Below are 72089 nucleotides of genomic sequence, written 5' to 3' on the forward strand. Positions count from 1 at the left end.
GTGGTTGCAAACTTGAACATAGGAAGATGCTTCTATACATGAGGAGGAACTTTACTTTGAGGGTGGAAGATCAGTGGAGCAGGTTGCCTAGAGAGGTGGTGGAGTCTCCATCCGTGGAGTCATTTAAGATCCACCTGGACACCATCCTGTGCAACCTGCTCTAGGTTAACCTGTACTGACAGGAAAGTTGGATCTCCAGATTCTCTTCCAACCCCTATCATTCTGTGATTCTATGATTCTGTAACTGTGGCTGTAGTTTTGATTGAAGTAGGTGGGAAAAAAAAATTAGTTGAAGTTCAGCAGAGATTAAAATGTTACTTCTAGTGAAAGCCAGGAAGGTGGCTAGAGCAATCACACTCTCAAGATTCCCTAAGAAATAAACTAAAAGAAAACAAATTTGCTGGACTTATTAACAAATATTTTGCAGAATGAAGGTATTTACCAAAACAAGTATCATAGAAACCTAGATAGTAAATGAAACATCATGACAATACAGCGGTACCAGATGGATGTGTTATACATTATGGAAAGTTAGCATACAGCTTTAGGAATAATAATTTTATTAGCTTGCACTGTTTATAAATAAAATGTGCACATCTCTAGTAAATCAACAAGCTAGAAGAATGAAGCAGTATCTTTATGCTTGCATTGGCTGTTCATGTCTTGAATGGGTGGAGTCTTTGCTGGGTAAAAACTGTCCGGGCCTAAAGAGTGGTGGTGAATGGAGTTAAATCCAATTGGTAGGTGTTCCCCTGGGCTCAGTTTTGGGGCCAGTTTTTAATGTCTTTATCAATGATCTGGACAAGGGGATTGAGTATACCCTCACTAAGTTTGGAGAGGATGTTAAGCTGGGAGGCAGTGTTGGTCTGCTTGAGGGTAGGAAGGCTTTGCAAAGGGATCTGGACAAATATGGCACTAAAAGGCTATAGACCCATTGTTTTGTGGAAGATGGCAATGATCCATCAAATCTGTCGTCTATTGGGATATATGAAATCAGTCAAAATATTGAGGTCAGGTTGCCAAGATAAATTATAAATGTTTAATTCTCTTTAAGACTTTTCTTTCTTGATATTCTTTTTCATGAAGTTCCTTATGAAGCTAAATATGTAGTTTTTTCATATTCATGGACTTAAACTGTACTAGATTGCTGAAAGCTCATAAAGGTAAATGCTATGATGTAAAAAATTAGACTAGTATGCAAGATTAAGATAGCTGATGTGAGTGTTGTAAATGCTATGGCAGGTGACTAGAAGGTTCTAGTGACAAGACAGCATTTTGTCATGTTTTCATTTTCTGTGTCTTCTTCAGACAAGCCAAAAGATGCAGGTAAGATTTCACTGTCCCAAAGCTGTGCTGAGAGTCTACTCAGTATTGAATTTATGTATTTAAGAAAATCCTGAAATACAGTTACTTTTTTATTCCTTAAGGAATATTATTTAGCTACAAATATATATTTAGCAGAGGTTTTTATAGATTGCCCTCCATGGCACTAGATTGGCCAGTAATACAGATGGGTATTGCACCTGTGGCAACAAAGTGAATATTATAACCTCACATGTTATTGAAAAAAATTTACTGAATCTCATAGTCACTTACTGGCTTTCATTTCCTATGTGTATCACATGGCAACATATTGTATCAAAAGGTTAAACCAAGGGAAACATTTGGGTTTTGGTGATCTGTTTTGGAATCTTATTAATGTAGGTTTTTGGGGAAGTAGAAAAAAAACCCACCACATTGTTTTGAGGTTGGAGGCAAACTCGTAGTTTATCTGTCAGAGATGGTAAATTATTATTATCAATTGGATGATACAGTTCTGCTCTGTTATCTGTTTTTTTTTGAGCTACTGTGAATCTGTAGAGCTACTGGTCACCCGGGAATACCGAGGGCCTTGAGATTAACAGAAAGGGATAAGGTTTTGATGTCATTGTTGCTGGTCAGTAGTATGGAACAATGCTCATTTGTAAGCACTGGGCTCCATGGATCGTTCCTGATACAAGGAGAATCCTTGAATAGGAAGCCAAGCCATCCTCAGAATTGCCTGTAAAGTCAAAATAGTTCAAGACACTTAAATGCAAGGCTTATAGTTTATGTTTTGTTACCTAAGCTGTAAATTGCTGGTGTTACAGTGTTAGTGATGGCCATGTATGGATTGGTCAGTGTCTTAAATGGGATCAACTAGTTGACCCAATAAAGAATGCAAATCACATTTCTACTTTATCTTGTAGCATATTGAAAATAGGTGGTTACTCTGATCAACATTCCCTCTATCTGTCAGTTTCAGGCTATTAATTCTATTCAATTTAATTGTGAAAGGAAAGACAAATTATCCCATTACTAAACACATACTTCCAGGCAGCACACAGGAACATGCTAATTAATCTAACTCTGTAAGGAGAAATACTTGTTTTTTTAACTTGGAGAGATCCGTTGCAACAGGCATCATGGACATAAGCATAGAAGTGAGCTAAATGAATGGGAATGTTTAACTTGAGTACTTATTGAGTGGATAAGATGGGTATTTCACTAGAAGAAGTTCTAAATCTACCAAATAAAATTCCTAAACTTTTTTACTTTAAATGTACTTCTCTGTGGTCATATTTCTTCTGTTCATTAATTCCCTGCTCAAATCCTTTTGGCCAAGGCCTTGTTTATCAGTATTCCTTTGATCAATACTCCTCAGTAAGACCACAAATTCAGACACTTGTGTAATTAAAGGTTTGAAAGATTTTTCTTTTTTGTGAGTTTTCAGAAAGATGATTGAACCCCAGTCTAAGCCACAGTTTTCTTAAGCTAGCAATAAAACAATCATGAAAAGAAAGTTACTATACACTCCACTAGCTATCATACATTCACTTTTAGTGTAGTATTGTGGTGCGTTGAAGTTTCCCCCTAGCATTAACTTTGCCAGTCCAACTGACTTAGAAGCAAATGGAAGCTGTATTTACAAGCACAAACTACACTCTACAATGGAATGCAATGAATATGTACAAAATATACAGTGTATTTACAATTTATACAGACATTTACAATTAGCAAACAACATGAAAACTCCCCTGGTCAGAGACCAGCACTGCCCTCCCCTCCCGCCCTGTCCCAAGAGAGAAGAGGAGCAGAGAGAAAGGAATGGGTTAGACTTAACTGAACAACGCAACCAAGGTCATCAAAAAAGCAGGTTCATCTCTCCCAAGCAAAGCAAGCAGAAAGATCAGAAAAGAGAGAGAACTGTTTTGGTACAACCAACCTTACAGCTGATATTCCTCCGATGAATTTGTTTGGAAAAATCTTTAGCTTTCCTTTTTACATCCAGTAGCGAGTTATTTATAGTTTTCTACTTTTCTGCTCAAAATCTGTAATTGATTTTAAAGGCATAGCCTAAAACCACCACAAGTATATGTATATATAAAAACCCTCTTTTAAAAAGCAATTTTTAAAACAACTTTCTTATTTTTTTGAAATGATTGTTATGAGTGTATACAGAAGATTGATACACAGAAGGAAAGGAATTATGTTGTGCAAAAATATATTGGTATCTGTCAGTAGAAGCAAACTTTGTAGCTTCAGGACCACACTCTATTGGTTTCAAAAGTTCACATTGACTGTGAAAGGTACCCAGTGAGTAGTAAAAGACAAATGTTATGCCCATCTTCATGAAGGGCAGGAAGAAGTATTGGAGAGCTCAGGCTGGCCAGCCTGACATTGGTTCCTAAGATGATAATGAAGGGCTCCCAAGATGATTGCAAATTCTCTTGGATGACATTTCCAGATATGTCAAAGACAAGAAGTTGGCTGGAAAAAAACCAACAAAGAGTTCAACAATAGCAAAGTGGCACAGTGAATGATGAGGGAGGAATGGATGACATCTGTCTTGACCTAATGGGATGTTTGACGTGGTGTGTGTAGTGTGCAACTAGGAAAGAAAGGGTGTGGTTGGGTAAAATACAGAAGGTGTTAGCACAAGGCATGTGGCATAGGCTACTTTCTAGTGGCATTGTTCAGAGCTCTCTACTGCAGTGTTATTTAACATACTCATCTACAACCAGGAAGATGGGATGGACTGAAACCAGAACAACTTTGAGAGATGATATCAAAAAGCAGGGGGAGGGGGGGGGAAGGGAGGGGGGGAAGGGGGAGGTGCTGTGCAAAGCAATCTCGCTGGATAAATAAGTTGCTAGAAACATTGCCAAGTCTGGTAGGGATAACTGGGTAATGATGAGTTACAGGGAATTAAATAACTTTCTGCAATGGCACAGGCTGGAGTTGGACTCTGCAGAAAGAGATTTTAATATCTTGATGGACAAAGAGTTGTGAGTCAGCAGAGCACCTTTATGGTTATCTGCATACTTGTCTTCTTTGGTGTAGCCAACGCCTCAAGGGAAGTGATTTTTCTCCTTTATTTTGCACTCATGAGGCTGCATCTGGATAAGTGTGCCCAGGTTTGGACTACCAAATGCCGAAAGGTGAGTCCTAATGCACTCAACAGCAACCAGTGGGAGATAATGACATTCCAAATAGACTGTATTGATAATTGAAGCTTATAGTGTTAAAATGTAACAGATTAGCATAATATTGACATAATACATGAAATAGAACACTTACATCTTTGGTACTTTTTTGATGTATCTGTGACTTAGATTTGAAGTGCAGGAAGTTACGCCCAGCTTTTTTAAACAGTTACATGATTTTTGTCTGAGTCTTGTGATAATGTTCTTTTAGAAAAAGTAACATAATTAAATAGACTCAATTAAGTACACTCAATTATATAGAAATACGTAATTTCTTAACTGAAAACATTAATAGGTCAGTTTGGAATTGTTCTGGCTTTGGATTTAATAGGTTTTAATTTTCTCACAAGAACCTGGGAGAGATTGCATACAGGATAGCCAGCCGAAGCAGCCAGTGGGGTATTTGATACCATACTAAGGTCATGCCCGCTGTATAAGGGGAGGGCTGCCCTGGGCAGGAGCAGTGGCTTTTTGATGTGTGCAGCATCAGGTGAGATCATTGCATTTTATATCACTCACTCAATATATAACTTCCTTACTAGTAGTGTTATTTCTGTTGCTTCTTCATTCCTTATACTGCTGTATTAAACTCTCCTTATCTCCACCTATGGAGTTTTGCATTTTGCTCCCCATTTTCCTTCCCATCCCACAAGGGGGAAGGGGTGGGCAGGCATCTGTGTGAGGGTTGAGATAACAAAACATATAATGAAAGCCTGTTTAAACAATTGTGCTGTAAGCATGTCTTACATTAGTTAAGTAGTGCATGTTCACAATGTTGGTCTATCTATTTGCATGGTTGTGTTATGTAAATCCTTATGTACTCTGTGTATTCCCTGTGGTGATGTTTATCATCTCAGGGAAATGGATCATGAATAGTTCCCAAGGTACTGAATATTGTTGACTTGCGATTATGGCACGTGCCACGGGGTTAAGTTGCTATTTGTATGTGGCATGATCATTTATTAGTAATCTTGTCCATTTTGTGGATGAGACAGAGGACTAGACATTTTCACCTGTTGAGAACGCTGTCAACAAGCCAGCATCCTCTTGTTGCTGTGTCTCCTGAATGCATCTCTGGTCTTGTTTAAGGTTAGGCAAAATTTCTTTTCCAGTTTTTTCCATAATTGTTTTTGTGTGACTAGCACTGGAAAGCAATTAGGCTTTTTCAGGGGTGGTGCATCATGGACTGCAATGGACTCTGTCATTATTAGGTAGCCTCAGCTCAAGAAATGGAGAGGAATGCCACAGGCAAGCAGAGGATATGGTCAGGAAACATGATGGGCTAGTCCTCCTGAACTCAGCCCAGAGGTCCAAAGCTGTACAGAACCCAAAAATTCAGGCACAAAATGTAGCTGTGTCTACTAATAAAGAAGCTTACATTGTCTGAAACTCAGTTACATTTAACCATGTAATCTACCCCTCAGGTAGTTGCAGACAGCAATATGGTCTCCCCTGAGCCTCCTTTTCTCCAGGCTAAGCAACCCCAGCTCTCTCAGCCTCTCCTCATAGGGCTTGCGCTCCAAATCCCTCATCAGCTTTGTTGCCCTTGAGTTTAACAAGAGTAAGTGTAGAGGCTGGCATCAGTACAGGTTAGGGGTTGAAATGCTGAAAAGATGTTCTGTGGAGAAGGACCATGGAGTCCTGGTGGCCAAGTTCACCATAAGCCAGCAGTGTGTTCTTGTGGCCAAGAAGGCCAGTGATATTCAGGAGTCCATTAAGAAGGGTGTGGCCAGCAGGTAGAGGGAGGTTTTTCTACCCCTCTACTCTGCCTTACTTAGGACACAGCTAGACTGTTTCCAACTCTGGGCTCCCCAGTGCAAGATAGAGAGGGAACTACCAGAGAGAGTGCAATGGAGTGCCACAAAAATGATTAGGGGACTGGATCATAGAATCATAGAGTCATAGAATCAGTGCGATTGGAAGAGATCTCAAAGATCATCAGGTCCAACCTGTCACCCATGACCCAAGACCTCATGACACCAAGTGCCATGTCCAATCCCATCATCTCTCTGACAAGGAGAGGCTGAAGGACCTGGAACTCTTTAGCCTGTAGAAGACTGAAAGGGGATCTTATCAATGCTTACAAATATATGGATGTCAACAGAAAAGGGTTGGCTCCTTTCAGTGGAGGCTGTGGAGTCTTGTCTGGAAACTTTCAAAACCCACCGGAACACATTCCTGTGCAACCTGACCTAGGCATACCTGTCTTGGTGGGGAGGTGGGACTGGATGATGTCTGGAGGTCCCTTCCAACCCCAATCATTCTGTGATTTTGTGTCAGACATCACAAGTGTTTTTAATGTTTTCAAAGGAATCAGACTTCTGTTTTTAATAATTTCTATTTTTTCATCTTTATTTAGTCACTCTTTCTAATTGTGAGAGTGTGAAGATGGACACTACAATTTACTGTGTAGCAGATAATTTCTGTTCTCTCCTCAAAGATACCTCTGCTTATAGCATTTTCTTAGAACAGATTCCAAAATACATGTATAGTTTTTACATTTCAAGAAATGAGGGATTAAAATATTTATTATGAAAAAGACATCATGGGAAATAGTCCAGAACTGGGAGAACACCATTTCAACAGTGCACTGAATATATATGTTTAGAAAAAAATATAGAATATATAGCAGAGACTAGCTATTTCAAAAGAGGTTATACTGAAGATTATATTTTTTGGAATGGTTTGATGATGAAGCAGCATTTTTTTAATATCTACATATGCACTAAGATGTGTGACAGGAACATTAAATGCTTATTCATGCTAACTGGGATATTTAATCTGGGGATATTGCCTTTCTCCATTGTTATTAGTGACCTTTAGTGTGGTGTTGCCATTTGGTTATCATTTCATCTTATTCCTGCTTTTGGTCAGTGAGAGCTGGACTCTTTCCCTATGCAGTATCATCATATCCTTTGTATGACCTTTGGTAAAAGGGTTTGCAGCTCAGCTAGATAAAATAACAAAAACTACAAAGATAAACAGAAAAAATAGGTAATAATATTATATCACTCCTTAAACCAATAACCATTACTGTACTTCCTCTGACTCACTTTCTTGAATGTAGTTATCAATAAATTGATGAAGCAAGGATTTGTATAAGTTAGGTACAAGTATTTTCAAGTGCACAATATACATTGATGCTTCCATAATAATAAAATATACCTCAAACACTTCAATGTTTTTGTGTCAATATCCAGAAAGAACACAAACATTTTTATGCATGCATATTAATCAGTATATTTATAAAATAAAATTATATATTAAATACATGTAGATACAGTCAGGTTTATACCTCGTGCATTTAGATCTATTTACATCCCTGTATGGAAGATGTTGCACAAAATTTATCATTATAGTAAGCACAAAATTGCAGTGAAAGAGAACAGGATGGTGCCCTGGTTATCAAGGAAAATTCTTTACCCAGACAAGAGCTCTAGCTCCACTGCCATAGAGAAATACATACCAGTTTTGTGCCATATGTCTATTCCAATTATTTATTAATTCGAAATGTAGTGTCTTGTTTCACTTGGAAAATACTCAAGCTGGTGTTTCTGTGATATGGAAGTTTTAGAAATTGTTTCTCACTTAGGATTTTGGAGAGATTTGTTCCTTGTTTAACTGTTGAATTCTAAACAACATAAATGTTAGCATTATTGATGAAAGTAACAGAGAACAAACCACAAGTCATTGCCAGATTTATTAGACTTTGCTTGGGCTTTTAAACCTTTTCCTCGAATAAATAGTTCAGAGGTCTTTTGAGCAATGGTGCCTCACACTGCACTGCCTGTATAGACACTATAATAGTTATTCACTCCTTTCTATCAGATTTGAGATTGAAGAGTATCAGGAAAAGACATCCATGACACTTCTGTGGTAATTGTCACTGAAGTAAGTACTGTTCAAGAGAGGATAAATGATCTTGTGACATCTTTAATGTTGAAAGTAATTTAAAGAGGGGGGGAAAAAAAAAAGCACAGAAACCTTAATTGTTTAGAGCAAATTATTGCTACTTAGCTAAGAAGAGAAAAAAAAACCACACCCTGTAATGAATGATAATAGCCTCAGTTGGGTGCAAACAGTGGTGTGCTAAAGTCTGTCACTTTCATCAATCTATGAAGCAATTTATTTCCAAGAGCATTAAGTGTAGCATGCATAAGGCATAACAAGTACTATAAACTATTTCAGCATATTATGAGATTCCATTTGTTTCAACAGAAGCAGGCCTCGAATAAGGCAGCAGTCACTCAAGTGACATTAGGATACCTAATACGTTACAGAAAATCCAATGCAAAAGTCTTCTGCTGTAAAAAAAAAAAAAATATAAAAATTTTGGTGACAAGTTAAAATTATTTCATGAAACATTTCTTGAAGTGGTGGGTTTGCTCCATGATCCCAAATGGTGTCATCCTGTTATTTTGAAATAAATTAAATGGTGTGGAAGGGCCACCAAATATCTGAACTTCTGGTTATGCAATATTTTTATTTGAAATTGACATTCTGTCTTTAAAATCACACCACATTTCAAGCCAGCACAGTCTGAACTGTTTCTATTCATAAAATAGTAAATGTGTTTGTTGTGGGAAAAATCCTCATATACTGAGTACAGCTCTGAAATTTTTGAAGATATTATGCAATAGTGAATATTTGGTACTTTATGAACTAGTTAGGTATACTGTATTATATATCAAGAATAATGTGCTTTTGAAATTGTATTCAATTATAGTTTTTTATATATGCAAATTATTCCAACTTGGTGCTCTAGGAAGACGAAAGTCTCTGTAGTCCTTTGGAATTTGAAATAACAGAATTCTTCTTTCTTGCCATTGCAACACCTTAGGAGAGAAACCTGAAACTTTTCTGAGAGAAACTTGAAACCTTTTTGCTCCTTTGCATTGTTATTTAAAGGAATTATCAGCTTAGTAGGAATACTAGAATTGGCAAACAACATAAAGAATTCAGGAAATTAGTCTTTTATATAGCAAAGAATATTGTTCCCTGTGATCACATTTGTTCCATGTATGTTTTTACTTCATGCTACATTCATTCCAGCACAAACTGAAACTCTATGTATGTTGCAAAAATGTAATACGGTCACTGTAGAGGATTTTTCCCTTCTCTTGGATGTATACTAATTCACTTTGGCCATCCAAATCATGTGTCATGCTCAAAGAGCTTAGAGGTTGTACAATTAGACAGGAAAAACAAACTGTGGAATCAACAGTGTATATCTACGGCACAAACCACAAAATGTCATAGCCCTGGGTGATATCTGGTAAGGAGCTGTAATCCAGAATAGAAAATATCGATGTGCCATTGTTGCTGATCTGTACAAATTGTTTTGTGCATGTATGTACTTCATACATCAATGCAAATCTTGTTTGGTTTTGAAAATCTGTATAAATACTTATTATGTGGATTTTAAAAAAGAAAAAAATCATCCTAGCCTTCATGTTTTGAATGTAAGTAACATTATAAAATAATGCATTCATTTGATATTACAATTGAATATGAAAACAGTGTACTGAAACTGAAAATTATGCTGGTACATAATTTACTCCTCTAATTTACATAGAATTCTAGTTGTATATACCGATCATTATACTAAGAAATTTGGTAAAGATAGTAAGGCTAAAATTCCTTTGCATGCAACAGGTAATCTTGTAAGACAGAAGAGATTTTAACTTGGGAAAACTCAGCAGTGCTTTCAATAGACTTTCAATGTTATTTCCTTTTAGCTCTTCTGTGTTTATTGTCTGAGTTCATTGTAGACATTGCATTTGAGAGACTGATAATTCAATGCAACATTTGCATTTGACTCCCCGTTGCATTGATCTTCACTAACTACTGGTATTGCACTTGCATGATTCATAATGTACCTTCAGCAGAATCCTTTGACTGAAATAACAGACATTAATGCAACTGAGGTCATTTATGATCTTATATATGCATTTTCCTTTATTTGCTGAAGATTATCAAGGTAAAATCAATATTAATTGCAAATAAAACAATCAGAATTACCCTATATAACAAATACATTTATATGTAGGAAATTAAAATTCTGCGTAGTCTTAATATCTGGTGAGGTTTTTCCGTACTTCAAAAGTTTTCCATACTTCAAAAGTATTTATTTTTTTTTAATATCAGTAATGTTTCACATTCAAGTTTTTACATACCCAAACTCTTAAGACAAACTTGATTTGATTGTTTAGGGCTTCATCCAAGTTGCATTGTAGTAACACTGTTTGTTGAGAGCAGAGTTAATTGAGGAATTTGTAACTAAATAAGACAAATAATACTTTGGATTTTTTTTTTTTTTTCAACATAATGAGTGCATTTTCAGAATAGAAAGATGTTAATACATGCATCATCTGATAAATTTAAATGTTAACAATATTTGCAGTTTAACCAAATTCAACGTAGAGAACTGCAGTGTGCATATTTAGGTAGCTAAATAAAAAGAAAACCAGCGTAAAACCCAGCCTAAGTTTATTTTACATATGTCGTAATGAATTAGTTGGGGTTTTCTCATAGGCTTTAGGTTTTTGTGGAGGCTGATATGACTGGTATGTCTTGTTTTGAAGTTTTGCTGTACAATGTAATTTGTTAAGGAAAAAAGTTATCTACTAATGTGCAGTTGCTTAACAGAGGACAAAATTTCACATTGAAATATGAAGATTTGATATATGTGTTGTGATATAGTATTCGAATAGAATAGAATAGAATAGAATAGAATAGAATACACCAGGTTGGAAGAGACCTCCAAGATCATTGCGTCCAACCTATTAACCAACACAGTCTAATCAACTAAACCATGCAACCAAGCACCCTCCTAAACACCTCCAATGATGGTAACTCCACCACTTCCCTGGGCAGCCCATTCCAATGGTCAATCACTCTCTCTGTGTAGAACTTCTTCCTAACATCCAGTCTGAACCTCCCCTGGTGCAGCTTGAGACTGTGTCCTCTTGTTCTGGTGGTGGTTGCCTGGGAGAAGAGGCCAAAATCAGGCACTGATCTTTCTTGTTGTGTATTTCTCTATGATAATAATAATAAAACATGTATTAGCTGAAAATGCAAAATCAGTAACAAGTTCAAGATGTATGATAAAATTACATGCATGCTCTACTTCCTTTCTTAAGTTTGTTTTGGAAAATATTCATCCACAGGCATTGTATCTAGTTAGTACATTCTGTGCCGCTGAACTGAAATTGCCTTTAATAAATGCTCAGGCAATTTAATATCCTTACCTTACTTTCCACAATGAAGAATGTGCCTGTATCTTTTGGTTAGTTACTTAAGCTGCAATGCATATTATGCAGATCTTTTTATTGTGTACATATATATAGATAGATAGATAGATATAGATACAGATATAGATAATTTTGCATTTTGTACATCCATGAAGTTCAAAAATGCAGACTGACCCTTTGAGTTGTGGATTTTCAGGGTTCTCCTTCTACTTTGTGTTTTTAATTTTCATTCCAGATGCTGACTCAATATTTTCTTTATGTAATTTTCATAAAATGTATCTTGTGGCTAAAAGCTTGTTTTCAATTAGCTTTAGAACTACTGTTCTCAAAGGGCATAGTAGAATATGTAATATAAATGGTTTTTTTGTGATAAAGTAACTATTACTATTATTATACTGTATTTAAACTTCTTAAAACCATAGCTGTATTTTGTTTCCCTAGGCTGCTATCAGATCTAGCATATAGGATGATTTAACCAAAAATCTGTTCTCATTGTTATTTCTATTGGGTGTGGGTGTGGGTGGGAAAGAAGCATGCATCCTGGTTTCTCTTCTAGAAGCTGGCTGTTGCACTATGATGATTCATCATTTATTCTAAGTAGTTACAGAATGTTATATTGCTATATCTTGCACTCAAAGGATGTGAAACCGAATAACTCACTGTATGTAAAGGCACAGGATGTGTAAAGTCTAGTAAGACTATTGGAGCACGGATATATGATTTTAAAACCTTGGAAATTACATTTCCTCTCTCTGACAATGCCAAAGTTTAGGAACCTGCTAGATACTAGATCTTACATGCTCATGCTTACATGCTTCTTTCTAATTTGGTTTTGTTTCTGTTTACACATGCATTGTCCGCTCCTAAATTTTAGAGAGAAATCCTGTAGTATGTGGAGCATACTGTGGGTTTCCATCATTGTTTATTATTGTTAATTCCTTATTTCAGTTTGCAGAATAAAAAATGTAGGCTATTGTGCAGTCAGCACTGAAGTACATCCCAATGCATCTGATTTCGTAGGTGTTCCTCTCAGTACCTCAGGAGATGAATGAAAATACAACTTTGGATTTGTCTTCTTGGATTGGAATACTTCTTGACACAAAATCTCAGTAGTAAAAGGAATTTTTCTGTTTAAGAAATCAACCTATTTTCTGCAAAGCCTCTTTTTGCAGTAGGTCTCAAAGTACAGAGGATTTTGATGACACAGAGCTCAAGGACACATAGAAAAAGTATGCTTTCTGGACAAATGTTCAGTATATGCCCTTCTATGCATTGTTCTTTTATTAGTAGTATATAACACTTCAATTTAAAATAATTTCTTCTTCTCTTTTTTTTTTTTCCCTATTTTCAAAGTAAACTGCAATCTGTATTAAAACCAGACTTTTAAAACTGTTACATGTGGTGCATTTAAAAAATTTAGTTTATGATAAATATAAATAGCAACCATATTCATATTCAGCATTGTGAAAGAGTCTTTCCTTCTAACACCTGAATACCGACACTTAAGAGTTCTGTATTAAAAAATATGCTACAGGGCTACACAAAATTTGCTGACTTGAAAGCCTGCATGGAAGGAAGAACAGTAATTATGTATGCTATCCTTCAGAGAAAGTTAAGAGGTAAGATGTGTGTAATCCTTCTATTGTATGTGAAACGGAGAAACATGGGCTTAAAGGAGATTAGAGACTGAATGATGAGTGAATGGAATAACTAAAAGCAATGAGTACTGTACTGTAAGTGATAATTTCTGTGCAAAAAATCAAATACATTTGCATTTTGAAGTTGAGACTCAAATTCTTCTGGCATGACATTGTTTTTTTAAAGCATGCAGATAGATGAACACTAAAAATTGTATGTTTATACTACTGTGTAGAAAGGCATGTTTCCATATTTTTACTGTATTTATATACCTGTTGATTCATCCTGATATTAATATTATTATAAAGTCATGTCTTGACTGTGAGATTTTGAATCACAGTAAATGATGTTTGATTTTTTTCTATTGATAATCATAGTTTATCCTCTTTGCAAATGAGCTTGTCACTACCAACAAAGGGAAAACCCTTTGGTTTTATTTATAAACCAAAGTATCTTCTATAGCATTAGAGCTTAATCTTTAAACTATTCACCTTTATATCTGAACAAAAATGAGGAAAATAGTATCAGATTTGACAAGAAGTATTTTATATAGTGAAGAATATTGATAGTTATTTCTTATTAGAAAATTTCAAAGTTAGTGTATCACATTACTTACAAATACTTTCTTGAAATATAAATACATTTAATACTTTTTTTGAATGCTGTATTTCTCTCCTTCGTGGAAATTATATCCTCCTTATCCTGAAGTTTTTTAGTTCGAATTTCAGTAAGTATTGTTGTATATTGTATGCTAGTCTTCTCCTTGACTACTGTCTCCAATTGCATAGTTAATTGCTTCATAATTTATTTAATTTCCTATTTACCCATGTAACATAATTGCATAAAGTGGTTTCCTTATTGTGCTTCATACAGATCTTTCCCAATGTTTAACTAATGCTGAAGTATCAGCGTTACCACTGATTTGCATGGCACAAACATTTTTGACCCTTTCTCCATCTCTTTCTGCCTTTTCTGTGTGCAAATATGCAATATCCTCTCTTTAATACTTTTACCTCCCGTATGTCATTCTTTGTTTCCACCTACTTCCTTTCAAATGGATTTGTTAGATCCCCACAATTTTTGGTTGTTTTACAAGGTGAATACTGCTACTAAAAACATCCATTTGTACCTCAGTACTCTTTGGCTAGTGTATTTCCCCCTCGCCCCCCCTCTCCCCCCGTTTGTGTATCATAAGTAATGTATTTCTTTTGTTTGGTCCCTTAAGAATGCATTCCTTAGCATGGACCCTCATTGGTCAGTTACTTACTGTTCGTTTTGGACATGTTCTCCCCTTGTCAAGTGCTATTTAAGCTCTTAGTTTTTCTTGCTACAACTTTTTTCAAGTCTCATCTCTGAATAGAAAACAGCACTAACTTGCCAACCTGCAAAAAGACAGTTCCTAGTTTTGATGTCAGAAATTTCTTTTCCAACAAGCATTTTGCTACTCTTCAGAAAGCAAGATTGTTTCCAAATTGAAGGTTATGTACATCACTCAGCTTAATCAAATTTTCTGCTTGTTTTATCCAGAATCGATTGGCATTGTATTCCTTGTATTTTTTGCCCAAATGCCTCATACTTCATTTATCTTGCTTGATATTACTTTGGGATTGATTTCAGTTGTTTAAAGGAACAGAGACCCAAGTAAAACAGTCGGTTAACCAGGCTTAGGTCTTCGGACTTCTAAAATACACTTGATTCTCAGTAATTCAGCTCAGTAAACATACCTGAATGTACCCAGAGAAAGCAAAAATGAAATTTATGTTCCTGAATTACTCTCAGTATCTCTGTTAGAAAACCAAAGAGCAAATTACATGGTTGCATCATTTAATGTAATGCAAAGCCCGACGTGACCTGAAGTTAACAGAACGACTGAGTGGAAAGAATGTTTTCTTAGAAGAGGATAGATGGAAATCTTTTTTCCCTTGAACTCATCATTCTAGGTTGCAGGTGGTGTGTAAGATAGAGTGAGAGCATTTGGAAGGCAATGAGCAACAATAAAAAACTAGTTTTATGTTGCAAATCTATTAATAAGGGAGGGAGTGTCTAGCCAAGGTCAGGGCATAGCAAAGAGACCAGGTAGAAATATGGACAGAAGAAGCTGTCATATTTAGATGCTACAGGAGACTGTGAATGCAATGACTATTTTACACACAGTTTTCTTAATTTGTGTTCATTTTGGTGTTCAGAATCATTTTAATACATTGTTTTGTTTTACTGTTGTTGTTTTTCCATAACAGGAAAATATAAGTTAATGCATATTATTAACATTATTTGAAGACCTGTAGGTACAGATTTGTGGTCTTTATTCAGAAAAAAAAAAACCAAAAAAGAAATCAATGGATTTTAGAGTTATGCTGAAAACTAATTCTGAAATTAGTGCAATTTTTCTTTTGTACTATAATTTATGTGGATAATAAGATTAGATTTGCAAATTTGGAAGAAAAATCACATTGAGGAATAATTTAAAATTCCTTTCCAGTCATAGATTGATGATTATTTTAATGTATTTATTTAAGTCAATAATTTTGCACATGTTTCTGTATACAAAAATACACAATTTCAAGGGTCTTGATAACTTCCTAGATTTGAAAAATCAAGTCTTCTGGAAAAATACTGCTGTCAAACTATAATGCCTCCAAAAATAATTGATGTGATGGAAGTCTTCTTACATAGGAATGCAGCTGAATTCTGTTTCTACTGATGTAAAATCTTAATTCTACTGTGATAAAATCTCAGATGTATAAATTTTTTTAATATAAAATCTTGACTTATTGTTAGCATATATATAGGGTATGTAAACAAATACAGATTTTATGGAGATAGTAGTACATAAATGCAGTGGTTTATAAAGTAAAAGCTTGTATTTTTTTCTAGTATAGAGTTTACATAACTTAAATATTCATGAAGGACAATAATTTCACAACAAATCAATTTTAATTAAATGATGCATTTTCACCACTTACAAAAGGTTTATTAAAGGTTTATTTGTTTGTGGAAATTAAAATGTTAGAGTAAAAATCCACATGAAAATTGGCACTAACAATTAAAAAAATTAAAAGGAAGATTTCTCGCCTCATAGCAGTATCTTGCCATGTTTAAACTGCTCAGCTTGTCATTTAGAATCTTTAATGAAACCAGGGAGGAGGCTATTTATTTGCATAATAGGACATAATTTACTGTGGTGAGGTTTTAATTATTTATAGGCTGTCTGAAATATTTAAAATGGCATCACTACGGAGCATGAAATGTTGGATAATGCCTTCATTTCAGGTTTCCTGCTGATTCTTTTATGGGTCAAGCATTTTATTTATAATTAGCACATAAGCATAGTAGCTTTAGAAACACAAGGAAAAGAAACCTGCTTCAGTATGTTCTCAACCTCAGCAATTCAAAACTGGCAAAGGTCGTTGAGCGCAATCAAAGGTACAGAACGTGCCAGTGAGATGAATCAGAAGCAAAAAGATTGATTAGATGTGTGAAATAGTCCTAATGCATAGCTTACTCAAGTATGTCTTTATCACTAATTGTTTACCTCTCCTCCTTCCTTTGTGTATATTTTTCTACAGTATTTTCCTGTACTGTCTCATTATTCAGATACATTATTCCTGTAATGCATCTAGCAAATACCTATTTGTTTTGAAAAATATTTATTTAATTATTTATTATTCCTATTTGTAGTTGGTTTTAAATAGCTTCAAATTATTGATACATTTTGAGGGATTTCACTCATGATACAGAAGACTACTTGCTGTTAGGAGTCTTCATTATAAAGTGTTAAGACAAATAGTAATTCTTATTTTCATGGATATTAAGTGATAGTTGACTGTCCTTGTGGTTTGAATATTCTCTGGATGGTAGCTTTATCCTGAAGTATATTGGGTACTCTCCCACTTTGGTGTTACCCACAACCTTTTGAGCAGGCTCTCAATTGACGTCTTCATTAATAAAGATGTTAAGCAGAACAAGTCCTACAATAATGACTGCAATATATGACTTTTTTCGTCCTTCGAGTATGACTCAGAAAGTGCCATTGGAGCCTGATCATCCAACTAGCATCCAGATTATAATATTATAACTTGGATACATCCAGATTATAGTATTTTAACTTGAATACATGAATTAACTTAATCCTCCTTAATTTAACCTAACTGGATATGTAGGGAATCTTGACTATGATTGAAACATTAATAATAATTGCAAAAACATAAGCACTTTCTTCAGAGAACTAGTTCAGAAAAAACTGCTCAGTCCTTCTAATCCACTGTATAGTAATATGAGAAAACAGTGAAAAGAAACACTCATTTTATAGAACTCCTGAGTACATGACATAATCCAAGAAAAACAAAATAATTCAAATTTATGAAAGCATCATACATGTCATATTATTAAATATTTGTTTTTGAAACAATTGTCTTATGTTCTTCCACTACTGTAGTCTTTAAGCATCGACCTAAATATCACAAATGATTTTTCATTGTTCTAATTGGGACTATTTTTTTCTGATTCTGGATTACCTTCTTCAGTTGATTAATGATTTAAATTAGATCAATGCAGTATTCAGTAGTTCAATATTCTTTTTTTTCCTTTTTTTTTAATTTTAGCTGCAAGTGGAAGTCTTGAAACATAGGTTTTCTTTCTTTGTTTTCTCCTCTTACACTTCCCAGTCCAGCTATCAGCTACCAGCTTCAAATGATTTTCTAATGGTTTTCTGCAATCTTATTTATCAAAGCAGAACCAGAAGAACATCCTTGGAGTGTCAGTTAGCATCAATTTTATGTGAAGCTTTTTCAAGGTTCAGTTAAGGTTGTTACATATTTAACAGCCACCTCAGCAATTTTTGTAAGAGCTTCTGGGCTTTCTTGAATTGCAGACTTGTCCTCAAAATTCCAGTTGTTTTATATCTTTAAGTACCTAAAGTTTTGATAGCATTACTCTAGGCACATCTCTGCTGTAGAAAAACATCAAGGTATTTTCATACAGGGATTTTTGTATGCCATTACCTCTTAAAAGTGAGGCTAATGTCTAATTTGCTCAGTGTCCATTTTCACCTTTTTTTTTTTAAGAGGATGTCATTACCTGAAGGAAGATGAGTTACTTACATGAAAATTATGCCTCTTCATCTACAATTTCTCAAGTTGCCCAGAAAAGTTCATAATGTCACCTCCCTGGAAATGTTCAAGGTCATATTGGAAGGAGCTTTGAGGAACTTGATCTCCCTGCCCATAGCTGGGGTGTGGGACTAGATGATCTTTAAAGGTCCCTTCCAACTCAAACCATTTTATGATTTTGAGTCTATGACTCATCTCATTGTGAGGTTCCTAGAAACACACGTAAGCAATTCTTTTTATTTTCATTATAAAGCCTTAAAATTCCATCTTGATAACAATCTTTTTAAAGGAATTTTAGGCCTTCAGTTTTCTTCCTAATACCTGCTTCCTTCAAAGCCAGAGCTGAGAATCACAGTGGCCACAGATATGAACCAAAAGTCATAATGGGTAGTCTTGATTTCATGCTATTTTTTCCTATATAGTAACAAATTTTGCCCAGAGGAGGTATATAAATAAAAATGACATATAAATAAATTGCTTAGTTTGATAAGTAGAAATAGGTTTAAATCCACAAGTGCTGGAAACAGGGGGGTCTGTCACTTCTTCCTAATATGAAGTGATAGGGTGAGAGAAAATGGCCTCAGATTGTGTCAGGGGGTGGTTTAGATTGGATATTAGGAAAAAATTCTTTACTGAGATGTTGGTCAGGTATTAGAACAGGCTGGCCAGGGAAGTGGTGGAGTCACCATCTCTGGAAGTGTTCAAAAACTGTGCAGACATGGTTTAACGGCCATGGTGGTCTTAGGTTGATGGTTGGATTCGAGGATTTTAGACATCTTTTCTAACTGAAACGATTCTATGATTATATATTTCTGGAATCTGTAACATTAGTGTGTAAAATTTATCTCTCTGATTTCCCCTTTTCCTTCTTGTCCAGTGAAGATATAAACCTGTTTTCACCAGATCTTGTGGGGGAAAAAGCATACTTCTTTAAAATAAGTATTTCAGTAAATAACTGGTTCTGGCCAGATAACTTTTGCAAAGGGGTGCAAAGACTTATCCTAGTAGTAATTCACTCAGCATTTACAGTTGTGTTAATCAATAAAAGTATTTCTTGATCAAAATGTTTTGGATTTTTTTACTTCTATACTTTGGCAAAGTTTTACATTTCTCATAAAGGACGTTAGCCTTGTGTCATTCACTTTTTCAGTTATCATGCAAATACCTTGAGTACTTTTGACCAGCAGTGTTACTGAATTTATGCACTGTAGAATGGGTTGAATAACTTACAGCATACAGGAATAACAGACTTCTATGCAATTTATTTTGTATTGCAGAAGTTGGCAGTTGTTCCATATTTGAAAAGGAGAATGCTAACACACAATTTAGCTCTGTTAATGCAAAGATGATGACCAGCATGGATGTTTAAAAATACAAAAATTTCTAAGTTTAGTTCCAAAATTAGTTGGCCTTACTTGACCAAAGAGATCTTGTCAAGTTACATGGGAAACAGACCAAGAATTTCAAATGTGCTTTCATGCGATTTGCTTGAAATCAGAAAGACAGGATGTTAAACTGATACTTATTAACATATTCATTGTGAATGTAGTGAATGTTTGCTTGCCTGGATTATTATGCCAACATTTCTCATTTAAATTCTTGATTCATCTGATTTTTCTTTGTTCTTTATAGATTTAGAGATTTATTATTTTAAAGTAAAGTAGGCGAAGGTAGGTGATGAGGTGAATGTAAATCAGACAATTACAGTGTTCCTAAACCTTGGAGCATATGTCATAAACCAGATCATGATGACACAAACTGAAACTATGATTGTTTAGAAAAGCTTTCAGACACCAGAACTGGATAGTTACAAAGTTATAATTAAGATAAATTGTAGAGGGGTTTATTGTTTAATTAAATAGAAGACAAGAGGCAGATTTTTACTTCACAGATTGTTGTTTGCAGGACTGTTAAGACTATTGTTTATTTATTTGAGGTACATAGTTCAATTTTTTATTAAAAAATTAACTTGTACTTTCATTCTGTTTTCACTTTGATTCGTCAGAAATGTTATACTGCTTTTCATTTGAGCCATTGCAATGAGCTTCATTGTATTGTCCTTCCTAGCTTCATTTATATCAGTTACTTCTCCTAAATAAGTGAAAAAAGGACATTGCATTCCTTTAGCTTTTCAGTTTGTTTCAAAGATAAAACACTGTTCCTCCTTAAAATCTGTCTGGAAAAAAAATCCTTCAAACAAATAGCTCAAAATTTTTGTATTAAAACTGTGTTTGTTCTAATCACATTCTGAGGTTGCAAAATCTTTGGCAAATAGAGAATTTTCTGTTTTATCTGAGCAAAACCATTAGGAAATCTGTTCTGTGTGAAAGTCCAGAAGCAGGGATGGTTTTGAATAACAGCAGCAAATTAAAATTTAACCCAAGACAACTCTCTCTCTCTCCCCCTCTCTCTCTCTCTCTCTCTCTCTCTCTCTCTATCTCTCTATCTATCTCTCTATCTATCTATCTATATTTGCATGGCTGTGTGTGTAAGATGGAGTATCGTCTCACAGAATCACAGAAGTTTCATGGTTGGAAGGGACCCCAAGGATCATCTGGTTCCAGTCCCCCTGCCATGGGCAGGGACACTTTCTACTGTATCAGGTTGCCAGACCACATCCAGCCTGGCCTTAAAAACATCCAGGGATATGGCTTCCAGAACCTCCCTGACAACCTGTTCCAGCATCTCACCACCCTTATGGTGAAGAACTTCTTCCTGATGTCTAACCTAAGTCTACCTCCTCTAGCTTGGATCCATTCCCCTTAGTCCTATCACTACCCAACACCCTAAAAAGGCCTTCACCAGCTTTTTTGTAGGCTTCTGTTTATATAAATTTTAATTTGCCTTCTGCTATTGAGAGAGGTACACTTGAACTATGCTAGCAGGTATTTTAAAGAACTTACTTTTATATTATATAACTCCAAGAGTTTAGTCTTAACATAAATATTGTTTAGCAATAATGCTATCACTGTTGCATTAATGAGAGGTTATTTTTCTCAGCTCTGTGAAGATGAGAGTTTATTTGTATGGTCTTCTGCAAAATATGTACTGTGTATATATACTGTGTTTCCTAGGCAGGGGAAACACCAATTTATAAGCTTATTTCTGGAAGCTGAATTCGTGCACCTGTGATCCAGCAGTACACGGGAAGAACAATTTAAGTGCCCTGCAACAGGAAGGTTTATAGATCTTGGAGAAATTCCTGTTCAGGGAAGGTGGCTTATGGAGTTGGAGAAAGACTAGCATTCATTTCAGCCAGAGTCCGAACAGCTACTCCTGGTTGTAGAGTGTGCATAATGAATATAGTCATTGACATATCTTGTAGCCATCTTGTCAGGTTCTCCTAACAGCCAGCGTGTTGCTCTCTGCAGTCAATAAGTCTCTGTGTGCTATTTATAGAAAATTTGTAGCATCCTTCTGTTGCTGTGGCTTTCACATGCATCCTGATTGTAGAAAACTGCATCATGGGTATAGACAGGCATCAACTAACTGTGAGCAAAGAAAGTAGATGAAGAAAGCTGTGTATCTCTAGCAGGACATGCATGACAGAGGTTCCTTGTACTATTGTGTGTCTACTGCCCTTAATTAATACCATTGCTGAGCCTGGCCCTGTGTATGGAAGCTTAGTTCCTTTAATATACCCTTGCAGCTAGTTGTAGTTACCCATGCTTCGGTGGTTTATATCTACAGTTGTACATACTATTGTCTACTGGTGTGATCCATGCTATTAACTTACCCACTCGGAAGGCATAATTTTGCAGCCGTAGTGTCACGGTCCATTTGAATCCCTCAAATGTACAGTACTCTGTGGATTTAGCTTTGTTTTATGAGCTTATTAAGAAGAATAACAAGCAAACAAGAACCAGGAAGGGCTCAATTCCCTTTGTCCTGACCAGTTTCTCATGTGAATTCACTTACTGCTCAATTCATAAGGTTTCATAACTTATAACCTGTAACTTTTAATTCATGCACCTCTGTTGAAAAAAAAAAATAGCTGCCAAGTCATGGGTGCTCATCCTTTCTTCTCTGTCGTCATGCAGGCATGGAGAGCCTCAGCAGTGCAGCTGCTGTAGGTTCTGCTTCAAAATTATATTTGAGTAAGTTGTTATTTTATAACTTCTGCCTTAGAAGTTTGGCCTATACCATATCTGTAAGTTAGCACATATGTGGGAACTGACAGACAATCAGTATGTGAAGATGATGGTTGTAGGAGACAGCAACCTTCAGGTAATAATGGCTGTGTAATAACATTTTAGCTCTTTCTGGCCATGTGTCCTGCTTTGACCTAATGGCATTGCTTCCAGAATACTTCAGACCATAGCATAAGCTATGTTAGCCAAAAGCTGAGGAGGGTTGAGTAAACAGTCACTGAGTTGTGGTTCCTTTATTACTGATTTCAGTGAAACAAAGAAATCCTTTGTCTTCAGCTGTTTGAATTTAGGCATCTAGTCGTGTCAGACACACCAGAACACCAAGAAGCCCTACAGGACCAGCAGAATTAATGCTATTTCAGGGCATTAAAGTCTTGCTTCTTAAAATGTGCTTTTAATTTTCCTTTGCCTTCAGTTTCACTAAAACACTTAAAAATGAGCCTATACTTAAGCATACATTTAAGTACTGCAGAAAATTAATACATGTTTCAGAAAACTACTAAATGTTGTGCTAACAATAGAAGTCATCAAAACACATAAATGAGAATTCCAGATGTGAATTTATTGTTAATCAGTTGTCCCTGTCAAATCTCTTCGGTGGTATTTGGGTACCTGAACTTCACTCCTGTGTCTTAGATAATGTGTCTTGGACATATCACAGTCATAAAAACAATATATAGCTGATTTGATATGCAGTTTTTACATATTCATGTTAATAAACTCAATATCTGTAAAACTGTAAAGAAGTGTGCGTGATAATACTATGAGAAAGATCAAATTATCTTCATGTATAAGTGATTAAGATACTTTTATTTTGCAATTATTCATTTTGTATTTTCTGTATCTTTTTAGCCATTCTTGTTCTCAGTATTAGCTGATAATATTCTTGCACTGTCCTTAGAGGGTAATTATTCAAGGAAGTGTTTACAGAGGTCACTGATGGATATGTCAGAGAATTGTGGCTTATGTGCTGTTCTGTTACAGTGGTTTTGAGGTACTTACCTAAGCAAATTGTAACTGTTTCGTAGTGCTCATTTGAAATAAACCTCCTTACCAGTGTAACTACTGCTAAGATCTTAATGTGATCATAGCTAAGAGAAAAGGAAGAAAATGTGTTTTAAAAATAATTAAAAGAAGAGGCAGAGTTACATTCTCTAGTATTCACTGGGACATAGTTAAAATGGTATTTATTTTTTCAAGTTTGTATATACTTAACAACCTTGTTATTTAGTAGTGGTGGTAACATAGAGTCCTAATAAAACAATATTTTGACATAAACCCCTATTTTGATTTTCACTGTGAAATATGCAGGTTGTCCATAAGTATTAAAAATTCTTCAAAAAAAGAAATGACAAATATTTTTGTGAGAAGATTGCTAAAAAAAAGAAATACAGATAAATATGAGTATTTATGCCTTCTCAGGTATTATATATGATGCTTTTGAATAAGGATTTTTTTTTTTTTCAATTACACATCGTTTTTAAGCAGTGCAAATTACATGCTGGCTGAATATTCACCCTGTGAACCTTTATATCTCAGTCCTTCAAGATCAGCTCACACAGGTTGAAGTCTGAGAAAATGGGGCTCTGAAATAAAACCAGTAGGTAGACCTTAGGCGATACTAAATTTTTCATCTTCATTTCAGAACCTGAGAGGATCAATGCCCTTAAATGATTTTACTGATCTGAAAAACCAAAATGTTCATCATACTCCAGGCTAGGTTTTTCTCTGTTCTTACTTTTTTCCCACAAATACAATTTTGACTATAATGCTTAAAAAAATTAAAATAGAATGTAGAAAAACCACTGATAGTGACAAAATAGAGTGTGAGGAACAATGAACGGGTAACATTATAATTCATTAACTGAGGAAAGAAAATCTGTTTTCTGTTCTTTCCCCTTCAAGAATTCCTTGTTTCTCTACCTTTTATCTCTGAAGACTACAACATCTATGTAAGAGAGAGATCTGTTCCATTCTAAAAGTGAAAATAGATTTTCCTTTAGGCTTTACAAGAGACCACTCCCCCTACAGGTTTTTTGGTTGACATTTTTAGTAATACTCATACCGCTCCTCTTAATGATCATTGTGAAGAAAATCAGTCTTTATTAATGCTTCCCATTATGCAATACCTCCTCTTTAAACATTGAAAGAAGCTACTGGTGTTACTAAATGACTGCCATGATGATACAGTTAGCAGAAAGACTTTTAAAGACATTCATTCCTTCCAATATTGTACATAAATAACATGACATAAAGCATTGTTAGTGTTAACATAATCTGAGAGTTATATGAGGTTTACTAATGATTATTCTGACAGAATGTGTAACCCCCTCTTATCAAAGTTGCCTTCAGAAATATTACTATCCTCTGTATAAATAGTTTTATTATAATAAATCTAGCTAGGCTGGGAAATTGCTAAAATTAAAGTTACAAGTACACTGATTTTGACTCCCCTGTGCATATGCATTAGGACAGTTTTTGAATGCAAACTCTTTTATTTTAAATCAGGTACCAAACTTTATGTATAAAATTACAGTGTTTACTTCAGGAAGAAGTATTCATTATTCAGTTTTTGCTATTCTTCATTGCTTACTCTGTGTCAACACGTTATATTTATTGTACATTATGTAATGACTGCTCTGAATATAAAATGGTTAATTCCTTAATAGGATAAGTATGGCAGTTATCATGCAAGTGCTGGAATACTTTATGAACATTAATAACTCTAATAAACATAAGCATTAATAAACATTACTTATGAGGCTAAGGGATAGTCTGTTTTACAAATAAAGTACAGTGAAACGGGAAAATTAAATGCAAAAACATTCTCACATTTAGGTAATGAATTTGAACTCTACACAATTTGCTTTTTTTATATTACTTTTCATTTGTTCATAGTGAAGCTTCTGTTGATTCTGCTTGCTCTCTGGTTGCATTGCAATTTCTCAGAAATCAAAATCCCAAGTATCACATGCACTGTCTGTGTCATGAAGACCAAAAAAAACCGAAACAAAACAAAAAGGCAAAAAAACCCCAAATATTAAATCCACACTGGTCTAAATTGCCAGTGATGCAATGACCATGAGAGTTTGTTCATAATCATTTTCCCAGTCACAGGCAGCTTTTGATAACAACATCTCATTGCTCATTCATGTAGTCAGGTAGCTAATGCTGTGAAGGAGTTGAAATGTTGGGAATTACTTATTTATTTCTTTGTTGGCAAAGGTTTGGAAATGCTCACTAGCATGGGGGAAACAGCGCATTGTTATATATGGCTTATTTGGTGTCATTTGTGTCTGTCAAATGATTTAGGCTACCATGAAATTCAGATAATTACAGTTCTCAAAAGCCACTAGCTCAATGCTTCTACTTGAAGACCCTCTCAAAATTTAATACAGTTGACAGTTATGACTATCAAAGGAATTTCTATATTCTCTCTGAAAACCACAGAAATTTTCTCAAGATTCTTAGGAAAGTCCAGAAGCTCAGGTTTAATCTCGCCAGTCTTGAAATTATCATAAACAGTCTTGGAATTCTCACTTTGAGCAAGGTATTAAAAAATTACGTTTTCCTACACCTGTGTTGCATTGTTTGTACTGGAAAGTGACTTTAGCTTTTGCTAAGCATGAGCCTTATCTGTAGATCAAATTCTGAACTAAGAATATGATTTGAATTAAAATTTTGAACTACATTTTATTTCTTTGCTTAAAATTGAAATTTTCCCTTTTAACCATGAATGAGAGGCTGCATTAAACACACAGTGATTGCTGGACTATGCATTATCATGTAGGTGACTTTATCACTATATTGCTTTAATGCAAACATAGCACTCTGATGAGTTTTCTTATGCTTATTTATTTTTTAGCATGTTTTTAGAAAATATAAATTATCAATAGAATGTTACAGGATATAATGATCTATCATAGGCAAAAAATAAAATCAATGATGAAATTAAAAATTAAAAGAAATGTATGTACTGTATGTATTTTAGCAAGGATATTACATATTTTGGTCAGTAGAGAACTTTGGGAGCATTTAAAATTAATTTTCTTTATTGACACAAATTTTGATACAACTTTTATTGTGTTATAAGTTCTTCAGTCTTTTTGTTGTGAGAGAACTGAAATACAAGACTACCGCTTAATGTTGTGTAATTTTTATCATGCTTCTAATGTTGCAGATTCCTTAGCTGCATTGCTCTGAAAGTGTATATTAATGCTAGTATTTATAAAGTGTAGATATTATAATGCAAAATATCATAGTGATGCATACCTATGACATTTGTAGTAACTCAACTTCAATCCGAGTTACATGGGATAAAGGAAAGCAGAATTTACTTGCATTGCAGTTAAGGTTATCATTTTTCATGCTACCGCATTGGCCTCCACACAGAATTATTTCAGATATTGTGTGAAAAACATATGATATATGGCAAATACAAATATTATTTTTGTATTAAAAGAAAAATTGATGAGTGTTATGTGTCCAAAACTAGTAAAAGTGTTCTTGTTCATATGTAACAAATGGATTTTTAAATAGTTTACTTAGCCAAATGTACCAGCTTCACGTTTAAGTTCGCTTTTGTCTTAATGGTTTCCTGAAGAGCTACAGTATCAAGATAAATTGTGCATTAGTCATGTAAGTCACTTATAATACCGTATTTATCATTTGCTGTGTAACATAATGCAAATCCTTACAAAAAATCTGATGGCTAATTTATGGTTAGCATTTTGGTCCTTGTGGCATAAAGAGGTTATTATGTGAAAAATAATTAAAATAACATCAGCCCCCCCAAGCACTACAAAATGAGAAAATACTAGAACAGGAGTTGTTTTAGCAACTGTCGTTCAGCATAATTATGTGCTACTTTGTTAGGAAGGATCTATTGCTTCAAAAATTCTCTATTTAGTGAAGAATGAGGGGTGGTAGAGAGAGAGGTAAAAGTGAAAGCTGCCAGCCAAGGATGTGCTTCTTTGGTAAGTGTAACAGACCACTGAAGAATCGTTCATAGCCTTGGGGGATGTGCCCCTATCTTGTACACTGTTTTTTTGGTTGTTTTTTTTTTTTTTCCCTAGCATCATGGAGTATTAATTCAATGCAGAATAGCTGCTTCATATTACTTTGTATTTATTGGAATACAGATATATAAGAATCAGCATGGTCACATAAATATACTTCATTGTAGGTAATTGCGGTAACAGGTGAACAAGCTAAAACAACACTATAGATGGGGCAAGCCAAGTCTAAAATTCTTGAAGCCTGAGGCTTGTTGAAAGTGATGGTAACACCATATTGATTACAAGAGTACATAGTATCAAGAAACTGACTAGAGAGCCTACACCCTGTCTTGTGTGTTTCTTTTGAGATCAATTTGTGAAACTGAATTGGAACTTCAAAAAGTACTGTTATCTTACGTGTCCAAACTTCTAAACTGTATGTGTAGTGGTTTTGTGCTCTGGCAGAAGGTTTATCAATGCAGAAGTTGTTTAACATTTAATTTTTTTTTTTCCCCTTCTTTCTTCATGGTGCCTTAAGAGATTCCTGATAGTGGTAGGATCAGCATTAATGAAGACATAGTTTGATAGCCTGATTCTAAGCTATTTCAAGAAATGGTGCTTTCATTTTTAAATGTCTTGTCTTGTAACTTAATACTGGCAAATAGGGATGTAAATTTAATCATTGAAACTTTTCAGCATTGATTAAATAATTCTAATTCTATTTCCAGAGACTATTAGATTGAAACATAAAATTAAATTACACTTTCTTGAAAGACAGTAAATTCATAAAAGTTGTGGTGCAGTCATATCACTAACATATGCAATGAAAAACAACTTTTTTTTTTCTTATACAGTAGCCACCTAATCTATTCTGAAAATACTGTGTTTGGTTAGTCAGAATAATAATCAATAGCTATCTGGTTCTTCTGAGGATAAACAAGTAGAACTATGCCAATATCAATCTATGCATGCAATTGTTCTTTGAGAGCTGACTTCTTTCTATCTGAGGCAGTTTGGGCTGGGTGCCTCCTGCTGCTGCTGTATGGGGTACACCTCTGGTGGCCTGGTTGTCCAGCCTAGTGGGTGGACACAGGAAATAGTGTATTTCATACCCATAATGTCCTGCTCCCTATAAATCCATCTGCAAGGTCTCAACACCTCCTCTTTCTTCCCTTGCTGCTCCCTTGGGAGATGCTCCCTATCTGGTAATGGAAGGGGAGTTATCTCAAGGCCTCTTAGGCCTGGCTGGGCCTAATGCCAGGAGGAGAAGGGGAAGGGTAATCTCAGATCTGGCCACCTGAGATTAGCCTAACAGTGGAGGTGGGGGGAAGAAAGAGCCCTGGGGGTTTTGGGTATTACCCTCAGGTAGGGAGAAGGGAAATGCTGGGATGCTTCTGGGTGTGCTGTGAGGGATTCTGTATGATTTGGGATTTCTTTTGTCACTGTTCTTGTAGCTTCTGTAAAACATTCACTGCTTTTCCATTTAAACTTTCCATCACTTCTGCAATCCATTTGTCTGAGTCTCATTTTTTCTGCCCTGGGGGGAGGTAAGGGAGGATCTGCCTCAACCTGGGACACTAGCTTTTGTGTTTGTGTGTGGTACTGTGGCACCTTTCAAGATTTATAGTATTTATAGGATTTTTTTTTGTTGTTGTGTTTTGGTTTGTCTACTTATCTTTCACTTAGTTGTTGACTATCAAACTACTTTATTATGCATGATTTAGCAATTTTAAGTAAAATATAGCTATGTATTTTCAAATTCTTTGTCCAGCAGTTGCACTTTCCTTCATTGAAAAAATAAAAACTTTGACCATTTTCAAACAGGTATTATAGTTTCAGAGGGTTTGGGCAGTGTCAATTCTTCAGCAGTTCTCATGCTCTCTACCTTACTACCTATTCCTATGTTCCTTCTTTAGGCATAATCCTAGTTTTACTTCAGCATCTGGTATTGGGAGTATTTTGGGCGATATTTAATGATAAATCTAGGATGAAAGGTACATCAAAGTTGAATTTTTATCATGATTTAACCCAGCATGCAACTAAACACCACACAGCCTCTCACTTAACTCCCCCCCCCCCCTAGTTGAGTAGGGAAGAGAGTCAGAGGAAAAAAAAGTCAAATCTGTGAGTTGAGATAATGGCAGTTTAGTAGGACAGAAAAGGAAGACATAATAATGATAAAATAATTGGAATATACGAAACAAGTGATACACAATGCAGTTGCCCTCCATCCACTGACTGATGCCCAGGCAGTTCCCAAGCAGTGAACTCTGGCCAACTGTTCCCTTCTAGTTTTCATGCTGAGCATAATGTCATATGCTATGGAATATCCCTTTGTCCTGTTTGCATCATCTTTCCTGTCTGTCTCTTTCCAACTTCTTGTTCCATTCAGCCTAGTCACTAACAGGTCAGTATGGGAAGCTGAAGAGTCCTTGACCACTACTTAGCAATAACTAAAACATCAGTGTGTTATTGACATTTTCTCGTCCTAAATCCAAAACGCAGCTCAGCTAAGAAGTTCTCAGGAAAAGTTAATCTACAAAGCTAAACTGGAATTCAAGGCCACTGCAATAAATTACTTACAAATCCCATTTTCACAGAATGTGAGAATCCATTCTCCCAGAAACCCATCTAACAAAGAGAATCTTGGAATATTTGATAATAAATATATTTTCTTGTCATCTACTAGGCTGGTACAGGGGTTTTGTTGGTGTTTCTTTTTTTTTTTTAATTGTGTCTAACATTACAATAGATTTGTAATAACATTAGACACATGACTTGCAAAACCAAAGTATTGAACATAAAAGTATACTGATAGGTTGTTAGACCCATCTTGCAGGTAATTCCATCATCATTCACTTCATTTTATAGTCCTTAAAAGGGAAATATTTTATGGAGTCTCTGATTTCTTTTAACTCAAGTTACTCAAAACAAGAAATGTATGAAAATAATGTATAAAACTGTGTGCCTCTCTTGATTTTTGCTGAACACACTGGTAAAGAATGATATTACATTTCTGGCCTTCAAATTTCTTTCAAGAAAATAACAGTTCTGATGCATAGATTCACAAGGGAAAAGAATTAAGTGGTATTTCCTGGACTCACTCAGCAAACCTCTTGTTATTGTTGAATATTAAATCTTTTTGAGAAGCCATTGCACCATTTAATGCTCTTATTATTTCCTACTTAAGAACTACTAAACTAAAAAAATTCTTCAAGCACCAATAAAGCTGTAATAGAAAATGTGTTATGTATTTATTTATGAGAAAGATAAATTTGCATTTTGTGTAACCTGAAAGTGCAGCCAGTTCCTCTGTTTCTAAAAACTGAGGAAGCTAGCAACAATTACCAGAACTAATAGACAAATCAAGTGGCATACAGAGCATGAATGGAAGAGGTAGATTATTAGTTTTATTAATTAAATATAGTACTGGAAGTAACAAATTTTCAAAATCTAACAGTTAGATTACATCTTTGGCTTTCTGTTGGCATTCTTCTTCAATGTGATATTCACACATCGTTTAATCTGAGGACATGTGAGCAGTAGCTGTCTGAAGTACTTTAAATATTCTTTTTCTAAAATAAATACTGATTATTGATTCCCTATCTATATGCAACTCATGTGGTTCAAAAATTTTGGAATAACTGCCTAGTCAGTTGGGATTTTTTAACTTCACTTTAGAGCTGTTGTCAGTACCCTATAACTTAGGTAATTCTCATCTCATATCATGTTTCTATTCTGATTAGTGTACTCTTGATAGACTATAATTTGTCATCAACATAGTGTCTAATTTGTCATCAACATAGTGTCAGAACAAAGTCTGATATATATTCACCTTTCATATTTTGACATCATCTAGATTTAATTACATCTTTTTTTTCCAGAGAAAGGTTGACAGTAACAGCAGAAATACTTACCCACTTAAACTGGACAGAGATAGTCATCAGGTGTATTTAGGTATTTTTTTTAATTCAAATGTGATGATAATGGATTTGAGTGCTTGTAAGTTGCACAACCTTCTTTGTCTTAACTGTCACTACACTTGTTTTCCTGTATTTCACTCTTTTGTTTGAGGTTACATGGAGAGAATCTTCTACTCTCTGGATTATGCCTACATAGATATCATCAAGTTCACTTGTCTAATACCTCAGGTGTAGAGAAGTTTTTCTTCTTGTGCACTGATGCATGAAACCACTTGGCTGTAATTAACCTGGCAATGAAATGAAGTATGATATCTTGTGCTCTGCGATGTGATATCCATTGGCTCAGAGTATGGTCAGAATACACTGAAAGAACTGTAAAAACTGTTCGCTTAGGTGAATTGTATGGTGTAAAGTACTTAATTCTCCTACATCTGCTGGCCATGCAGAACTCAGAAGTTCACTGAAAGGGGAATAAAAAGGCTGTGTGTATCTCCATGACTGAAAATTTACCTAGACATTCTGGAAGCCCATCAGACTGAACTGAACTAAAGAAAAAAGGAGGAACAACTTGTCTAGATGCCTATGATCTACCTGCTTGTAGGAAAGAAGTGAATGATAAAGCAGATAAATTTCCTTTGAACTTGCCAGCACCACACTCTCTACTTTTCTCCTTGTTCCTGGTATTCAGGGTTTTGCTGCTCCCTATTGAAGACAGTAATCTTTCAGAGTCTGATTATTTTTAGAAGCTCTCCTAACATTTTGTATGACATTTATATGATTATATGGTTTGTTTTTTTTTTTTTTTTGCTTTCAATTTAAACTGAACTTTAATTAATTTTATGATAAAAATGTTTTTTATCAGTAAGTAAATAAGGATAAACGTTCATTGTGAAATATGTACCTCCTCTGTGCCCCCTTTTGGCAGCAGAAATTGCTGTCCTGAAAGCAATTTAAGATTCAAGAAAGCATCTCGTATTTAGGTTTTAACTACCAATCAGAAAAAATACCTGATAAAAGTATAACCCACAGAAAACTATCTTTGCCAGCTACAGTACTGAGGTGTTTACTAAACAGCTTTTGTCAAACAGATAAATGTGAGATGGAGGGTCCATTGAGGTGTCTTTTTACCTATCCAGTTTCACATTCTTAAGACTTCATACACAATGAAACTTCTTGGTCTTGTTTTATGTAAGAGATTAACTAAAGCCACAGTTGATTACAATTCATAAATTGACCACACACCAATTATACTGCAGGTTTACAAAAGGTAATGAATTGTTCATTGCCTGTATCTGTTTACATGCACTCTGCATTGATTTCTGTTTTTTCTAACATTCCATGCATCAACATTGGATCTACTAGTCATAACATTCTCTGAGGAACACCGGAGTGCAATAGGTCAATAACCGAACCATCTACCATGTATACTCAGTTAAAATTAATCACTCTAGACCAGTTTCAATCCTAGCATAAGTGGATAGAGGAGCAGGATTTGATTTTGGATACAGCTTTATTGACACAGTAGGATATCTTTTTAGAAATTTTCATCATATTGCTGTTTGAGCCTCTGAAAAATAGGAAGGTTTGGGGTTTTTTTTTGTTCCTTTCACTTTGCTGTCAGATAGGTCCTTCATTTAAATTGATAATTGGTGATTTCAGGTTTACTTTTGGTTTAGAGTGTCAAAATGTTGATGTACTGGAGGCTTCTGTACCTGAAAGGACAAAAAAATCTTGCTGTTAAAAGTGGGACAGATAAACACTGACATGACTGGACCCAAGTGGAACGTGACAAAACAAAATGTTATCTTCATACTTTTGGTATGAGTTAATTCCTTGAAATATTCAGGCAAGATTTCTTAATAATAAGCCTCAGCTTCTTTGGTCATATTATCCTCATGTCATACTGTTTAAGATATCTCTCTCATTCACACCTTTGTACACTGTTACAGCTGTTTGATGTCTTTTAGAAAAATTGTATGGTCTGCTCTTCCTACTTACTGACCAAACTATTTTGTCATTACATTTGTACATTATCGACAGTGAATATAGTATTCTAGGAAAGGTCTTGAAAAAGGCTATTACATGGCTACGGTGTAAAATGTTTTTCCACCTGTGAAAGTAGTAACTTTTATAATAAATATTGAGGTAAAAGAACCTGAGCATTTGTACAGGAATTAACTGTGTAATAGACAAGAGAAGATAGTGCAAGAATGAAAGACCTATGTAATGCTCAGGTTTGTTTTAGCTTTGTCCTGTACTTTTTGTCTCCGATGGTGACCAAAAGCACAGCTACTTAATGAATATTTCATGAAGAATAGAATGATTTTTTCCAATTTGTGGTGTCCCCTTCTGCCTTTCAGCCAACAGAATTGAGAGAGTTACAGAGCTTGAACTTTAACCTACATCATACGTATTAGTTTGTAACTTCCAACTGGGATGTCAAGATTTTTAGTTTCAGGAGATTGCCCATGAAAAGGGCTGATGGAAATAAAAAAGGCACATTACCAGGACCAAGGCAGCCTAAAAATTGCTCCATGGAAACTATATTCACTTGTCTTTAATGGCTCCTCCATACTCAAGTGACAAGATGTTCAGTGATTTTCGTGTACAGTTTACTTCTTGCAGTGGATCTAAATTCTCCTACTATATTTGATTTGCAACATTTACTGTTTTGTAAAGTATATGCACTAACCATTAATTCAATATCCATCTCTCATTAATTTTCCACTTGCTACCTTGACTTTTCTTGTGACATCTACTTAATATATGCTAAACCACATCAATCTAATTATATAAAACAAATACTAAGACTTTTAATAGTCAAATGTTCATAATAAGCATCAACCTTACTTTATTTACATCCAGGTTTTTTCCCCCATAGATATTTTGAACACCGGTGTAATCCCTGGCTGGTGCAGATACTCTGCAAGATAAGGTTTAGACTTCAAAGCCATGGAGTTCCCTACTGTCTACGCTTTTAAAGTTGTTTATATTGCTCATCTCTATTACATACTGTTGCAGTTTTCTGAAAAGTCTTGCTTGCTTTTACCATTTCTCAATTTCATGCTGTTCTGTTGTATTATTACATGATAATTTCCTATTCCTCTTTCTGTCCATAGTATTTATTTACCTCTTATGTTTCTTCCCCTGGGAGTATTTAGTCTAGAGAAGGGATTGCTCTGAGAGGGATCACATTGATGTATACAAATACCTGAAGGGAGGGCGCAGAGAAGATGAAGGTAGGCTTTTTTTATTGGTGGCCACTGGCAGGACAAAAAGCAACTGAAACTTCCTTCCATTGGAAGGCATGTTTCTTTTTAAGGCATATAACCTTGAAAGTTAAAAGAAAAATATGGATAAAAATAATGACATGCAGCTCTACAACTTACAGAAATACCTACAAATACCTTGGAAAGTATAACAACAGAGAAAAAAACTTCTCAGAATACCTGAAATAAAAAAGAAATATTTTTTTTTAAAATATGTGTGAAGAAAACCAGATAAGCTGGTAGGTAACAGACCTCATGCAGGATAATCAAGTGTATGCTGTAAGAAAGCCACAGCAGTTACACAGTTTATAAACATGATGTAGAGCCCCAAACCATAGTAGACTCTGAAAACACAGTGAAATAAAGTTTATAAACATGATGTAGAACCCCAAACCATAGTAGACTCTGAAAACACAGTGAAATAGATTTATGAGAAGTGTTCAAATTATCCAGAAGCCCCATACAAAGAATGATCAAAAAAAGCTCTGTCATACTATTATAGAAACCCATGTAAGAGAGAGAGATACAGATGCTACTTTTTCTGAAAAATTGCAGCTGACATTTTGTTGGTCCCTTACTCTTTCTAATGAATGGCTGTTAGTATGGTGTTTAGTTCCTTTGAGACTTTGTAGTATCTAGAAATCATCCAATTATTAGATTGTCTGAAATCTTACAATTATTAGGAATACACCTGTATCCATTCTTCCTCACTGGATATATTGACAATATAGTCAGCATGTTGTATTTTTGTTATAAATTTAGTAAGCAGAGATGCTATGCTTTATAATCATAATTTAGTCACTTATCTATTTGTTCAGGGAATAATTTACTAATGTGAGATAAGAGATTTTTGCTTACTTTCCCTCTGTGTGTGACATCTTCCTATTCAGGTAAGAACTGCATCTGTCTTGCTCACCGGTAGACTTTTGACTGCTTTCTTAAAAGTGCTCTTTTTGTGCATGCCTGCCATGTGTATGTGTAAAAAAGTCTTTTACTGAATTCTCTTTATAATCTTTAAATGTGATCATTGTATATTCCTCATACAGATAGGAAACCAAGCAACAAAGTGATACAATTTGCAGTATTCTGGTTTTGTGTTGAAAATGTCTGCAACCTTTTTGGCTTTGCCATTTGATTTTTGTAAGGCACATTAGTTTTTATTCATTCATTTCAGAGTTTACTTCTTTTAGCATGTAGAGTTATTTAAGTTAGCATTTTGGTTTGGATTTGTTTGTTTGTTTGTATAAATGCAGTATGGCAAATTCCAATCAGTTTTTTTGTCAGGTGGGGAGGGCCAGTGGTCCTCACTAGTGACAGGGGGAGTTATTTCTAGTGACTCACCAGTTGCTCTTTGAGGAAGGCAAGGGAATCCTGAGGGCAAATAGCCTTCTTGGATTACCATAGTAGTACAAAGGAGTACAGAATGAGATGTCATGCTACAGGAAAAGAGACTGTAACACGAATTAATTCTAGGACTTTAACAAAAAAGGCAGAACTATTGTTAGTAAGATTTAAACAGACTATATGTAAATCTATGGGAGAGTCCTTCACATTTCATATGGTAGTCCTTGTGATACTCCTTGATTTTGTGCTGTTCCCTTATGTAGGTCAGGACACTCTTTTCATTATATTTTACTTCTCTTGAATTTCTTGTTCTTTCTGTCACTCTTAAAATCATAGTTACACTGCAGAAATAATTTCTTATGTGTAATATGGTTCTTTGTTACATCCATCACAGACAAATCTTCATTTTTCATTCCCTTCTACTTGTTGTCTTCAACTGCCAAAATCTAGTTCTGTTTTTTGCTGAAGGGAGACCTTATTGCTGTCTACAACTACCTGAAGGGTGGTTGTAGCCAGGAGGGAGTTGGTCTCTTCTCTCAAGCAGCCACCACCAGAACAAGAGGACACAGTCTCAAGCTGCGCCAGGGGAAGTTTAGGCTCGAGGTGAGGAGAAAGTTCTTCACTGAGAGAGTTGTTCGCCATTGAAATGGGCTGCCCAGGAAGGTAGTGGAGTCACCATCCCTGGAGATGTTCAAGAGGGCATTGGATTAAACCCCATGGTTTAGTCATGGGGGCTGTGGTGACAGGTTAGACTTGATGATCTTTGAGATCTCTTCCAAACTTGGTGATTCTGTGATTCTGTAATTCTGTGGAATTAATGCCAATAACATATTTTCAGTGACCACTTTTCTTAGTTTCTCCTTTTCCAGGTTATTTCAGGAAATGTGAGTTGAGGGTTATACTACTACCTGAATAACACTGTCTCCCATTGAGTATGCAAAATGGATTTGCAATTTATGATGTGCTGCAAAAAAAAAAGGTTAAGGACTCTGTACCTACAAAACAGTGGTATTGTAGTTAGTAATTTGGATTACATCTTCAATGTTTTATTGGATGTTGATTTTACCTATAAATTAAGACTGACAGTATGGAATGTACAGAAAAAAAAACTCTGGAAGATCTTCCAGGAATTGGAACTGAGGATTTTCTAACTCTTAGGCATAGTCTGGAAAATATGCATGAAACAGGAGTTTTCACTGCTTTTTTGCATGAGTCTGCTTGACTGACTTTTAGAGATTTTTTTCATGAGAGATTTTTCTTGCTTGCCATTTCTCACTCCTAGTGCGTCACATCCATGTTGTAGCAGGCAACACATTCTACAGAAATGAAAACTGAGATGCATAATGGACAAGTATTTCACTATGTATGCAGACAAGCAAGTAGACTAAGTAGACTTTAAATACTTTGTCTTGATTTAAGATCATATAATTTCTGTTTCAGCTTGTTATCATGTTTGTAGGCATTAAAGGCTTGTAATGTGTCCCTTCTTTCCCTCATTAGTCAGAGATTTTATTTCAGGATCTTGATCTCTTTATTTTTGTGTAGATGAAAGCTTAAATTTATAGGCAGCACTTTGGACAATACTGTTCCAAATTAATCAGAGAGAGTTACATCTAGTTTTGTCAGCTTCTCTTAAGAGGTAATTCTTCAAGGCACAAACTATATGGAAGTGGGAAGAACACTGAGATAATCCTACCTGGCTGGCTGGCTCATTCTATCATTCCAGGAACAGCTCAGTGAAGATGTGGATGCAGTTCTTCCCTGTAGCCACTCCTTCGAAGAAATAGTTTTCAATTATTAGATAGGAGCCAAAAAACTTAGTTTAATGGAGTGATAATATTAGCATTAATTTTTTTAACTACATAATTTCCCTTTAAAAAGAAATCTTTGCATGACATCCCCATATCACTTGGCACTAGAAGAAAAGTTTTCTAATATGACAAATATGGAAAATATCCCATTAAGAAATCTGATCTCTTCGATTACCAGTGAATGTTACTACAACTGTTTTCTAGACCGAAATTTATGAGGAAATCTAAGTGCATTTTCACTGAATCATGCAATAAAATTAGGTAGTGCAGTACAAAAATTAAACTTTGCTCATTAATTGGGCAGTTCTCTTACAGTGAAGCCATTCTCATTTGTTGAAATGCCAGTTGTTAATGTATCTCATAATGTCTGCTGGAGGATGAAATTACTCACAAGAGAAGGCCCTTTGAGAAGGATCAATGTATTTATATTAATGTAAATTATCACTGATTAATGAGTGGTGTAACCAATAAGGAATTAAATTCTTTTTTTGTAACCTGCCCTTCCTGTCAATATTGGGATTTAGTAGTGAGAATAATTTATCAAGTACAGAAAATAGGAATAGTGAATGCCTAATCAGTAGTCTTTCTTCCATTAGAATAAATGTTATTTTGGAGCTGAAAGAAAATAGAAATTAAGGAATATACTTATTTTTTACAAAATAATTCCTATAGTACTGCTTCTCCATATCACTGGAACATGTTTGCATTTGTGTTTGGTTTATACTGCATATAATATTTTTGTTGGTACCTGTATATAATACGTTTGCTGTGATATTAGAACAGTTTGAGTTTGTGGAAGTAGTCATACTATTTACCTGCTATGTTTATAATTTAGGACCATGTAAAATTGCAATCTTCTGGCCACTGGGTGGGGGGAAAGAAAAAAGTTAAAACCATAGAATCAACAAGGTTGGAAATTACCTCAGAGATCATCAAGTCCAACCTGTTACCTAACACCTCATGACTAACTAAACCATGTCTTCAAGTGCCACGGCCAATCATTTTTTGAACACCTCCAGGGACAGTGACTCCACCACCTCCCTGGGCAGACCATTCCAATGGCCAATTACTCTCTCTGTGAAAATCTGTCTCCTCACCTCGAGCCTAAACTTCCCCTGGTGCAGCTTGAGACTGTGTCCTCTTGTTCTGCCACTGGTTGCCTGGGAGAAGAGACCAACCCTCACCTGTTGTGGTAGGTGTAAGTAGCCAATGTCCCAGTACTGTCCCTTTTCTTAAAGGCACAGCCTCAAACGGTCACACCTGTCTACAACCTCCTTCCAGGTAGTTGTAGAGAGCAGTAAGGTCTCCCCTAAGCCTCCTCTTCTCCAGGCTAAACAACCCCAGCTCCTTTAGCCTCTCCTCATAGGGCTTGTTGTCCAAACCCCTCACCAGCCTCGTTGCCTTTCTCTGCACAAGTTCAAGTATCTCAATGTCCTTCTTAAAGTGAGGGGCCCAGAACTGGACACATTACCCAAGGTGTGGCCTAACCAATGCAGAGTACAGGGGCAGAATGAGAGCTCCTGCTGTCCCCAGATCATGTCTCTGTGTACCTGTGTGTCAGTTTGGTTTTTCACTGAATTCTTCACGACCTAAACAAAGAAATAGCACGCTGTTAATGGTGTGAGCATATGTCGTTGGATTGAAAACAGGTGGATATTGTACAAGAATGTGTACTTTGGGAGGAACAAAGACTAAAGAAGCAAATTTTGGGACTATGAGAAAGCAGCGGAAAATAAATAATTAGTATCTGAGGTGAAGGAGGTAGTTTTGACAACCACATTTTAGCCATCAGACTAGGAACCATGTCCCAAGGTTCCAGACTGGAAGTACTCTTACTCATACCATGGGTTTGACAGAAAAGAGAATGCACAATACATACTCCTTAGGGTATATTTCTGGCCTAAATGGAATGTAACTCTGAAATTCTCAAAGTAATCCAGATAACGTTCTCCTTATCTGATGATTTTTTCTTGATTAAAGTAGAGGGAAAGAGCTGAGGTCAATAGCATTGAAAGCATGATTATGTGAGTGAAATTCTGCATTTGAAGGCTCCAAAAACCCATATACTTCGAGGGTCAGGCAGGTGTTCTGTAGCACATGCTCATCCATCATTTTCACTAACAAATAATTTTTGTCAGAATATGAGTCATAAGACACAGATAGGTAAAGCTTACTTAATCATGCTGAATAATATGGCATATGTCAAGTGCCTTGGCAAAACAGATTGCTTAATTCATCAGTGGGCAAGCTTTTAAGTCTATCAGTTTGGGAAGTTCATAAATGCTCTGAGAAGATTCTTTTGTATATAGCTTTTTAACATTTTCACTAGTTTTTATTTCAAAAGGGAATTTCACGCATTCCTTTCTGAATTCTTCTGTGTCATGTGTGGAGGAAAACAATGCAAGTGCTGAGAAGTAGGAGCTTAGACTGAAATTGGTCGGTATATTTGATTTTAGTTAACCTCAAAGTTATTTTCATGCAACTCTGCAGACTGTAGGTGCATAACCATATTACTGTTTTTTACTGACAGTGGGTGAATAGACACACTCATAAAGCTAAAAACTATAGAAACAAAGGCAATTATTTTAACTCTTGAGCTTGTTACATTATTTTACACTATTAATATTCTCTGCATAAGATTGAGAGAGCACAGAAACTGGGCTCATGACATGCCTAAGCGAAGCCACAAAAAACTCTTGGTCTTTTCTAGGTATCCTTGTCTCAGTTTTGCAGTTGAATATATGATGTTTACTTTTTACATACATTTTATACTATAGTTAATACATCTAATGATGGAAATAAAAAATTCCTCTTTTTTAAGGTGAAGGCATAACTCTATCTTGCTTACACAACATTTTGTCTTCTAGCCATTGAGCATCTAACGAAAACATTCAAAACAGTTACATATGAGGAAACATTAAAAGGTCATTTATCTTAGTATGTGAATGAAAACCAAAGCGACGCTTACTACTTATTACTTATTACTTATTACTTATTACTTATTACTTATTACTTATTACTTATTACTTATTACTTATTACTTATTACTTATTACTTTAGTGATCAAATTGCTACAATTTGTGTCTAATAATTTATTTAGTAAAATTAGTAAAAGGCCAGCACACATCTAGATAGCTGAAGGGCATTAGTTCATACACATATGTGTAGACATCTTGCTAATTATGTGAAATAAGAAATGCAAATAAAGACGCCTGCCAAGGTTTTTAGATGCCTTTCAATTGTATTAGGAGTCTGTAAGGAAGAAGTCCCCATATCCTCTTATGCAGGGACAAAGAAACCATCTGACAAGGGAACTGGTGAGCTGTACATTTTCATTTAGATAGTTACATTGCTTGACAAAATGTCATGAATATTTTGTTAAATAATCCTTTGAATTGGCAGATGAACTGAATTCTTGTGTCTTCAAGTTGATTGGATTGTAGAAGGGTGCAAAGGTAATAGGGTAAAAATCTTTTTTCCCATTTTATTTTTCAGTTGACTTCCCAATAAAGGTCAGAGAAAAGCATTTTGAACCTTCTACTTCTTTTTGACACCTAACATCTACTTGTTTTTTTTCCTGGTATTTATGAATGTATTTATTAGTAGTATTGTCTGTGTCATTTAAACCTGTTCCAGTCCCAGTTTAGTAATCACCAAAGCAATACTTTCATTGAAGACACAATTGTATTTTCTTTCTTTTTTTTTTTCTTTTAATGTGAGCACATTTCTTTTTAGTAGCCCACAGTTTGTATTTAAAACTTGCTTTATATTTGTTGAAACATTGCAAGATACTTAGACTGTTTTCTGATAAACTTTGGGAAGTCTGAATACTAGCCCTACCCTGTTCCCTTAGAAGCAGTGGTTGTTACTGAAAATTTCTTCAGCTGTATTCCATAAACTTGATAACTGCAGCAGCAAAGCATAAGACATTAGCTTCTGGTGATAAGAGTGGTAAATGTAGCTTCAGTTTCTGTTTACATTAGACTCTCAACCTTCATGACATTTTCACACCATGCTTTGTATAAAGGGAAATGTACACATTGCGGAGTATGAAGTTGGAAGGGACTTCAAGGATCATCTGGTCCAAACTTTCTTGTCAAAAATATGGTCTAGATAAGACTGCCCTATCCAGCCTGTATAGCCCTATCCAGCCAAATCCTGAACATATCCAGTGCTGGGGACTCCACCACTTCCCTGTGGAAGTGGTTTCAATGGCTTATTGTCCTTTTGAAAGACTGTCTTCCTGTGTTTACCTGGAATGTCCCTACAACTAACTTGTACCCATTACCATACCTTTTCCCTGTGACTCCTGGTAAAAGGGAGTCTCCATCCTCTTTGTAGTCACAAAGTCTATATGCATTAAAATTATTCATGAATCGAGGAGAAAAGTTTTGGTCTGTTGATTCTTTGTGTGCCCATCTCACAGTTGTAACTGACTCAGAATTAATTTTTCATGCAATGTCCACTACTGCACCATTTGACTTAAAACTTTCACCTACTGAAGGAACATAATTTCTCATGTCTTATATTATGTGTAATTAATGTTTACAGAGGTTTTTTGTCGGACTTTCTTAAAGTAAAATCCTAGGAATTGAGGAAGTTTTCATAATAAGAAAGGAGAGGAAAACAAAACCATTTTGACTCTTAATGAACCTTCCATTTCTTTCTTTAACTGCATAATGATAAGTATGAATGATATATGTAATTTGTAATGCCAGGGATGCCAAATGGAAATAATCGCTTTGAGACACATTAATCAGTAAGCAGTGATTATTTCTCATAATGGGGAAAACATCAAACACACCTAAATACATGCATTATGCATTGTAATAGCACCCAAGAAAAAAGACACAGTTATAGCTGTTTTCCATGAAAGGAATATAACAAGCACCTTTTGTACTGCCAATTTTGAACCTTTGTGTCTTATTGTAAAAACATTTCTTTTCTTAACAATGTTGGATTTGGTTCATGTAGAATGAATTACTGAAAGCTGTAGCTCATGTGCCAAGTAACCTATCAAAACTAAACAGCAAAATCAGTGGACCAAGACAGTAGAAAGAAGTTCAGGTTAGTTTCATGACTGAAATTAATGCCTCTTAGATATGAAAAATGCCACTATATTTCATATGTCATTTTGACTAGAAGTCCAAACTCCTGGAGTCACAAGTGCTGTGCATTTGTAACTTAAACTGCATAATTAAATATGCAAATACCTAATTTAATGATGATCAGTCTTTCTGTCTATCTGTTGAATTTTGGTTCTTCAGATACTTGAAGGATTATTTTAGTTGTAGATAAAATCACAAGTAGAATAGAATAGAATAGAATAAACCAGGTTGGAAGAGACCTTCAAGATCATTGCGTCCAACCCATCAACCAATCCAACCCACCTAAACAACTAAACCATGGCACCAAGCACCCCATCAAGTCTCCTCCTGAACACCTCCAGTGATGGTGACTCCACCACCTCCCCAGGCAGCCCATTCCAATGGGCAATCACTTTCTCTGTATAGAACTTCTTCCTAACATCCAGCCTAAACCTCCCCTGGTGCAGCCTGAGACTGTGTCCTCTTGTTCTGGTGCTGGCTGCCTGGGAGAAGAGACCAACCTCTGCCTGTCTACAACCTCCCTTCAGGTAGTTGTAGAGAGCAATAAGGTCTCCCCTGAGCCTCCTCTTCTCCAGGCTAAGCAACCCCAGCTCCCTCAGCCTCTCCTCATAGGGCTTGTGCTCCAAACCCCTCACCAACTGTGTTGCCCTTCTCTGGACACGTTCCAGCAAGTCAACATCCTTCCTAAACTGAGGGGCCCAGAACTGGACACAGTACTCAAGGTGTGGCTTAAGTAGTGCAGCGTACAGGGGCAGAATGACCTCCCTGCTCCTGCTGGCCACACTGTTCCTGATGCAGGCCAGGATGCCATTGGCCCTCTTGACTGCCTGGGCACACCACAGGCTCATGTTCAGCCTACCATCGACCATCACCCCCAGGTCCCTCTCTGTGACTGCCCTTTGTTTTCTAATCCATTTCAGAACCTGAATTGATGTAGTTTCACAGGCCATACCAAGATTTTTGCTCTGATAAACAGATCTCTCAAAAGCCAATAAATTGTGCAAATCTACATGCAGATCTAAAATGAGTTGCCCAGAAAAGTGGTGAAATCTCCATCACTGGAGACAGTCAAAAGTGGCCTGGACAGTCCTGGGCAACCTTGTTTAGCTGTCTCTCACTCAGCAGGGGAGTTGGACACTAAGGACTTTCAGAGGTCTGTGCTAGTCTCAGCTATTCTATGATTCTGAGGTTTGTGTCTGTATCTGGGTAGCACTAATTTTTTTCCACCACATAGTGAGGGTGAATTTACACTTCTATTATGTTACTATTTGATTTCAGAAACTTTTTTGTTGTTGTTGTATCCTTCACTTAGCACAGTCTTAATGTGCTTTGTTTCACTGCCCCTTCTTCAGGTTCACAGTCATAGAGCTTTCCTTACAGTGTGAAAGAAAGTTTTAGAAAAAAGCTGAGAATTTCTGTCACTGCAGGAATTTGTGAGCATTGCTGTGCTGCTCTACTATTTGCTGTTTTAAGCACTAAGCTTCAGTTGTGAGGCTGCAGGCTAATCAAGAAGTTTTCACAGTCCTGATATTACAATAAAAATATATATGATCTGCTTCACAAATGGCTTAAAAGTTGCCAGGAATAAGTAAAGGAATTGGGTAAAATAAAATTATGTAGAAAAGGTATTTTTGAAGCAGTATTAGAAAACATTCTATTTGTGCCAAATGTACGATCTAAATCTGGGCACTGTTCACAGAGGAAGTCCACTGCATCAGCTCATGAACATAAGTTTGCAAGCAAGCAGACTTGCTGATTTTGTAAGGAACACATCTCTGTTTCTCCCCTACATCTGCAAGTTTCTCAGGTTGTAAAAGTCTGGTTTCTCATGTGCAAGACCATATTAAAAAAGCAAGAAAAGTTGACACACCTCTTCAGTCAAAAATGAAGTCACTCTGCTACTGGCGTAGCTGGTGTGAGCTACCTTCTGCTATGAAATAGTTACTGCTACACAACAATGTGTCAATATATATTTTCGCTATTATTTTTTAATGCCTGTAGACATATTTGGAGACACCTTAAGCAGTGTGTACATATTAAAAATACTTGCAATTTGAGGTTCTGCTGCAACATTTTAAAAGAAACATTTGTGGGACCAAGTGGAGATACATATATAGGTCTTTTGGTAGTGTGAGGATGTATACATGGTCTTATTTTCAATGTTAAATACAATTTAAGGGATTAAGAGTGACCCCAGTGCAGCTGCATGCTCCTGGGAAAACAAACAATACAGACAGCAGTTTCAATTGTGGCCTGAGATTTTCCCACAGACTTTGAGACAGTTATGAGGCTTGAGTACTGGACACTACATCCCACTGTAGAATGGAGGCACACAAAAGCACAGTTTTGTATGTTCCATTCAGCTTTCATGTAACTTTTATATACGGTGATGTAATTTTATTTTGCACAAAGTAATTTTGCCTTACATTCATCACTGTAATAAAAAAAATGTCATTATCATGTAGTAAAAGTCTAAAAGATGACTAACATACTTGTTCTAGGAAACTGAGCATGCAAATATAATTTTACTAGGTTGTATTTGTTATCCTGGCAAGTTGTTAGGCTGGCATGAGGAGTGACAACAGTAAAATCATGACTGAGCTCTCTCTACATGTAACCTGTTATTTCAGGGTATTGAAGCTGTCATTAGTGTTTTTGTGTATAATCTATGAAGGGTTTTCAGATACTATCAAATAAGTCTGTTCTATCTTGTAAGGTAGTATATCATTTTCTCCTGTTGCTCCTGCAGTTAATGAAGAAATCTGTCTTTCCTCTGTTGAAAGTAATTTATTTTTTGTGCATCCTAGTATAATTCATTTTGCTCATAGCAGTCTTTGTTAAGGATTCCAGACTCATTGGCATTGTGTCTCATAGATACTTTACATATTTGTTTTGGTTTGTGTTACTACTTTCTGACTTTGTTTTCCAGGTTAAGGTCAGTATGTGCATCAGATCCTAATTATTTCCTCCTCTACTCAAATTACTGGATAAAATGTACTAACTTTTCAGTGTATAGTCATAGACAAGAAAACGAGTAACAGCACAAAAGACAGTCTGTTTCCACCAGTTTTGTAAATTTTATGTAACTTTATAGCATAGAAATCTACCTTTCCTATAGGGCAAGCAGTTAATGGGCAGTAAATATTGAAGATTAAAAGAAAATGTCTGACATTATTATTTAATAAGTTACTGGAATGGTCAAATTCTATAAGTAGCTAATGTTGTATTTATAGAATAGAGGTTTAAGCTGGGCTGTTAATTATATTGCTATGTGTAATGGTATGCATTCATTCTTACAGAATTACCAAGTAGGAGAATTTATTTTATTATTCACAAAAAATTAGATTCAATTTTCCAGAAGAAATGTTGAGTATCACCATGTTACCAATGGACATGCTATCAATGTGAAACTCTCAATTACCTGTCATGGACATAAATCTCTTTCCTTAGGCAAATGTTGAAGACTTGGAATGACTAAACAGTGAGCATAAGGTGTCTAAAACATGGAATTCTTTGTGCCAAAGGACACTTTGTCACTTTTCTAAGTACATATAGCTGATTAACATTGCATTTCTGAATTATTTCTCTAGGCCACATTTCCGGCACACTAATTAAAATACCTGTTAATACCTGCCTTAGAAAGAATAAATTATGATGATAAAGTCAGCTACATAAATCCATCCAGATACCTCCTGTTTTCAGAGCTGAATTCAAAAATACTTTTCATTTTGTGTAGATTTATAAAAATGTCTTCCTCTCAAATAGAACATATTTTTTATGTGTCTCTGCTAAAGCACAGCTTTAATTACTATGCACAAGTTAATAAACAAACCCACCATATGCTGCCAAATTAGTCAAATGCCAGGAAAAGCTAAATAAAAAGCAGGGAGACAAACTTTTAATTACACTCTCTGCAAACCTTTGACAGCAAGTAATATTCTTTACTTGACATTCTGCTTCAGTATGAAAGGGCAGAAAATAGGACCAAGCTGATATATCAAAAGGCAATTGGAGAACTTTCTGCAAAAGAGGAAAGAAAACATTGAGGGAGAGGGAAATGTGGAGCACAGAATGTTATTTTTATTTATCCTCATTTAAAGATCTCCATAATATAAAGCAAATGGTTGGACTTTGACTGTTGTTCGCTGAGATGTTAATTCAGAACCTAAGTGTAATGAGATCCCTGCTTTATATACAATTCCTCTATGTAACAAATTACCATACAATGAAGCTGCTGTCAAAATAATAAAATCATTTGAATAAGAACTTGGAGAATCCCCAAATTATGGATTAATAATGCACTGAAAAATAGTAATAATCATTAAAAAAAATCAAAGCAAACAAGAAATGTATTGCTTAGACCCAAGCAGTCCTGGAAAATAAGATACAATATTATTATTATTATTGGACTGTACACAGTGTCAGTACTTTCAACCAAAAAGCAAATGACAAAAGCCCCACAAGCAAAAAAAAAAGCCTACTACCCACCCAAAACAAAACAACAAAAAAGCCAAAAGCAAGCAAGCAACCAAAAAACCAACAACAAAACCAACCCCAAAGAAAACAGCAACAAAAAATAATCAAACACTTTGAAAGAATAATTAATTTTCTTCTTTTATAGCAACAGAGGAAACTCCCATCCAATAAACAGAGCCAGTGAGCTGGAGGTCTGGCTTAAGCCCACTGCTACCTTCCTACTGAATTCAATTCCACAGCAAACATGGATTATATACCTATTATGCAGGTTCTCTAGACCAGTAGCTAGAATGGTCTTAGTGGTGACAAGAACCAAGATCGTTTAAGTAAATTAAGTAAATGAAAGATTTCTCAAGCTGCACCAGGGGAGGTTTAGGCTTTAGCTTAGGAGTAGGTTCTACACAGAGAGAGTGATTGCCCATTGGAATGGGCTGCCTGGGGAGGTGGTAGAGTCACCATCATTGGAGGTGTTCAGGAGGAGACTTGATGGGGTGCTTGGTTGCATGGTTTAGTTGATTAGGTGGGTTGGATGATAGGTTGGATGTGATGAACTTGAAGGTCTCTTCCAACCTGGTCTATTCTATTCCTATTCTATTCTATTCTATTCTATTCTATTTCCCACAGTTGCCATATATATGGACGACTACTTCATTGTGTTACAGAGAACAGTGTGTCACTTCCTTGTCTTCTTCAGCACAGCTAAATGTATAAATCAGACATCACTGCTCTGCTTAGTAGCCTACGCCCTTTTTTCTTTTTACAGTTTTTCTTTTTTTCATTTTTCTTTTATTTTTCTTTTTTCTTTTTCCTTCCCCCCCCTTTTGTCTTTATTTCATGGAAATGTGCTCTAAATGTAAGTGACATCACAAATAATTAAATGTTTTATGTTGCATCACATTCTATATCTACTGCACTTTTCACTGGGTAGTGCACCCTTTTAAAATTTTAAAGACTGCTTTGGCAATGAGAACAGAGGGGAACAACAGCTTATATAATACTATTAGAAGCTAGGTGCAGACAAACTGCTTGTTGGGAATGCTTTCAAACATACGTGACCCTGAACCATTCCAAGGAATTGCTAGAAGGGTAGCTCTGGTTGATACAGAGTTTCAGTGCCTATGAAAATATACAGATCACGGAATGCCAGGTCAGAAGAGATTCCAAGGATCCTCTGGTCCAGCCTTTCTAGGTGATAGCATAGTTTAAATGAGATGGCTCTGCAGAGTCTTAAAACTGTCCAATGTCAGGGTGATCTAATACTTTTGGGAGATTATTCCAACATCTAATTGCTCTCATTGTAAGCCTATGTGTTCATGGTTATAAGTGTTGCTTATTATGCTACAGTTAGAATAAAAATTACATTCTTTTACATTGATGATGTAACTCCACTTGGCATCAATAATGAAAATACTTAGTAGCTGAAAAAAATGTCTTCTGGCATAACATGCTAATACAATTGCATGTGTTATCTTAGAAGTGTTTGTTGTACAGATATGAAACATACCTGTCAACACAGTACTTAAAGGCTTAACACCTTTGGAATTTTCTTGCTTGTAGAAATAACACCAGTCTCTTTAAATACTTGGATCCAAATTCTACAAACCTCTGTTTAAAAGTGGTTTTAATACACCAAGGACAAGTCACCTCAACAGAAGTTTGCGTAGTTTGATAGCTGATTTTTTTCCCTGGAGAGAATGTTATGTCCAAAATACTGCGATTCGTCCAAATTACTCCTTGTTTATGTAGGCAGATTCTCAGTGAAAGAAACACTTCAGTCCTGACTACATTAATTCAGTGGAAACAATGACGGTAAAAGTTGAGTAATTCTTAAAGTAGTACCCAGTAAAAGTGATGTGGTTATTCCATACAGATGTAAATTTAATCTCTCAAATAATGGAGAAACTCTATTGTAGGCCAGCAAACATCTCTAGAAAAGTTAACTCTTAAGATTGTGGGTTTAGTATTTTTGAAACAAATGTACTGTAATCATTGCACTCCAAGTGATTAAAAAAAAGTAAAATAAAAGAATTGTAGTTTCCTTGAATGCCCTTTCGTTGTTTCAGTGCTACATTGTTTGAAATGGAACAAAATTATTGCTCCTTCATTGCTTTCTAAAAACCATTAAGATTATAAACAATACTGCAGCTGACTGGGCTGTTATCTTAATAGGGTATTCATCAAAGTCTTCACAGATTCACAGTGTAATGTTTCTCAAACTGAAATTAGGCTATTATTATGTAAAAATTGTATTTAATTCCTGTGTTATAAAAAACTATATTGAAAGAAAAGAGTGTTACTGTGATTATTTTTTTTAATTGCTTTTTCAGGGTGATGACTTGGAAACACACCATATGTGTGTTATATCCTTTTCCTGTCAATAATGTTACCTACAGATGATAATTATTGAGTATTTGTTCAACCAAGGGAAGATATCTCATATAACTTTAATATCCACAAGTTGATAGAGAGAACTCTGGATGTATAGCAACTATACAATGATAATTAAATAAATATTACTAAAACTCCAAATTTTGGGTAGTCTTTGTACAAATATCTGTCCTGCTCATCAGGACCACTAGCTAATCACAAGAATTAGAATCAATCACACATTTCTAGCAAGGCATCATAAATTCATTGCAGGTGTTGCAGTTAACATCCATTGACTGTATCTGCATGTCATACTATATGCAGGAGTATTAGATGGAACTAGTGAGACAGGACCATAAACCCAAATATTCTGCACTGATATTGACACTTTTTGCAAAACTTTACCAAACTCATTATGACTGTGTGTTTTCTTAGTATGTTAATATAAAACACTGTTTTCAATTTAAACAGCAACTTTATGTTGTAGTGATTAACAATTCTCACATCACTTTTTGAAAACATATAACAGAAGCTTGAACCTAAAAAATCCTATTCTAAAATTTCACTTGGATTTTTCTTACTCCTATATAAGCAAATCTTACATACATAGTTAGATTATCAGTTACACTACAAGAAATAACAGTGTCCCATGATGCTTATATCATGCTCTAAGGAATGTGTTTTAATATGCTGTATTGAAAATCTACACAACCTCCTGCTTGTAACTTAGCCATTACTTAAAAGTAAGTAAACAGCATTTTAGGATGGAAAGCATATTGGTTCCATTCATTCATAATTATTCTCCAGTTTAAACTGAAATTCAAAGTAAATGGAGAGACAAAAAAGAATGCTATGTGTGCTTTCAAAGCGGCTAGGCAGAGAAGGACCTGGGGGTGCTGGTTGATGGTAGGCTGAACATGAGCCTGCAGTGTGCCCAGGCAGTCAAGAGGGCCAATGGCATCCTGGCCTGCATCAGGAACAGTGTGGCCAGCAGGAGCAGGGAGGTCATTCTGCCCCTGTACGCTGCACTAGTTAGGCCACACCTTGAGGACTGTGTCCAGTTCTGGGCCCCTCAGTTTAGGAAGGATGTTGACTTGCTGGAACTAGTCCAGAGAAGGGCAACACAGTTGGTGAGGGGTTTGGAACACAAGCCTTATGAGGAGAGACTGAGGGAGCTGGGGTTGCTTAGCCTGGAGAAGAGGAGGCTCAGGGGAGACCTTATTGCTCTCTACAACTACCTGAAGGGAGGTTGTAGACAGGCGGAGGTTGGTTTCTTTTCCCAGGCAGCCAGCACCAGAACAAGAGGACACAGTCTCAAGCTGCACCAGGGGAGGTTTAGGCTGGATGTTAGGAAGAAGTTCTATACAGAGAGAGTGATTGCCCATTGGAATGGGCTGCCCGGGGAGGTGGTGGAGTCACCACCATTGGAGGTGTTCAGGAGGAGACTTGATGGGGTGCTTGGTGCCATGTTTTACTTGATTAGGCGGGTTGGATTGGTTGAAGGGTTGGACGCGATGATCTTGAAGGTCTCTTCCAACCTGGTCTATTCGATTTGATTCGATTCTTTTTTTTTTTTTTTTTTTAAATTGAAACAGGAAAATTCAGTATGAGTATTTGGTAAAGAGAAGGAATGCTTTGAAGGGTGAAAACAGCTGTGTGTATTTCAGGCCAGCTGCTTTATTCATATTGTTGGAATTTCTTGTGTTGCGTTCCCGAGATGAACGTAGCTTTGAAAAATTCTCCTTCAGATGGCTTTTCTCAAATAAATAAAAAAAAATGTGTTTTTTTTAAATCCTTCTCTGTGATAAAGGATCACTTTTCCCCATGAAGTCATAGGAATCAAGCTCACAATAGCATATATGCATTTGTGTAAAAGAACCCATAGTTCAAGTGAGATAGTAATACTAGAGTTTGGCATATATTTTTTAAGGCTATTCTACTGTTCCTCTACCAGTATTAAAGTTTTGATTCATGTAGCAATGGTAAGACTTTCTTTTTTATTATTCTTGGAGACTGGGAGTTGTAATATAAATGAGATTTTAAATATGTACTGTAAATTGAATAATCAATATTTTCTTGTCAGAAATCACTTATCACACTTTGCAGCAGGTATGGACATTTTTATTTATTTTTTTTTTCTCAGAGGGGATATATTTTAAGTCTTACCAAAGATTCTTATGAGTCAGGTAGATTCATTTTGCTTTTATTTCCTACCTCTTAGGGAAAGAAAGTTGGATTGCTTTTTCCTGTGATCCTTAAAGTAAGATTACTTTCTGTACATGCAATCATGAGGAAAAAAAAAATCAAATCAAATTTTCTCATTTATCATTTTGTTCATATTTTTTATCACAGCACATCACTGAAATTTAATACAAAATACATTAACATTTTATTTAAGTAACCAGTGTCGAAATGGGTCAATGACAACAATTATACATTACAGAATATCCAATTATTACTTGTTTCAGTAGTAATGAAATTCCAAAATAAACTGATCTCATTAGCAGTTGTTTAATGCAAAATAAGGTCAGTGTGCCTCTCTTAACCCTGAAAACAGCTTGTCAAGAATCATGTGGTGAAAAAAAAAAGAAAGAAAAAAGAAAGCCCAAACAAACAAAAAACAAACTGAAAAAAAAAACCCCAACCCAAACCCCAACCCATTCAATAGCTTCTCTGACTTGTGGTTGCTGGGAGAGATTGATTTGAAGCTGCTAAATAAATCCATTATTTACTCATCAGCATTCTCTATGTCTGTGTTGAGATGAATTTTGAAAGCTTCCCTCATCAGGAGACTGGGGTGAAAATTAATATTACTGTATTTATTTCTCTGCATTCCTTATTTTTTTTTTCTTTATTTAACACCATGATACTGGATTAGGCATAGACTTTTTTAATTTTAGATAGTAAGAATCAGACTTCCTAACAGAGATACGCTGAACAGGTCCAATATCCGTTTACTTCTTCTTAATTGTGTTGCTCTAATACTGTATATTTTGCATGATTTTTACAATAGGTCACAAGATCAGACCAAAGGACTTCCATGTTTTCTGTCATGTCTCCTCTTACTTAATTTTATCCTCCTATATTTTGATTTTATTTTTTTTTTCATGTTTAACTTCTACAAAATACAAATGTCACTATATTCCACTTTTTGTCTTGTTTTCTTACCAGATACCCTGATTGTGCTCATCACTTATTCCCATACAGTGTGGTCTGGAACAGTGCAGCAAAACCTGTTTTTTTAGGAGGATACTGAAAGGCAAATAGTGTCCCTTAGAAAGATGGTAGCATTGATAGCTTGATTCAAGAGCAATGGGATATCTAGCTGCAGCCGGCCTTTTGATATAGGAGCATGAAGAGGGCAATTGCTAAGCATTTTATTTTACTTATTTTACTTTAGTTTACTTTATTTTACTTATTTTATTTTATTATTTTATTTACACTTGATTGTTTCTAAAGATGATGTACAGATCCTGTGATATTTTGACTTCTCTCTAGAATTTTCTGGTTTTCATCTGATATTCATGTTTCTTCATGTTGGACAGTGTGACTAACATTGTAACAAAATTTGTGGCTGGATTACAATTTACCAGTTGTGTATCACTCAAAGTTTTTGCTATGCTTTTGGTGAGAAGATACATGAAAAACAATTTGTCTGTCAGGGATTTTGTAGTAACTTTATAGTAGCTTGAGGATGGAGTACTGAACATACTCAGAACAGTTTAAAGCCTTTTGACAACAATATTTCCATCTGTTTTTGTTTCCTTTTTCTTGAGATATAAATTATTATTATGACCATTAGTCAGAATAACTTTGCAAGACAAAATAACAGTTTCATTGTATTTTTTTTCACTAACAAAGTTGGTGAGGGGCTTGGAACACAAGCCTATGAGGAGAGGCTGAGGGAGCTGGGGTTGCTTAGCCTGGAGAGGAGGAGACTCAGGGGTGACCTTATTGCTCTCTACAACTACCTGAAGGGAGGTTGTAGACAGGTGGATGTTGGTCTCTTCTCCCAGGCAGCCAGCACCAGAACAAGAGGACACAGTCTCAAGCTGCACCAGGGGAGGTTTAGGCTGGATGTTAGGAAGAAGTTCTCTGCAGAGAGAGTGGTTACCTATTGGAATGGGCTGCCTGGGGAGGTGGTGGAGTCACCATCATTGGAGGTGTTCAGGAGGAGACTTGATGGGGTGCTTGGTGCCATGGTTTAGTTGATTAGGTGGTGTTGGATTGGTTGATGGGTTCGACGTGATGATCTTGAATGTCTCTTCCCACCTGGTCTGGTCTATTCTATTCTATTCTATTCTATCCTATCCTATCCTATCCTATCCTATCCTATCCTATCCTATCCTATCCTATCCTATCCTATCCTATTCTATTCTATTCTCATTTCAGCAGTACACAAAGTGGTTATATTTCCATTCTGTAGACCATTGCAGAAATATGTCATCTCTCCTTAATAAACCAGGAGATAAAAATTACTATTGGGTGTTCTCGGCTTCTGAATTACATCAATTTTAAATGCCATAAACTCTTTTCAAGATCAGTCTGAACTGATTTTGGCAATGAAACTACTTTTACTTTCTCTCTTTTCTGGCAGAAAAGTTAGACAAGCAGCAGCTATCTTAAATGAGAAAGAATTAAGTATACTTTCTTCTCTGTATGTTGTGATCTCTTCGAACTTACAAAAATCATTTCTGTGGTTAAGCAGTTCACACAGAATATGATTGTCACTGTAAGCTTTAAATATTCTCTCTTGAATAGATATCTATTTTAAGCAGAATTGGACTGACAAAATATGTCAGTTTTGAAGAGCAGATATCAAAGTTCTTTTACTTTGGAACACTTAACAGTTAAAACCTGTAAAAGTAATTTCAAGTAAAAAGCAAGTACTGTTGCAATAATGTTTTAGTATTTTGTGGTGGTAGAACATTTGTTCTTGTCTGTGTTCCAGACAAGAAACTTAGCTGGCTCTCAGAGTCAGAATCAAGCAGTAATGCATGAAGCAGCAATGTCAGACCACTATAATATTATGACTCTATTTCATTATTTTGGGCTTGGTTTGACTTTGAAGTATTAAGACCTCTGCATGAACATGGCATTCTAGTTATTAATTTATTTCCTTCACCTTCACATTTATGGTTGCTTGCTGAATGCAAGTTCATTTGAAGAATATTACTTATGTAGCATTATCTTAAAGCAATGAAGTCTGCAAACTGGTTGCTTTGTATTGCATGTTAATATCTCGTCCATTCCAAGATCTGATTCACTTGCTATGCTAGTCAGTGAGCTTCAGCAACATATCAATTATTTGCATTCCGCTCCACTTATCTTAAAAACAAAACTGGAATATCATTGGAATAAATACTCAGTTTTCCAATTTAAATGTAGTCATTAGAAAGATAATGTTTAAATCAGGGAAAAATAATGTTGTAAAAATACAATTAATTTTATGTCGAGTCTGGGAAGTATACCATCTGTCTACAATTTTAAAATAATAATAGTTTTGATTACTTTGCAATTTTATGACTTGACAAGATTTTTTAAGATTTTCACTTTAATCTCACTTTATTTGTGAGCTGTATATTAATATTTGCTTATTTTCCAAAAGAAACAAGATTCTATTGAAAGGTACGTGAAAATGTGAAAGAATTAAATTGTTCCATGTTCCTGTCATAGTCTGAGATACAGCTGCTACTTTTATACTCATATTAAAAGTTTATCCATTGCCTGTGTGTTACCTGAGAATTTATTTTTCATCAACTTCATACCTCTTGTTATTTTGCCTTAGGTTTAAGGTGGATAATATCTGAGGGGCACTAACAAAGAAAGAAAATTGAGGGACAAGTGGCAAGTCAGTGAACAGTTACCAGGAAATAATTTGGAGTTGTATATGAATGAAAGAAATGTGAAAAAAAATCAATGGACTGGAACAAGTGAAAGGCATAAAATACCATTAACTGAAAAAACCCAGAGAAAATAAGAAAGCATCATACACACAGAGAATACATCACCAACAGTTTACAGTCTAAAGCAGAGAAATTAATTCAAACTGACATTGCTCAAATTGTAACTTCTTTCACTACAGAAATAGGAAAGGGTGAGAAGGTTGTCAGTGAAATAGAGAACCAATTTCATGTGAGTAGCACCTGCAATTTTTCCAGCAGGTTAAGAACTATCAAGAACACTAAAAATTAGAAGGTGGAGTTTGTTGAATCTCTATATACCTCTGTAAGTCTATGCTAGACAAGTCTAATTATTTGAATTAATCTTGAATTTGCTCTTCTTCTCCAAAGCCTGCTCAAATTCTTTTCTTTTCCTCAGATGTCAGAATTAAACTCTGCACAAAAATTGCCCCTCACCTTTTCTCCAGACACTCCTTGAAAGTGTTTTCTCAAGAGTTGGTAATTTTGTACCTTTTAAAAAAATGTTATTCTTGCCTTTTTTCCCCCTGTGCTTTAATTGAACTATGTCAAAAATAATCTAGTAACCAGTGCTTGAGACGCATAAATTTTAGAACAAGTAAAAGCCTTCATTTAAAAGAAGGTGCTACATCCTTACAAAGTAAACCTTTATCCTAGTATTTAATCACTGAGCTGAAGGAGAAATTTTTCAAAGCTATGTCTGAAGTTCGTGAATCACTTTTTTCTAGGTTCAGCTTTTCAAAGCAATCAAACATGTACAATTGTAACTGATTCAACATCAATTTCGAGAAAATTATGTTGCTTTCTTACCAAAGCTGGAATCCCCAAAGCAGATTGCACACAAATATATACTGAACTGTTCCTTTAAATACCTTGAGTAATACTACAAAATGTTCATGTATTTATATTTGAATGAACTGCATACATTTTTTTACAATTGCAATTGTTTATTGTAATTCTGTGATCATATATTGAGTCTGGAAAAGCTATTTTACTTGTGATAGAAGTAAGGCAAGAGCCTGATCAGTTCTGAGCTATTCTTTGAAGATTTATGTTTTAATAAACCTTCTGCCCAACAATTTGTACCCTAACAGTGGGAAACCACTTGTGGACAAGTCCCATCCTTATTAACTGGATTGCTGAAGAAATGTCCTGTGGTTGTAATGTACACTAGCTGATTTTGAGTCAGCTATATGAAATGCAGTCCCTTTCTTGATGTTCTGCTGCAAGTAATTTTCCTTCTTTTCAGCATTGCCTTAATTTGACCTGGTGCACTTTGATATTTAGAAGATGTTCTTTTGGACTTACTGTGATATCTTGAAAACTACAGCGATTACATCTCCTGAGAAGAAAAAGTCAGTCACTGAGAAAACAGCTATGTTTCCTACCGATGTAGTTTAGTGATACAGTAGCCAGTTGCATCAAAAGATACAGAAAGCAGCACTGGATTCTTAAGTCTTGAATAACCTTATCTAATTCATACTAGGAATTCCAGTGCTTGAAATAGTAGAGCAACAGAAAAAAATCTTTTTCTTTATAACTTTCTTCAGCTAATCTTTGTGAAGATTTAAGGATAGTTTGTTGTGATCAGTTGTATGGAGATTACTGAAAAGCCAGACTGAGCTTTGCTTTCTGACCATAACAATAAAGCCATCATGGAAGGTCATCAAAAGATGACACTTCTGAAATTCATATTCTAGGTTCTTGTAAGTTGGTAACAAGCCTAACAGCCCAGGACTGGGGCTTTGCAAAGTGTAAGACACAGTTCGTATAATGTATTTGGCCTTTCTGTACTAACAATGGCAGCGCAATGGCAATGGTTTTACTGGGCCACAAGGTATTTTGAGCTTCAGAACACTCGACACTGCTTAGTCTGCATCATCTTCTATGAATGCAAAAGTCTGTTGCATAAAAGTTCAAATTTGAAAGTACTGCCACAGGGAGTGACGTGGAAAATTCTGTCAGAAGTGAAATGGAGATAAGAAAAGTGAATGTTTTCTCCAAAACAGATATGAAAATTCTGCTGGGGTGGATATTTACTACACCCACAATATCTTGCAGTCAGCAACATGATGTCACAGTTACGCATCAATGGCACGGATTGTGTTAGAGTTTATTGCTGTGCAGGAGTGTGGTCAGACACTGTTGGTTTTGTTGAAACTAGATTTTTGGGGTTTTTGGTTTTTTGGTTGTGAGCATTATAGAGATGCAACCAACATACTGATCTGAACACAGATAAGACCCTAAAAGATGCATTTGAATAAGAAGGCAGTTTGATAACCATCTTCATTTTATAAACACTGACTTTACAGGGTGTACCACGGTGACATTCTGAGGTTTGGACTGAGGGAAACATGGCACACTGGAGGAGAGCAGTGGAGCCAGATGTGAGATAGGCTGTGCCCCTACTTTGCATTTTGGTTTAATTTATTCCTTGGTTATATGCAAAAGACTTTATTTTTGCTCACTCCAGAGAAAATTCCTCATCATACTCCTCTGTGTTTCTAGTTGTGTCATTAGGATTCTGGTGAGAGCCAGGAGACAGAGAAACAAGGTGCACCTAATGTTTTATCCCTCCTAAATTAATTTCTGGCTATTTATGGTTACTGAATACATTCATTTTTCCAAAAGCAGGAGCTAGCAGCTGGAAAAAGATGTGTACTATCTATATATATACTGGCATTTACTATAGAAGTCCAGTTTACAGATACCACTTTAATATTAGCAGGATGTACACATTTCTAAAAAAGCCTTTTTAAAATTGGAGTCCTTGGAAATATGTTTCTAAGGTGTCATTGTTAAACAGCTCTGCAGGAGGTGATGGTGCATGTCATTTCAGAGGAAATTTCAGTGATTACCATCTTAATCATTAAGAAAAAGAAAAATGTTTATGAATGTTTAGTTACTGCAATTTGCGTGCAGTGTAACATTCTAAGTAGTTCCCTGTTGTAAATAAGTAATAAATAGCATTACAATTTAAAGGACAATATTAGACAGAAGCAATTACTACTGAAATATCTACTTTCTCACCTTAATATATAGCTTTTTGTTATATGACATTTAAAATTTCTGTAACTTGACTCTGAAGTATAATACACTATGACCATTCTCATTAAAACCAGCTTTTCTCATAGCACTTACAATGTTGGACTCCTACAGATAACATAATGAGGGTAGACTGTGTTTTGATTGAGTTACCAGTAGGGAGAAATTTAATCTAATTAAACTGGTCTTCATTAAAGTATTACATTGAAATAAAGTAGTTATAAAGGCATGTACAGTATTCAAGAAGACCTGTTGTTTAAAAGACAGAGAAGGCTCATATTAGAATCATCATAATTGCTTAAAAAAGCTTTGTTCCAGCAATTATCTCAAGACTTCTAAAACATTTATACCTTGTACAACCTGGTGATACATATATGTCATTTAAAGCTAATGCTATTCCATCTACTTGCAATTTCTGCCAATCTGTCAGTGAAAATAAACTTCTGTAGCATCATTCTGGTTTTTATAAACATCTACTAAAACTCCAACATAAAAATGGGGATGTTGAATGCATTTAATTTTTTTAAATAGGTGAAAGGACAAGTTTCAGATTTTTGAAGGTGAATTATTTTAGCATTTGAAAATATACTGCAACACAAGTTCTTATGGGACCCATTTTTTCTTATGCTTTCCTTTTCCGTAAATACAATACTCCTATGCAGTTGTCACCCAACTAATGCATGCTCAAAGTAGACAGCACAGCACATTTTTTGCAAGAAGTCTATGAGAAGGTTAGGAGATTTTCTGATAAAGTGCAATGACATTCATGCTCTTTTGTGACTTTTTTGTTCTTTTTTTTTTTGTTCCCCCCTCAAAGACATTCACCACTGTTGCTTTTTGTTTCTGGATTAATTTTCTCATTTGGTTGATTTTATTTTGCTTTGGTATTGTGGATGTCAGTTTTCTTGAGCAACAGTATACACTGGATTTTGGATGGAGAATTTCCTCTGAGAGATACCAGTGACTTTCCCAAGCAGCTGGCTTAGCTCCTCATCATTATGAAGGCAATATGAAAATTGTGGGAAATAGTTCTGGTTGTTGAGACAAACAAATTTATCTACCAGCCCAGGAATATCAACTCTCCTTTGCTTCAGCCCAGAATCTAGGTGTGCTAGACATCAGTCCCATATTTCAATGGTTACTTTTGCAAGAAAAAAGCGGTGAATATCATCCCCAGGAGTTAACTTGGAAAGAATTAACTCTGGCCTTGCTATACTACCTGTCTTTGTGACCTATTGGAATTGATTGCTTTGATTTGCCTCTTCTGCATGTGACTACAATACAGCCTTTAAATTCTTCTTCACCTGATGATGTTGTTATATTTAAATTGAGCCTCTCCAATTTGCTTCTGTATATAGAAAATTAATAGAAATTCTTGTCCATTTTCCTGAAGCCTTTATCTTATTCAGCCAACTAGATGCTCGACAGAATCAGCCTTCAGTAACTTAAAATGAAAAATAAAGAAGAAGAATGAGTTTCTTTGGTATGTTTCCATTTCCATTTTAAAATTTTTCCTGTTAATGACTTTTTTCATTTATTTTTGTCTTACAATAACATATATTACATTTACTGGTTAGGCCACACCTTGAGTACTGTGTCCAGTTCTGGGCCCCTCAATTTAAGAAGGACATTGAGACACCTGAACGTGTCCAGAGAAGGCTGGGGAGAGGCCTCGAGCAGAAGACCTGTGAGGAGAGGCTGAGGGAGCTGGGATTGTTTAGCCTGGAGAAGAGGAGGCTCAGGGGAGACCTTCTTGCTCTCTACAACTACCTGAAAGGAGGTTGTAGCCAGGAGGGAATTGGTCTCTTCTCCCAGGCAACCAGAACAAGAGGACAGAGTCTCAAGCTGCACCAGAGGAAGTTTAGTCTGGAGGTTAGGAAGAAGTTCTTCGCAGAGTTGTTAGCCATTGGAATGGTCTGCCCAGGGAGGTGGTGGAGTCACCATCCCTGGAGGTGTTCAAGAGGGGATTGGCCATGGCACTTGGTGCCATGGTTTAGTAGTCATGAGGTCTATGTTGACAGGTATTGATGATATTTGAGGTCTTTTTCAACCTTATTGATTTTATGATTCTATGATTTACTTTTTTTTTTTTTCCCATCACCTTGAGATACAGAACTTTGAACACCACAAATCCCATAAAGAGTGGGGTGGCTGGTGACTTCTCAACAAATAAATTAACATAACATGAATGATGCATATCTGATTTTTTTCCTACCTTACAAGTTAAAGAAAATGTATTTTAGTGTATTACTTGTCTGTATTCAGTTAAATGACTCAGACTAACTAACATCACTTTTTTTTTCCCCCTTAACATTTGAGGCAGTTTTGCTTGTTAGAAAAGCGCTGGGTTTGCAGCCTATTTTCAGAGAGAGATGAAATCTGTTTCTTGCCACAGTGGCATTTTCAACAAAATTAGAAAGTAAGTGTCAAGATGATTACAAGTTTAAAAAATCTTCAGTGTGATCTACAGGGGCTTTGAGGAAAGCTGAGGTTTTTGTTTATAAATTCCCCAAAGAGAAGAACCATAGCAGTACTAAAACACAGATTTGAAATGATGATTTGAAAGTTCATGAAACAGTCTCTCATTCTCCTGTTTCTGTTGTCACCGTGTATGTCTCCTTCTGCATGTATTTTTGCACGTGTTTTAAGAACTAGGGCTTTTCCTTGATTTCCACCACTCTGAAATGTTTGCTCTTTGCTGAGTTTCTCATGCTGATACTTCTTTTAAAAGATGTTTTTCCCCATTCTTCTCTACATTTGAGAACATGAAAATTCAGAGCAATTTGCAAAGATAACCAAACAAAAACCCACCTGAAAAAAATGCTACTGAGAAAAATTTAACAGTATGTCTATACTCATTCATGTTTCTTCAATGCTAACATTGACTCTGAGGTGTGTAAATTTATCTTTTCAGTCAAATCTGGATTCATATAGTTAATTTTCCCCAGAAAATGCGAACCCAAATGTAGACAGTCATGATTCTTTTATTTAATTATCAATAATTGAAGTAACCTCTTTCGCTTATCTCATAGTACACACAGATCTTAGACTCATTTCTCAAGCACATTAAATCCCTCTTTTATCTATTTTAGAGGACCAGAGGCATAGAGAAGGCACCTCAGGGCATTATGGGTATGCTCTTAAGTGCATTGTGGTTTCTTCTTGACAGGCCTGGGAAGCACAGCCAAAGGTAGAAAGCCTTGAGTGAGCTTGCCAGAATACTGGGAATACAGAAATCCCTTAAAAGTGTAATGTGTCTCCTTTCTTTTCCATTCAAACCCACAATGCAGGACCAAGCATGATGGTTGAGTTAATCTCTTCTCTTTCCTTGTGTTATAATATAGACCTGACCTGGTTTATATTCTTTCATAATATGGCCTTTAAATAAAAATATATGTTGAAGTATGTGACCATGAGCCTTTCCCTTGAGATTTTAAAATACAAATACTCATTTGTTGCCTCAGGTCTTCAATGCAGCATATTATCTTTATTCTAAGCTGGTCAGAAAAATTTGTTGTGTCATATTTCTCTCTTGTAACAGTTTCTGCTTTTTGTACAACTTAGATATACTCCAAACTTCACAAAACTAAACACAGAACTGGTACTACTGATCCATTTGCTAACTGCATCATGTCAATCCAATTTCTGTCACATATTCGACCTTCCTGCTTAGTCTAATAGAATAGAGCTGGAAATTTTATTATACTCTCATCAAGTAGCAATCATTCAAAATAACACATTTTGTCCTTTTGCCGGATTCAATACCTTGAAACCCATTCCCTGTGTTTTATATTCTACATAACTCTCAAATTGCCTAAAGGATTTACTGCATTCCCTAAATAAGGTGCTTTAAAAATGTTTCCTTATTATGGATTTAGAGTTTGATTCTTCATTGTCTTACAGTCTCTATAGTAATATTACAGATCCTGCATAATTTTGTAAAGAAAGACTTGGTATACAGAGTTTCACATCAAAATATGATCATAAGGCTTGGGCACCAAGGACATGCCCATTAATACAATTGCTAAATTCTGACTACAGAAGGCTATTGCTGATCTGATACCAGGGTTCCTCACAGTGACCACTGCTTCGTCTTTGAAATTTCTTGTGTGAGTACATCTTTGTTAGTAAATTAGAAACTTCCAAGGAACATTCCTGGGCTCTGAAACTTTTTATATCACATACACTGATGAATTGTTATGATGGCCTTGAATGTTTTTGGATTGTACTCTTTGGCACTTGGTCCAGGAGCTGAACCACAGGCAGAACCCAAGATTTAGCACTTGGTGCCGTCTGCTCTGGTCTGCCTGATTACTGGCACTCAGGCCCTTGTGCTTCTGTTCTCTGAACTTGGAGAAAGGCCTTTGATAGAGCAGTGGCTCCTGTGCTGGGCCTGGGAGAAGCCCATCAGGGCTTCAGTCTGCAATTATCGTCCTGGGCTCCTTTAGGGGTATGTGGATGATGTTTTACCACATGATGACATTCCTGACCAGTTCATAGCTTTTGTTTCAAGAATTGCTTTGGAGAAATTTGTTTGCAGTATATTACAGGATGGAGGGACATACAAATTAATATGAGCATATAATAAATATGATATATGACAACATAATTTAAATTTGAATCAAACATGATCAAACATCAATTTATTTTATCATATTAATAGCTTATGGCTTCGCTAGATTCAAGAGATAAATTGTTGCATGCGTGCATGAACTTTTCTACTGAAAGTAGAAAATCACTTTTGAAACCCAGAGTTCTACAATTGGCTTTCACACAGGCTAAAAAACCTTATGTTACACTTCTGCTAATGCCATATTCACAGTGGGGATTTGCTGTTTTAAGGTCCTGCTGTGATCACATAGTGTATGAACTCCATAGCTGAAAAAAAAGTTAGCTCCCGATAGAAGAATTGTTCATACAAGCTAACCTAATATGGGTGATAATATGACATACTCTGGAGAGCAGTGCAAGCTTTTCTAGTCTGAGATACCTAAGGGTCCTTGTTTAGTACATTATTCCTCCTTCAGAGATTTCTGACAGGTCATGTTCCTATCTGCAATTGTAGGCATTCCTGAGAATTGTCTTTTCTTTTACACTACAAATTGCATATTTTTCCTTTTTTCCTCGGGTACTTACATCATGTGTTTTTTGTGCTCAAATTAAATCTTACTGGGAACATACAGAAACATGAGCTGGAAAGAATACAGTGGTGTCATTTTACTAATAGATAAAAAATTACTGCCATCAGAGAGCTGCTGATGCTTTGAATGGTTTCATTTAATGAACATTTTCAGAGAAGTATATCATAGTTCCAGTGGAAGAAACACTGTGTGACTTATTGCTGCTCTTGTTATGTTCTTTTGGTTTTTTTACCCCTATTTTGTTGAAATAAAATAGGATTCTGCTTACAGACATGCATATTTGCTGACAGTTTAGATCTGATTTACTGGGAACTTCTAAAATGATCAAAGTCTAGTTAAAAGCCCACAAACCACAGCTAAACATAGAATAGAATAGAATAGAATAGAATAGAATAGAATAGAATAGAATAGAATAGACCAGGTTGGAAGAGACCTTCAAGATCATCGCATCCAACCTATCATCCAACCCACCTAATCAACTAAACCATGCAACCAGGTACCCTGTCAAGTCTGCTCCTGAACACTTCCAGTGATGGTGACTCCACCACCTCCCCGGGCAGCCCATTCCAATGGGCAATCACTGTCTCTGTGTAGAACTTCTTCCTAACATCCAGCCTAAACCTCCCCTGGCACAACTTGAGACTGTGTCCTCTTGTTCTGGTGCTGGCTGCCTGGGAGAAGAGACCAACCTCCACCTGTCTACAACCTCCTTTAAGGTAGTTGTAGAGAGCAATAAGGTCTCCCCTGAGCCTCCTCTTCTCCAGGCTAAGCAACCCCAGCTCCCTCAGCCTCTCCTCACAGGGCTTGTGTTCCAAACCCCTCACCAACTTTGTTGCCCTTCTCTGGACACGCTCCAGCAAGTCAATATCCTTCCTAAACTGAGGGGCCCAGAACTGGACACAGTATTTAAGGTGTGGCCTAACCAGTGCAGTGTACAGGGGCAGAATGACCTCCCTGCTCCCGCTGGCCACGCTGTTCACAAGTTCACATAACTTAAATGGTGCAAAATTAAGAAAAAAATCTTTTTAATAATAATGCAAATTATATTCTGTCTTTGAGATGCACAAACAAAAGTTTAAAAACAAATAAAAAATAAAACAAAAACCAAACCACACCCCCCAAAAAAATCACAAAAAATCCCACCAAAACCCAAACAAAACCAAAACCCACTATCTGTATGGATTTGTCCAGGAGCCAGCAGGAGTCTGATATCCTACAAACATTTCACTTACTTTGTAGACATATTCCTACAATTTTGTACATAATTGAAAATGATAATTTAGCTTTAAAGAAGACTTTTTTATGCCTTTGTGCTTAATTTTTATGTAAAGAACCTGGAGACAATTGCCATCCCTTGAAATACAATGGTGAAGTAACAGTGAAATGATTACTTTAATTAGATCAAATTAAATTCCAGGGGGAAAAAAAAATCAAGAGTATTACACTGCCATCGAGTTCTTAGTTGTTACTCATGCCTGCCTGTCCTCCAGACAAAACAGAGCCATGTATCTTCTTTCTTCCTGTTTCCAGTAAAGATCTCCTCATGACATACTGTTGTCTTTCATGCTAGCAAATATTCATCCTTGTTTTAAGACTTCTGAAGATGTCTTAAAACAAATAAAAAACAAACAGAAGAGTCAAAATGCAAAATAAAAACTGAAGCAATATATTCTAAAAAAGGTATTGCCATAGCGCTTGGATCTAGCATATTAAGCCTACACAGGAGATGTCTTAAATTTAGTCTGATCTCAAGTGTTTTAAACTATTGTTTCACCTGATTTCAGGATACTGACGGGTACTGACCCTTTGTCCTTTTGCAATAGACTCTGGCAACCTCCTATTATTTGGCTGGTTTTGGTTTTGTGAAGTCACATTTCTCTGTGAAATCACATTTTTCCCTAGTTGTTTCAGTGACTGCTTGTTTTCTCCTCTATGTTGATGCAATCCCCCTTCCATGTCCCTCAGCTTGTAGCTTCAATTAATTTCTCAATGGACCCCCTGGCAACTTGCATTGTCTCCCACTGCTGTTTCCTATCTCCCTGCTGTTTTTTATCACTTTGCTTGTATTTTGGTGATCACTAACCGGCTGTTTAGACTATTGTTTGGCGCACTAGTGATTCCCTGCTGTTTTTATCACTTTTCCCCTACAGATCTTTTCTTAAACTTGTGTTTTGTTCTCTATCCAATTTTTGGTATTGGATTTCTGGCTGTGGAACTCTATAAAGCATTCAAGGTACCTTTCCCAGAAACATTCCATCTATTTAAAAGACACTTACTTTTTCAGCAAATTACTGGCAATTACTTTTATAATCTCTGACTGTATTTCTCCTCTGCTCTTTTTTTATATTTTTATTTTATTTTATTGCCACTTACTTGTAAATGCTATGAAATAAACTAGTAAATAGCACTGTCACTTGTTTCCTATTCTAGATATATTAAGTATCTATCCCTGCTTGCAAACTGAACCCCTGTTCACAGAATCCTATTTTTTATAGTATTTATTATCTTCAAAACTTTACAAGACACTTCTAGTCTTACCAAAAAGTCAGAATTGTATAATGCATAAGTCAGAAATCACAAATTAATTGTACATACGACAAATATTTTAAGGTTATTTATTTGAAAAAAATATTGTAATTACTTTTTTTCTAACCAATTTCAGTCATTCTTCATCATGATGTAGGCATTTTGGAAGCAGCTTCTTAGTTCCAACAAGAATTATTCTAGTAATCAAAATCCTACCTGGAAAAATCTGTTATTTTAGCCACTGGAGGTGTTTTTTGATCATGTTTTTAATAAGATGCAGCTTTCAGATAGTATCTGCTGGTTTTTGTTATTTGTTCATTCATGTTCAAGAATTTATCCAGTCTGTTATTTATCCTCAGCTTAGTATAAATTTAATTTCTAGTTAGTGTGGTTTTGGAATCTTTGGGTGTGACAAAAATAATGTTTTACAAAGACATTTATACCCAGTTTTATTATTAATTACTGTTATGAATGTTACTCTATTTTAAATAATAATAATGATTTAATTTAGCCTAGAGTTTGTGTAGCTGGTGTTAAACAAGTTATACCAGTACTGAATGAGAAGAATATGGAATCATTCACACTTTGCTTTCTTGTACATTGAATTATCCTGCAAACTTTATGGACTGAGAAGCTTCATGTTGTCATAATTTTCTGCTGTTCACTATATTCTTAATTTTAATTAATAATATGCATAATGCATATATGGGGGGATATAGAATGCAGTTTCTTTTGCTGTATATCACAGCCATCAGCAGATGTTCACTCAGAGACAAAAATCTATCTCTGTGTGTTACAACAGTATCAAGACTTTTATTATCTGTGTTACTAGTTGTCATGATTTCTGTGCTAATCACTGGTTGCTTGTTTTTTTTAATCATTTGAAGCTACTGAGGTGAATTTCTAAGGTATCAAGTAAGGGTATTAAATAATGCTGTCTAATTTTCTCAGAACGATCTGTGGTTTCATTTCAGATGTCACCTTATTTTTGAAATCTAAGTCTGAAGTTTTAAAAACAATATATTTTTTTCCCTTTTATTTGTTGCACAGAAAAGAAACTTCTCCAAATGCACCCCGAATGCTTGATTCTGGATGAGGCATAAATGTATTTAAGGCATTAAATGTATTCCATTAAAATCTTTATTTACTTTTGTTGAACTCTGTAAGTAAACTTTGAATAGAGTCTTGTAGTACCTATTTTGTGCACGTATGGATTCACTAGATTGTTAGTTGATTACTCAGTGAGATCATAAGAAAATAAAGCTAGTATCTTATTTTTTAGCACTTTTGAATGATTTATACTACCAGCAGGAATGACATTAGTTGTGTAACAAAGAAGATATTATGTAAATTTCCCTAGAGTTTAGTGGTAACCCTTGTATTAAATAATTCCCTTTCAGAGGAGGAAAGCCCTGTATCAAAATGCATGGTAACTTTTAACTATGGGTGTATGGTAATACATGCAGAAACAAGGTATATGTAAGAGCCCAACCTCATTTTTCTGGTAAATTAGTCTGAGAACTAACATTCTTTATAGCTCAGTGATTAAAGGATGTTCCATAATTCCATCACAAATTACTCTCTCCCTTTTTTCAGAAACAAAACAACAACAACTTGAAAATATAAATACATAAAAGCCACAGAAATATGTATAGTGAATAACAATTAACTACTTATTCTGCGCAGTACACCAGTCAATGGAAATTTCATATTTACACAGACATATGGCACTATACAAGGCTCCTTTAACAATCATTGCAAGAAAGAAAAGCAAATTAAGGACAGTTTTTCTTCAGTACGTGATAGCACATGCTAAACAAAAGCCTACCAAAGGTTAGAATCCTCACTGAACAAATGCAGTCTCACAGGAAATAGTTCATAGAACTATGAACCTCAATATTAAATCTCAAGATACTTTAAAGACTTTGTCTGGCAATTTGTTCATAATGCATTAGAAATGTGTAATGCTACCATATTTTTATTGCTGAGGAATTAGGTACTTGCTGAGGCAGTGTTTTGTCAACTGTACAAGTCTAAGTTGTCAAATCAGATTTAAATAAACAGCAGGTGATGGTTATAGAGTTTTATCCTGTGGATTAACTTTGTGTCAATGCCAATACTAAGATTCTTTACAACATTAAGCTTCTGTCAGAGGAGAAGTAAGTTCTTTACTGTACTTCATTGTAAAAATCAAAATTGAGAATGAAATATTGAATCAGTCAGAAGAAAAATACATAATCATTTGTGTACTATCCATGCTCCACATGCATCTGCAATGACTGTAGTTCAAGTCTGAAAATCTTCGGTGAATTCAAATCGAAGAGATATGGAAAAAGAGTACCGGATTCCTTGAAGATTTTTCTGTCCTACCTGTTGAAGATGCTCAGAAAATGCTAGCTAGGCAATCCTGCAGTTTTATAGTATAGATCTAATTTCATGGAATCATGGAATCAATAAGGTTGGAAAAGACCTCAAAGATTATGAAGTCCAACCTGTCACCCAAGACCTCATGACTACTAAACTATTTGGTAAACTGTTTGAAATTTCAGCTACGTGTTGATTGTCAGCCAGTATTTACAGAAATGCTTTTAGATTATGATTATTATATGAGAGGCTGACAGAATTTTCTTACTCAAAAGGAAGAAAAGATGGACGCTGTCACTAAGGAAGGACAAAACTATGGAATGGATGAAGAGCAAACAAATTCTGTTTACAATGAAGATGAGAAAGAATTTTGTATGAATATCAAAGGGAATAAAAAAGTTATAGTAAACACTAATCACTTCCTGCCTCAGTTTTCTAATGCAGAAAACTGAAATAATGAATCTGCTGTAAACCATATGTCTTCATGTCTTAATGGACTTAAAACTGATGTTGGAGCAGGGTCTGAAAGTTAGTGGCATACAATTTGTTCTGTATTTTGAGTTTACTTGTCAAAAATAAAATAGAGCACACACAAATTTTTCTGTGAAGTTAGTATATGTTTGATAGAAACAATTACCACTGTTTTCAGTATTATGAATGGTAACAGATACAAAATGATTTTGATTCAAGCCAGAAGGTTTTTCACAGAATCAGATGGGATCTTAAGTTTGTTTTGTGCAAGAATAAATATTTTTGCATCATCAAAACTACAAAATGACAATATTTTGCTGATCTATTTCATAAATGTCTTGGAAACACTAATAATATAAGAAATTCAATATGATATTAGTCTTGGGGCTATTTATTTCAAGGTCAGCTAAATAAATTATTATGCACATATTAAGAAAAACTGAGTTGCTACATCAAGCAGGATTCACTTATTTACATATGCAGTTATGAAACCTAGTGCTCCAGTAGAAGTTCTGAGTCTTAGCTACCATTGCTGTTCTTAATTGATCTTAGATAATGAAAGTAAAGAAATTACTCAGAGCTAGTAGAAACATGAGTTACATAGAAATTTAGCTACAAATGTTGCGGTAGTACCACCCACATTAGTAACTTAGGTTTGGATACAGCCATAGCAGTAGAACATTGAGGCTAAGGATGTACTTCCCCTATAATCTAACAATAGATTAATGAAACTGGTTTGCATCTAAATCTATAACAGATTGTGTATGAAGTTGTTCTCAGCTAAACAGATTTACTGTCATCTTAGGTTTCCAGTAGTGCATTTCTGTGAAGATACTGAAACATCAGTAATGGTCTCTAATCTAAAACAAGCAAACGTTAATGTATTTCAGACCGTATTTTTAATCATAGTCCCATTAGTTATTTCTCTTGTTGCTTACTTGTTATATTTAATTTTACATTTGTTTGAGCAAAATGGATTCTATAGTGGACTATGCATATCTCCCTGTGCAGCCCATTCCAATGGGCAATCAGTCTCTCTGTGTAGAACTTCTTCCTAACCTCCAGCCTAATCCTCCCCTGGTGCAGTTTGAGACTGTGTCCTCTTGTTCTGGTGATGGCTGCCTAGGAGAAGAGACCAACTTCTGCCTGTCTACAACCTCCGTTCAGGTAGTTGTAGATGGCAATAAGGTCTCCCCTGAGACTCCTCTTCTCCAGGCTAAGCAACTCAGCTCCAGCTCCCTCAGCCTCTCCTCACAGGGCTTGTGTTCCAAACCCCTCACCAACTTTGTTGCCATTCTCTGGACATGTTCCAGCAAGTCAGCATCCTTCCTATGTGTATTAGAGATTTGGAATTGACAGATATTCATAAATGAGTCTTTAATAAGAACTTCAGAAGAACGAGTGTCATTATCTTCTTTCTTACACAGAAGTATAGGAAATAGTTGAAAACCGTATTGATCACACATAAACTTTGCTCTCTAGGCATGACAGTGTAACTTGAAAACTGTATCTTTATGTATTAAGGGTAGTTAATACTATGGATTAGTTTTGAAATGGCTATAATTGCTGAAATAAATTTGCAGTTAAATTAAAATAGTAAAGTTGTAATTTGGAAGAAATAGAGATGCAATTCTGTCTTTAAATGTTGCTATTATTGTAGAAATGTTGCAGAACTGCTGCTACAATTGATAAGGTACAGACTTTTTTACCATGGCTATTCAGTCTTGTCCTAGAAAATATGGTTTTGTCCAATAATAGTCACTGACTCCAGAATGGCAGAGTTTCCCCTGCAGTTGTAAAATAAAAAGTAAGATTCTTATGCTGGTTTTCCAGAATAAGCATTTTGCTGGTTTTCTAGCAAAAGTACAGCTTTTGCTGCTGGAAGACAAACAGCATGTGCAGGCAGGTATCACTTCTGTCAAGGAAAATTGACCCAAGTCCTCCAGTATCAAGTAAAATTATAAAAAGCAGAAGTAACTTTCTTTCTTTCTCTTTCTTTCTTTCTTTCTTTCTTTCTTTCTTTCTTTCTTTCTTTCTTTCTTTCTTTCTTTCTTTCTTTCTTTCTTTCTTTCTTTCTTTCTTTCTTTCTTTCTTTCTTTCTTTCTTCCTTCCTTCCTTCCTTCCTTCCTTCCTTCCTTCCTTCCTTCCTTTCTTCCTTCCTTTCTTTCTTTCTTTCTTTCCTTCCTTCCTTCCTTCCTTCCTTCCTTCCTTCCTTCCTTCCTTCCTTCCTTCCTTCCTTCCTTCCTTCCTTCCTTCCTTCCTTCCTCCCTCCCTTCCTTCCTCCCTCCCTTCCTTCCTTCCTTCCTTCCTTCCTCCCTCCCTTCCTTCCTTCCTTCCTTCCTCCCTCCCTTCCTTCCTCCCTCCCTTCCTTCCTTCCTTCCTTCCTTCCTTCCTTCCTTCCTCCCTCCCTTCCTTCCTCCCTTCCTTCCTTCCTTCCTCCCTTCCTTCTTTCTTTCTTTCTTCCCCCCCCTCCCCCCCCCCCCCCCCCCCCCCCCCCGCCTTGTGGAATAAGTGCAAATATAGAAACCTGCAGAATGAAGGTAAGAAATTCAAGTTGTTATTTTGTTATAGTGAGAACAGATGTTCAGATAACCTTAAGGAAAGATCATACTTATAATTATTTTGTTTGTGAAAGAACATGCAGAGAGGTTTCTGGTTCTCTCCTTGAACT

This window comes from Dryobates pubescens, chromosome 1, assembly GCF_014839835.1.
Source record: "Dryobates pubescens isolate bDryPub1 chromosome 1, bDryPub1.pri, whole genome shotgun sequence".
Lineage (NCBI taxonomy): Eukaryota > Metazoa > Chordata > Aves > Piciformes > Picidae > Dryobates > Dryobates pubescens.